Source organism: Chelonia mydas, chromosome 1 (assembly GCF_015237465.2).
Source record: "Chelonia mydas isolate rCheMyd1 chromosome 1, rCheMyd1.pri.v2, whole genome shotgun sequence".
Taxonomy (NCBI): domain Eukaryota; kingdom Metazoa; phylum Chordata; order Testudines; family Cheloniidae; genus Chelonia; species Chelonia mydas.
Window position 1 is genome coordinate 214,750,817 of NC_057849.1, and position 62,177 is coordinate 214,812,993.

A 62,177-nucleotide genomic window follows, 5' to 3' on the forward strand; every position below is an offset into this window, starting at 1 on the left:
CTTCCAGCAGACGGATCCCACCTGGATGTGACCCCCAATGGCTTTGCTCTCCTCTTCGCATGCCCTGACCCATTAATTTGGCTCTCCTGGGTTACAGCCCAGTTCCACACTATTGTACCTCAAGCCAGGTTTCCCCTTGAGAAGATGGGTGCAGATCAAAAGAAGGAGAGAAAGCAAAGGGGACCAGAAATGAGCCTCGCAGGAAAAGGAGGCCAAAGCGGGAAAGTTCTTCCCCTACCAGCGGTGATGCCCAGGTTGAGGAATTCAGGGCCCAGAGCCAGAGGGCTTTACTGGGAATCCTCCTTCTTAACATCTGCAGAACAAAAGAATAAGAACATCCACGATGCTGGATGAATTTAAAGGACTCGGGGAATGAGATACTCTGTCTTCGCTAATATCCATCTGGTCAGTTCCAGTCCTGGGCTAAGTTGGGATGGTGTGGGACTGCATCGTTAAAGTGGATTGGAAATGGGGGACAGAGTCTTTCATCTCTAGGTGGCATGTTCAGATCCAGCCCATTAACCAGGTCTCAGGGGCTTGGATACAGATCCCATAACCTCTCCATCACTGGTTGAAATTCAGTCCAACATCAGAGAGGACTGAATGGCTAGGGTCATGCAGGAATGAGATGTGGAGCTTTGCACCACTAAGGTACACATCATATGGGGAAACTGAGCAAAAGGAGGTGCAGTGATGTGTCCAGTGTCAGTGGCAGAGCAAGGAACAGTACACATTTGTTTTACTTCTGGTCCCCTACTCTAACCACTCAATTTGCTGCCCCTGCGGGGGTGTATCCATGCCATACCTACCTGAGCTGCAGGGGGCGTTGTATTCTGTAATCACACTGTCACCTGTACGAGGGAGGATAATTTGCTGTGAAATGCAGAACTGCTCAAGACCCCAAGCTTGCACCCCTTTAGGACAGCAATCCCTAGTGACTTCAGTTCCCTGCCACATTCTCTTCAGTGCCTAGATGGCAGGACAAGCATCTTCCCAACATCCCTTGGGAAAGGAGACTAATCAATGGTCACTGGGGTGACGACAATACTCATGAGAGGCATAAATTTAAATTCTGCCTCCTGATTGGTCAGGGTTTGCAAGGTTAAAGGCCTCTTTAAATGTAAAGTCCCATTCCTGTCTCATTAAACAAAAGCCAAATATTGCCAGGAGACCTGAGGAGCTGGAGGTGACAGAGCAGATTAACGAAGAAGCTCCATTTGTACAGAGACCTGAGTTAAGAGCCAGAGCAGGCCACAATTGCATCAAGTTTGGTTTTCTCCACATCACAAAACCAACATGGTGACAGCCTGCCTGCGCTCAAGAGAGGAACAGGACATGATCAAGGCATTATGCAAGTCAAGTCTGGGAGGTTGTATGTGAGGGCCCCAGGACTGGAATAACAGCGGGGCTGCAAGGCAGGATGGAGAGGAAGGGACAGAGCTGTGTGTGTGGGCAGAGGAAAGGGTGGTGACTTATATCTGATAGAAAGATCCTACCTGGTTGGTAATAATCATAGACCGTCACTGTTGCTGGCTTCAGGTTCTGCACTTTGATCTCTTGTTTCACTGAGATGGTGAAGCTGAGCGGAGACTTGTCCAGCTACAGAAGGACAGTGAAGGGAATGGGAAGATTATGATCATGCTCACCCCATCCCCAATCCCAACTGTATCTCTCCCACCCCCAATAAATTCCCCTCCGCAGAGTCTCCGCAGAGTCAGGTCTCCCATTCACTCTTTCCTGCTCGCCCTTAGCCCGAGCTGTACCCACCACCCTGTGCACCCTGGTTGTCTCTTGGGCACCCGCCGACTGCAGGTTGAACTGATAGAGCCTGCACTGCACTCACCTCCTCCAGGTAGATGGTGACCTCACCAGGCTGGACCTCTGTCTTCTTCACCAGGGGCATCTTCTCCAGCTGCCAGGGAGCAGGAGAGATGAGCGCAGTTTAGCATCAGCTCATTGGGCTTTATTGTGAGCTCACACACGCCAGTGTGAATGAGGTGTCCATGGTGTTACATAGGTGTAAAACTGTGATGAGTGACATCACAGCCAGGCCCAATGAATCTCATGGCCCTGGCCTATGGAGGGTGTGACATGGAGGGTGTGACACTTTAGAGCCTCTCCCTCCTCCATGCCCCCCGGCCTCCCATGACTGTATTTCGCAGATCCCTTTGCTCCATTAGATAAACAAATTCTGCCTCATGGATGGGGGAGGGGGCAGCAAGTTTTCCAGCACAGGAGAGTGTGCAGGAAAACTTGCTGCCCCCCCCCCCCAGCCATGAGGCAGAATGTGGCCTCCCTGATTACGACAGCACTGGGTTTGCAGTGAGAACATAGGATACAAGGTGAGGGCCTCTGTCAGGTTTACAACATACCCCCATAAATAAATGCAGCCCAGCTCGATCTCTTCAGCAGGAGCACACAACAGAGCTTCCTGGTTTCCTTCTGATATAGTGTAACTGCCTTGGACTCAGTGTTGCCTCAGGATAAATCCCTAGACATTGTGACAGACCGCATGACAATGCTGACTTTCGGAGATGCAGCACGACACGTCCCAGTGTAACTCCTTTGGACTCCATGTTGCCTCATGATGTAACTGAGAATATGGCCCCTCTCTGTGTTTAGTGGGGTCTCAATACACAGTAGGTATCATGGGTGTAAATCTCTCCATAAACCGTCCTGAAGGGCTGGTGTTTTCTGACTGAGCCATGCACGGAACATAGGGTCCCCATATGATCAGGGAAGGACTGTTGGGGTAGGGACATCTCACCTTCTTCACGGACTTCTTCACGGGGACGAACCCCGAGAGCATCGTCACCTCTATCAGGGCCATGTTGCTGCTCTCTCGATCTCCGATGTAGCTGAAGGAAGATGGGAGAGAAGGTGCAATGAGGGGGATGGTCAGTGTAGCAGTCCTTGGAGTGGGTGATGAACACCCCCTATCACCCAGTTCCGGAAAACGTGAGTCTGGTTACAGGGTAAAAATGGGATCCCTGCACCAGACACAGGCTGGTTCCACCCTGACATGGCAACGAATCGTCCCCTCCAGCCAATGGAAGAGAGAGCAAGAAACCCCTCCCTCCTACTCTCTACCCTGCCTGATCAGTGTGGGAGAGGGTTTGTCCATCTTGAAGTAACATTGGTCAGTCAGGGTTCGTGTTTCACTCTCCCCCGTCCCAGTCTTCATTTCCCAGGGACGGGGTCACCAAGCAAGAGGTGATAAGAGATCTTAGGCTCCATAGCTGGTGACAGGCCTGGTCCCCAGCCCCTTGCCTCTTGCCATCCGGCCTCAGGAGGGAGAACGGTTGAAGCTGTTTGAGGTCAGAGCAGCCAGCAGTCCCAGGAGCATGGGAAATACGGACCAGGATACTCCCCATCCAGCAGATTGAGGGCGGGGGGAACTGGACTTCCCCCTCCCTCCACGTGTTCCCTCTCTTCCCCAGCACTCTCATGGTTCTCAGACAGAGCAGCGGGGTTGCATGAGGACTCCCCTGAACAGCAGCATCCTGCCTATAGACTCTGGGCTGCTCCAGCCTGTGCTGCCATAAGCTTGCAGCAGGAGGGGAGCTCCTGCTCCTAGAGGCCCATTACAAGCGTGATGCTCATTGCTCAGGGCCCCAAGAGCTGCTTCATGCTGACTGAAATCTCTGGGAGGTTACTTGAGACCCTCAGCATGATACAAATTGCTGCCTTCTCCTAAGTAAAAGGAAATCTGCAGCTGCTGTCCCCTACGCCCCCCCCACCCCCACCAGTTCCGAACACATTACAAGGGCTGACGTGATATGGGAGAAGCAGGGGAAGAGGAGAAGGTCAGGCAGTGCATCTCAGGCCCCACTGCCATAGAGTTCCATTGGGTAGCTTTTCACAGGGTTGCCAATGTGCTGGCCCCAGCCCTGTTGCAGAAAAGGGAGCCGGGGAGAGACCCTCAGGAAGCAGTGCAGGCAGGGATCCCATACCTGACTTGCACATTGAGGTCAAAGTATTTCCTGGCAGCATGGTTGCATTCCTCAGGTGCCGTCTTCACATCCAGGACAAAGGTCGCTTTGCTCTCTGGGGGAGGGACATTATAGCGCAGCGTCGTCTGGGGGGAAGAATTTGTCTATGTAGTGCCCTGGGGGCTCGCTACGTAAACAGACCCATCTACACCACAGGCTTCTCACTGGTTTGTGCCAGCTGGTACCTGGCTAACCCCACACAAGGGTTTGTGTCCATATACAACATGGTTAACCTATGGAGCCAAATACATCCCTGGCATAAGGCCTTTGACTTCAATGATTACACCAAGGATAACTCTGTGGTGAAGCTGCCCATGAGCCTGGCTTTGCACAGCTGTCAGATGGTAGCCGGGGTCGAAGGAGATAGGCAGGACTAACTGTGTTAGTGGCATTGTTGCAGCCATGTTGGTCCTAGGATATTAGAGACAAGGTGGGTGAGGTAATATCTTTTATAGGAAATTAGGTTGGTATCATTAGGTTGCTCAGGGGTGTGAAAAATCCACACGCCTGAGCAATGCAGGTAAACCGATCTAAGCCCCGGTGTAGACAGTGCTACATCAATGGGAGAATGCTCCTGTTGACATAGGTACTGCATCTCAGGGAGAAGGAGTACCTACGCTGACAGGGGAACCTTTCCTGTCCATGTAGGTAGCGTCTTCACTGACACGCTACAGCAACGCAGCTGTAGTGTTAAGTGTAGACAAGCCCTCAGTGTCAGCTAAATACAAGAAGGAATTGATAGTTTAGCATAAGTAGTTAACACATATTTCAAGGGACCATTCAAGGTGAAGCGGCCAGTGAACACCTCTCCAGTCATAGGTGGGAAAGGAGAAGAAAAAAACGGAGTGGGGGGAGGAATTAAGGATTATAGATTGTTGTAATAAGGCATAAATCTAGTATTTGGATTCAATGTTTGTTTTTTTAGCATCTAGCAAAGTTATGAATTTCAGCTCCCAGGCTCATCTTCAGAATGTGTTGTGCAGGTTTCCTTTGAGGACAAGATCTGAGAGGTCAGATACGGAGTGACTGCTTTGTGAAAAATGGTTTCCCACGAGTGTTAGGGTGTTTTGTCTTTTATCGTTTTCCTTGTGAGTTCATTCGAGAGTGTAGTGATTGACTGGTTTCACCCACATAGTTGTTATTGGGGCATTTAGTGCACTGGATGAGGTACAAAACGTGTTGTGATAGCCATATGTAGGACCCCGGGATCTTGAAAGGTGTGTTGTGGGAGTGCTACACAACTAAAGATACTATCTCACCCACCTGGTCTCTCTCAATGTATCAGGGTTAGACAGCATTCCTCCATTCCCCATCTCTGTAAGGGATGACATCCCCAAGGGCCATGCATCATGGGAAAGGTAGACACAGTCCTCAGCCCCATCAGCAGTTACAAGGATTACTGGGACTTGATGCAGGACCCACGGGTGAAATTATATGGCCTGTGTTCTTCAGGAGGTTTATCATAGCTGCATAGAATCGAGGAACAAAGAACTGCTCATATTCACCCAGAACACACCAGGGCACAACATAATAGTTGTGGATGGGCCAGCAGGGCTGACACATGCTCCTGCAGGGAAATGCTGTCGTGTGGAGGCACTCAAGCCATGTTCACTGTAACTACCTCAAGTGAGCATGCCAAAGCCCCCTGAGGCTCAACCTTTAGCATAGACAGGGTCAAAGGCAGACCCAGACACAGAATAAAGAGAGATACACAGAGTGAGTTGGGCCAAATCCTGCTCCCTTGGGAGTCAGTGGCAAAACTCCTATTGACTCCAATGGGCCATCACTCACCTGCACATACACACAGCCATTCCCGACTGCCTGCACCACGTACTCCCCTGGGACTTGCTGGAGCGATGCCTGCTGCAGTACCAGCTGGTTATTCTTATCTACATGGAACTCCTGCTGGGAGCCCTCCTTGGATTTCACCGTCACCTTTACCCCTTCTGCCTCGTGGTACGTCAGGGCTGCGTATCTGGCCAAGGCCTGAAGGGCAACCACTGTGTCCTGGGGAAAGAGAGACAGGCACCTTGCTGTGTGTGTTGCTTCTTTGCAATCAAGAGTCAAAGCTTTGGAGTGAGGGGGTCTGTGCGCTGTGGGGCACTCGCACCAGCATGCACACTCCAGCCCTGCCATGGGGTGAGATCTGCACCCCTCTCAGCACCAGTACCAAGATTCCAACTCTCAGCTCCCAAACAAACAAGATCTACATCATCCAGGCCACAAGCTGCCAGATTCCCACCCCCAGCCCTCATTACAGCGTGATCCTCACCACAGGTCACCAGCATGGGGATTGACACTCCAATCCTCCAAGCACTGCAAGTTACTTGTAACCCCCCCACCTTTAGGGTTTCATTGCCAGGTTAGACTCATGGCCCCTGATTCCCCAAGCATGCAGTGTATCTCTCTCCCTCCATTTCTGAGGGAGCTGGGTGGTACCTGAGTGGAGATAAAGCCCCCATAGGGGTTCCGTTGATTGGTGAGCCAGCGCACAATCTGGGAGGTAGCTGTGATTTCTGCAGCTGACACCTCTGGTTTGGAAATGTGAGCTAGGAGGATGTAGGCCACGGTCTCAATTGATGACAAAGAATCTTCCATCACCTCTTCAGAGGAGTCCTCATCTTTTGCCTGGGACAGGTACCCTCCTGAGCGGGGAGGGAAAGAGTGACAGAGAACATACGTCTGACAGAACAGCAGCTCACTATGTTCTGGAGCCCCCCAGGGGCTGAGGGTCCACTTCCCACCTGCCTGGGGCACTTCCTATTGCAGTGACTCCTGAACCTCTTGTTATTACATTGCACACTGCTGGGCCTGGTTTCACTTGTCCCTTGAGAGCACCGATCCCTTCACTTCCAGGGCCACACAGGTAGCTGCTCTGGACCCAAATCCAGATGATAGTGGCCTTTCAACAGAGGGTTGTTTGTATTAAGGTGCAGTTCTCTGAACAGTGACTATGTGAAAATGGCCCCTTCTCACTCAGGAGCTTTGCTCCATGACTTCAGTGGTAACAACAACACGTTTTTCATCCCCATCAGCCCTGCAGAGCCAGCATGGCTCAGACAGAGAGAGCAGGATTCCAGTCCTTCTCGGGCAGCCATGGAATTATTGAGTAAGGTCCCTTCAGGGACACGAGAGCAAACCCACAAAAGACTAGGGAGCTGCCCTGGCATCAGCGAGGGCAGAGTTTGTCTCACTGGATGATGTGGGAGAAGGAAAGGGCCCAGCTTGACTCTCAGAGCCAAGAGGGTGTTTGCAGGGCTGGCAGCTCAAAACAAAAACTTTGACATGGAACCCATTTAATGCTTAATCACTGAGAGACAGACATGGGAACCTACAATGCGAACAGTAGAGTCATTATTCAGAGCAGGCCATGCACTTTAAAGAAGAGAGAAAAAAGAATAAAAAAGCTTTTACAGTGACTTGTTTAGGTGAAGGCTGTGCAGACCTCACGACGACAAGCTAGAAAACAGAGCTAGAAAGGGCGGAAGCTGGTAGCTGTCTGGGCCACATTGTGGTCTCAGGGTACGTCTGCACCACAATTAAACATAGGTGGCTTGCCTGGGTCAGCTGACTCGAGCTCGCAGGGCTCAGAGTGTGGGGCTGTAAAACTATTGTGTAAATGTTTGGGCTTGGGCTGGAGCCCAGGCTCTGGGACCCTCTCACCTTGTGGGGTCCCAGAGCTCAGGCTGGCTGTTTTATTGTAAAGCCCAGTAGCCTAAGTCCCTCTTACCAGCTCTCCTCTCACTTCTAAGGAACGCTTCAAGAACTCCATGTGTAAGGTAAGAATATATGGAATCTGGTAATACCTATATCTGGACATCATTAACTGGAGGGTCTTTGGGGTCAGTAACTATAGTCACACCTCGGCCAAGACATGGAATTTGATTTTAAACTAACAGAACCCACCAGAGATTTTAATCAGCCTGTAGTCCATATAACAACACATCCCCAGAGTGATTTCCATGTGGCCTTTGTTCACACAGAAAGGACAGAATCCTAAGGAGCTGACCCTGCAATGCGCAGAGTACCCTGGCCACCATTAAAGTTGATGGAAGTTGAGGGCCCTCTCTACCGTCTAATCTCCACTTTCTAACCTGACATTTTCATTCAGGCAAACCTCCCACTGGCTTCACTGAGCATTTGATGGAGCAAAGACTACGTAAAAACCAAGTAAAGACAATAGGGTTTGGCCCACTGACTCTAGGTACTGTAATTTGCTTAATTATATTTATATGGGATATTTACCATGGCAACAAATAATGTTCTGGCATGAAAGATTAGTGATTAGTTACTTCCAAGGTGACACAAGCAGAACAGTCTTTCCAAGACGCAGCAAAGGGTTTTCTGGAGCCGATACAACTCATCTGACCCACAGTTTATCTCTGAGGTCTTTCAGTAAGAGGCTCTGGCTTCAACTACTTGGGTGCCAATTGTAATTATCGTCATTAAGTGAACAGAAACCACCAGCGAGTGAAACCAAGGGAGGAAGAGAAAAAAGGTTTGGTTTCAGGACAGCAGTGGATACAGCCCTCAAATGTAGTCTAGGGTCTCTAAAAATTACCCGGGGAGCACTAAAATGCTTGGATAGACTAGGCAGAACACACAGTCAGAGAGCTAGGATTTTCTCCTCTCACATCTGTTTGACTCTAGTGTAACTCCATTATTCTCGGTGGAGGTACTCCCAATTTAGTTCAGGCCAAATGAAGCTGAATGTGCCTGTCGCTCTTTAATTATATGGTGTATATTTACAGTGTGCCACATCTTGTAAATTCAGGTCTTTATTTGGTTCTTACTGGGTGGGATTTTCAGAAGAGCCTAATCAGGAACACAGAAGTCTAACTGAAATTCTCCAGCTCCACAGAACTCTCACTGACTTCACCTCAACGGGGGGTTTGCCCAACGAATAGCAGAACAAACTGAATAAAGACCTCAGGATTTGGCCCACAGTCACCCCAGGAAGTTGCCAGTGCTCAGAACTTGTCAGGATCAGGTGTTACCAACAGCCAGAGTAATTTTCTTTGGGAACAAGTAGCTACTAAAAGAAGCCACCATACCAGGTTTGCCAGCCTGTTGGTCTAACGGTTCCAGGAGCTGCTGCCTTGTCTCCATGTCCTTGGCCAGTGTGAAGACATAAGCCATCAAGGCCTGGGCGTAGGTGCTGTTCACATCATGTGATGCCTTCTTGAGGCAGAGTAAAGCGTCATCCACCATGGTGCCCTTAGAAAGGAACATGAAGGCGGTTAGGCCACGTATAGCTTCCAGGAATTGTTCTCAATCCCCCGGTCACGCTAATACATGTAAGGAACATGTCCTGGAAGGATCTCCCCTCACGGCCCTGAGTAGAGCTTGGAAACTGAAGCAGAGAATGTCTCTGCTGGAGTTGGAGGTGTAATTTCCTATTTAGGTAGACATACTCTTACTAGCTCTCATTGAGCGAGCACACCAAAAATAGCAGTGTCGTAGCCACAGAGGCATGAGTGGTGTCCAAGTCCGTATCTTGGGTTTCAGGTGGGATCACATGTAGAGCATATGCAGAGTGCTGCCCATGTCGCCACGGCAACACTTCTATTTTTAGTGCACTAGCTTGATCAGAGCCAGCCAGGTATGTCTGCTCGAGCTGGGAATCATACCCCCAGCTCCACGTAGACATACCCAGAGACACTGCAGAAAAAGAATCATCCTGGGTTTTCCACGAGAAGCATTGTAACCTGGGACAGGACTCTGGCCGTGTGTGGTCACTTCTGTACAGCATTCATGTCAGGTGGATGTACCCAGTAATGCTCCTGGAAAAAAGTTTTCAAACCTGCATGTCTAAGATGAGGCTCCTAAATAGAAATGACCTTATTTTCAGAGGCACTGAGCACTCACTGTGCCCTTTGAAGTCAATGGGAGTGATGGGAGTACTGTAGCTTGGAAAACTGAGCCTTTTTTTATTAAGGACCCTAACTTTCAGCACCCGGGTTTGGAAGTTCTGTTGGCTGGCTCTTTAATATTGAGTCAGAGGGCCAGATTTTCACGCCAGCATTAACTGAGTTTCGGGTTTTGTATCTGCAGTTTTACGGGCACATTTGAAGATCTGAGCACCTGACTGAAGCCAGTAGCTAGATGTTTAAATGATAGCCGAACGTGCACCCCCACATAACTGTAGGTAAAAACTATACTTCTGATTATTTATACTACAATTTACAGGTGCGAGAATGAAGGCCAGTGCTTGACAATCTGGCCCATGGCCTATTAATTCCAGCCTCCCAATAATGTAGGATACTAACAGTTCCCATATTTAATTAAGGTATTTCTCAAGGAAGCGTGGCTCAGATATTGCATCTTGCATTGGGTAGGTGGATGCTATTTGTATGTTATTTCCTAAGGAAGTTTGACTCACACACAGAGTCTGGTTTCCAGTGAGGGCCCTGCTGTTTATTAGGGATAGGGGGATTTCTTTTGGCTAAAGCACAGGACTGTGAGATAAGGCCACTGCAGTCATGTCCTGACTCTGATCAGATTATCTTGGTCCTCCAGTCCCATGGTGACAATCAGCAGCTTTGGGGGGAAATGAGAACCTGGGACTTTGAATTTCACACAAAATCCACCAAGCAGGGGATTGGCAGATTCTTCCCCAAAGAGATGCTCTTCAGGTCTGGATCACCAGCCCTTTGCTTTCTCTATACTGGTGACGTACAAAGCAGAAATGAAATGGCAGTGGATTTCTCCAACTCGGGCCGACCATTCCCTGTACTCTGGGGCTCTGGAAGGAGGATGGGTGGAGGGTTCCCCCAACCCCTGTGAACATTCAGGAGCTACTCACATTCTTCTCCAGGTGGAGCTCCAGCAGCGCGGCAGTGATGTAAGCTGTCAGCGAGATCTCATCGTCCACGCCACCCTGTGGGGTGCACAGAGAGGCAGGAGAAAGAGGTGAAACAAGAGCAGAGGGGGCATGCATTACTTCCTTGCCATGTGGAAAGTGCTTCCAGACATTCTTCAGTAAGAGACAAGGAAAGCTCTGTCAGATTAACGGTAGTGCAGAGGATGTGTCTCAGAGCTTTGGCTTCTTCTTTACTCATCCTAGGTGCATAGACAGCCCCAGGCACATATAGAGGAGGAAATTCAGATCTGCTTCTCAGGAGAGGGAGTTGGGGAGGCTCAGTTAGATGGAGAAAGAAGGTTTAAGGCTCAGCTCTATTGTTTATGAGCCTAGCAAATCTCCAAGCTGCAACTGATGGAGCATTGTGTGATTCTTTGGAGCCAAATCCTTTCTGGGATCCCAGAGACCAAGAAAATCCAAAGGGCTCATGATTCAGGGAGATCAGGACCTAGTATTGAGATAAGGCCTCTGCACCCCCTCTCTTTAACCTCTCTGGCTAAAGATTTCTCTAGCCCAATTTGCAGAGCATGAAAATGTGGCCACAGTGCAGGTTGCTTCTCACTGTTCGCACTTAGGACGGAAGAATCCCATGCACCGCTACAGACTAGGGACCGAATGGCTAGGCACCAGTTCTGCAGAAAAGGACCTAGGGGTTACAGTGGATGAGAAGCTGGATCTGAGTCAACAGTGTGCCGTTGTTGCCAAGAAGGCCAATGGCATTTTGGGCTGTATAAGTAGGGGCATTGCCAGCAGATGGAGGGACGTGATTGTTCCCCGCTATTGGACATTGGTGAGGCCTCATCTGGAGTACTGTGTCCAGTTTTGGGCCCCACACTACAAGAAGGATAAGAACAAGTTGGAAAGTGTCCAGCGGAGGGCAACAAAAATGTTTAGGGGACTGGAACACATGACTTATGAGGAGAGGCTGAGGGAACTGGGATTGTTTAGTCTGCGGAAGAGAAGAATGAGGGGGGATTTGATAGCTGCTTTCAACTACCTGAAAGGGGGTTCCAAAGAGGATGAATCTAGACTGTTCTCAGTGGTAGCAGATGATAGAACGAGGAGTAATGGTGTCAAGTTGCAGTGGGGGAGGTTTAGGTTGGATATTAGGAAAAACTTTTTCACTAGGAGGGTGGTGAAGCACTGGAATGGGTTACCTAGGGAGGTGGTGGAATCTCCTTCCTTTGAGGTTTTTAAGGTCAGGCTTGACAAAGCCCTGGCTGGGATGATTTAGTTGGGGATTGGTCCTGCTTTGAGCAGGGGTTGGACTAGATGACCTCCTGAGGTCCGTTCCAACCCTGATATTCTATGATTCTATGCTTGGTGGGCTGGTGTGTGCCTATCTCTAACCTGCAGAGTGACAATGAGCCTTGCGAAGCCTAAAGGGGAATACTCGTGTTGCCAGTGGAGTTGGGAGCTGACCCATGGCAGGCACAGACAAGGCTTCCTCACACTAAGGGCAGGTGGTAGAGAGATGCCTCACAACCCTGTATACTCCGGGAAGCGTCACAGCAATATATGCCTTACAGGAGTTTCTGCTTCCTCTTGGGGACATATTGGGAAAGGAGATTGGAGACTTAGATCTCTTTGTGGCTGGGTGCAGCCACCCTACCTGAAACACCAGACAGCAGAAAGGGAACTTCCCGCTCAGGTCTCTTCCAGTGTAAAGGAACAAGGCAGGGCTGAGCCTGCAGGGCCAATCTGGCATTCAGAGGAAAGCCAGGGAATGTGACAGTTACAGCTCCATGGTACTCAGAGAGGGAAAGTGGAGCTCCCCATCTTGTTGATAGAAAGCTGGCTTGGAGCCTGAGCTGTGCCTTTTCTCTCTGACAGACTCAAGGAACTCTAGCTGATTAGAAAAAACTTTCGCATCTTTTGTTACAAGCTGCGCACAGTAAGGGCCAGATTCTCCTCTCAGTGAGACCGGCATGAATCTGCCGTAACTCACTCCACCAATATCAATGCAGGGGCTCCACACTCACCCGGGAGTAAACGAGAGTAAAACCCAGGTTTAAGGCTCAGGCAATACTGCCTCGGGGGGAAAAACTCACTTTGCACAAGGCTTATTTGCTGCTTCACTCCACCAATTTGCAGTCAGTTGTTCTACTGCAAGTGCAGTTCTACTCTGAAAAGTGACTGTGTAAAAATGTCCCTTTCTTCGACCGGCTTCCTGTGTGTCCTCAGTCAGAACTGCTGGCTTTGATGCCTTCTTCTGCTAGCCCTGCAGAGCTAGCATAGCCCAGAGAGAGAACTGGGCTCTATTTCTGCCTGTGTGTCATCAGCAGAATGGTTTTTCTCAGTCTCTATCATTTACAGCCATGAAAACTTAATGAAAAGGGTCTGCACAGGTGTCAATGAGAATTCAATGTGCTCTGCAGAACCTTTATGGCAGGTGATGATGTGAGAGAAGAAAAAAGCCCAGATTGACTCTCTGAGCCTAGGTTGGGCTTTCTGAGGTATTAGTTAGAAAAAGTATCTTTATTTTGTAAACAGAGCCCATTTGATGTGGATTCTCCCAGAGACAATGAACATGGTATGCCATAGTGCCATTCTGATAGTCACTTTTCAGATTCAGAGGTGATCCCCTGAGGAGATCCAGAGGAGATCAAAGCAGTAAGGGAGAGGACACTGATGTTATAACACACTCATTTCAATTACCATTCATTCTAGCTAGCAATGGTGGTGGGAGAGTGTTTTCCTGTGGCGAGTGGGAGCAGAGAGCTGTTCTGTGGGCACTGCCGGGGATCCAGCTCTCCTCCCCACTACTAGGGCTTCTCCCACTCCTCCAGTGTCCATACCTTCAGGGCATTGTTGAAGAGCTTCCCCACACTCTGGAAGCAGCCGCTGGGCAGCTGGTTCTGTCCCAGCCAGTGGACAGCATCCTGTATGTGCTGCTCATCGATGTACAGGTAGGAGCTGGCCTGGCCGAAGGACCGGGCCACAAAAGCCGTCAGCCTGCAAACAGAGAGCAGAGGAGAGAGGATTTTTGTATCTATTGGCCTCAGAAGCAGGAAGGTTCATACCATTCATACTCCTGGCCATGGGTGTGGCTGGATGGCCCCAGTTCTGCTCACTTACCAGGTGTTGCCCTCGGCATCGCGCTTCCCAAAGGCACTGTAGGAGCCATTGTCGTGTTTGTAGAGCAGCTGGCGCTGGTAACCTGGGGAGACAGGAGGAATGGGGATGGTCTCTCAATCCTGAGGTTCTTTCAGCATCCCCTGGATTAGAGCCCGGCTGTGGAATGGCACCAGATTGCCCCACACCTACAGCGAGCAGCTCGTTCCCTATCAGATCCTGGCAGCTTGAACAGGTGCCTGAGCCTTAGCACACCTCACTGGAGAAGCAAACTCTTTTTCAAAACGCATTTAAATCTGATTTCCCCCAAAGGGCTGGTCGGTACCATGCACTGTTGAGGTAACCCTTGGGTGTGGAAGACCCTGGTGCAACGATCTAAGCCCTGGTTTGATCTCTAGCTGTGAGCAAAAAAATGTTGCCAGAACATGTGAATTTTCAGAAAAGCTGATTTTCTTCCTGGTGGCTGTATCTCAGGAACCCCTTGGTCAAATGGCCCCAAATTTGGATCTCTGCCCTTACACCAAATCCCCAAGACGTACACCAGTTTTCAAGGCAATCTGCTTAACTGTATGGATTTTAGAGCACTTAGAACAGTCAAGCTTTAAGCAGGAATCTGGTCTTAATTTTAACTATAGAGGACTTGTCATTCTGTATAACTGCTGCTTGTTAGAAAGCATGGTCTTTCCTTCCATGAGGCTTATTCCTTGTGGCATCTTGTTATGGAACAGTTCTCCCAATGCCCCTCAGTCCTGCCCTGCAGCCCTGCTATTCCAGTCTTGGGCTCCCCACACAGCTCAGCCAATGCCCCTCAGCCATGATGTAGAGCATCTTCCTTATACCAGAGGAGGAGAAAGAAGGGCACTCCTTACCAGTCTTCATGAATTCCAGTGCCTTGTTTCTAATCTCTGGTGTAGCCTGTTTTGTCTTCTCCAAGTACTGGAGTACAAAGATGTTTGGAGCAAACATGACCATGTTCTGTTCACCACAGCCAAAGGGCAAACGAAGTAGCTGGTGTAAGTTCTGTAAGGCTGTGCCCATGATATCCCCTGGAGGTTGAGGATGGAGAGAAAACCTGTGAGATCAGCTCTATCACCCAGTGTTGTTCCTCACACTTCTAAACCATGAAGGGAATCTGGATATGCCCCGACATACCATTACGGAACTGGGAGTTGATAATTGCTCTCTCTATGGACCTGATGCGGCTCTCCCCTGGAATACTGAGTTTAGCTCTGGACACCATGGCCCAGGTCCTCAGAGGTACATGGGCTCCCAACTTCCACTGATTTTGAAGCAAGTTAGGGGCCTAAATACCTTTGAGAATCTGGGCCCAGAGCACAAATAATACACCAATACTCTGCAGGGAATTCAGTGAAAAGCAGGGGTGGATGCAGCCTCTGGTTGAGGGGATGCACTATCCTAAACTGCTGAGAGGCAGAACACCCCACTCTGGCACCCCAATCCTAATGCCAGCCTGGTGCAGAGGGGAGGCCCCCAGAGGGAGCGGGGCTGGAGCCCAAGCCAGCCCTGCACTCCTCCCACAGCGGCAACTCCTGCCCAGATCTCTGCTTGGGGCGTCGTGACCTGGGAGTGGGCCCAGCTTCGTGGGACAGGAGCCACCACTGCAGGGTGAGTGTGGGGCAGCTCGCTCTCCAAACCACATCCCACCCCAGGACCCCCCACTCCAGACCAGGCCAGGAGAAGTGTATGTTTGCCTGTTTTCCCACCCTGGTTTTCACGATTTCTGTGGGTGCAGTTGAACCCATGAACCCACATGAGAGCAGCCCCTGGAGAAAGAAATACACTAATTATGGGGCTTGAGGGATTATTTATAAGGAGATACTAAAAGAACTAAATCTGTTTCCTTTGGCTAAGCAATAACTAAGGAGAGTGGGCAGATGAAAACCCTCTACAGTTATCTGCAGGGTGAGAGGATTTATTTGTGGCAGGGATTGCCAGAGACTGAAACTGGGATGAAATTTGAGCAAAGGGTGGATTTCTCAGGCTTGGTTTCAAGAAATCTTTCCTAATGTTAAGATCTGTGGCATGGTCTCCCCAAAAGACTGCCTTTCCCGGTCCAACCATTGGGGGTTCTTTTCATTCTGAATAGTTCTTCTGGGAGGGCGGCGGCTCCAGAAAAGGATTTTGTTTTTTGGTATAGCTTTCAGGGGCAATAAGCTTCAGCCATGTCTGACAGAGGCCTTGGGTTGGTGCAGCATTAGTGCCAGAGGCTGCATGAGATCTTCCCCCTGGGAGCGAGGAAATAGGGAAAGGGTCTTCACCAATGACAGAGACAGTGGCTCGGCCTGATCCTTCCAAGACTCCTTCTGGTAGTTTCAGGGAAACTTCATCAGTAACTGGATCCTCTGAGAGAGACAAAACCCAAGAATTAACATTGTGGGAGATTGGGGAAAGTGGGAATCATGGGCCCAACACAGCAAGAGGAGGCACCACTCAGAGAGTGTGAAGAAGGAAGAGACTAAACGTGATAGTGAAGACCCTGGCAGCATGATCTGCCCATACAAACAGCATGCGCTTCTCACCCCGGGCAGCTGCTCCTCACAGCACTGAGTGCAATGGCAACATGGGCATGGTACTCATGCCCGAGAGCACCTCTCTCTCGGAAAGGGATGGTGCTCTCAGTGATTTCTTTCTGAACAGTTGTCTCCACTATTTGGGGCCCTGAAATAACACAGAAGATTCCATTACAAGCCTTAGCAATCAGGGGACTAGTCCATCCATACCTGTAGCACACAGGAAGACATTGTGAGTCTTCTCTTCGAGGACACCACCCGGCTATGGAAGGAAAAGGAGTGTGAGTCTGAAAGGAGATGATAGAAAGGCAAACCGCTGTCCCAGTGCCAGCCTGTCTGTGCCTACGGGGGGGGGCTACTCACCTCCGATATCTCATTTCCCCTCCGTAATCCCGCTGCCTGAGTGCCGTTGTACCAGTGCCAGAGGGGAACTAATCTCTCCCCACCACCTCATTTTCCCTCCCTGAACATGCTGGCCTGTGCTGGTCTATCTGTGCTTGAGGGGCTGATGTCCCCCTGGAGCCCCACTTCCCTCTCTGACCATACTGTCCCAGGGCTGGACCCTCCTGTTGCCTTTGAAGCCTGACTGACCTTCACGAGCAGGGCTTGTATCACCGTGTCGGTCCGTCCCCGTGGGGGGGTCACAGCGATCTCATTGCCACACAGCTCATGTGACTCCAGTGCCTCGGTGCTCACGGTGACATTCACCTTGCCTGGGGAGGTGACAGGAGAGCATCACTGAGGGCTCACAGCCAAGACTGGCAAAGGGGAGGGGGCGGGAGAGACAGATGGACATTCAGATTTCCCACTGCCCTCTCAACTGCCTCACCCAGTTTGGTGGCTGTCACCTTCCAGGAGAAGGTCTTAGCTTCATTGGCGCAGAGGCAGCTGGTGTATTGGCAGCCTGTGCAAGACTCCACCTGGAGCTCCAGAGACTCTGCCAGGCTGGTGTGCACCTGAGCATGAGGGGAACAAACGCACAGGCAGCATGTTAGTCCTGGGCACCCATAGGTGCAGGAAGTAGGGGCTCGGGGGATCCTGCAGCACCCCCAGATTTTGCGCCCAGGGTCCCAGCTGCTGGTCCTGTGTCCTGGCCGCCCAGGTTCCCAGCCACCGATCCCCGCACCCCTGCTGCCTGGGGTCCCAGCTGCCGGTCCCGCTACTGCCTGGGGGTCACTGCCAACCCTGGGTCCTGCTCGGCCACTGGTCCCGCTTGGCCGCCAGCCCCACGCCCGGGGGCTTGCTGCTGGCCTAGGGTCCTGCTCAGCCACAGCTTCCCAGCCGCCGGCCCCACATGCAGGATCCTGGCTGCCTTACTCCTGGCCGCCTTACCCCTTCCCAGAGCCACGGCCTTGCTCCCTGTGCCAGCTCTAGGGGGCTGTGAGGGCGTGGATACGGGTAAGAGGGGTGCATCTCAGCACCCCCACTCCAAAAAGTGTTCCAGCGCCATTGTGGGAACCTGGCAGCTGTTTAAGGGAGAAGGAACCTCTGGTACTATGAGGCATCAATCTGCATGGTGTGAACCAGATGTGCAGGACCACGGCACTTCAGAGCCTAGTGTACTCAGTCTCTGGACGAAGAGCTGTGGGTACGTCTTTGTCAGGGCACATGGGGTGGCGTAGGGTGGAGAGCACTCACCTGGATACAGTCCTTCAGGTAGTTGAAGATGGTGGCCTTCAGGGTGAAGGTCTCTTCCCGGATCACAGAGTATGGCAGCGTCACATCCACAAAGAAGGGCTGGAAGACCCTGAACTTGGCCGGCTGTGAGAGTCCAAAGCCACTATCCGCAATGCAGAACATGTCGGCTTGCCACTCTGTGATGGTGTCAGGAGCAGTGGCCTGGAGAGATGCCTTTCCTTCCTCACTGCAGAACGGATAGAGACAGCAGATCCTTCAGCATCACCACAAACCAGACTGGGGCAGCCAGTGCACTGGAGAATGGGGCATGGAGCCTTTCACCTCTAGGGCACTGGTTTCCATCCAGTGCCAGCTCAGGGGCATTGGCCGACTCAGGGGGATAGGGCAATTGGGTACAAAACCTTTCATCTCTAGGGCACCAGTTTCTTTAATGCAAATTATTTCACATAGATCTCTTCATAAACCCCCAAATAAAAGACAGGGAGCAGAGACTGGGGTGGGAGGAACTGATTGTTTCCCCCATTTTGAAGACTCAAAGAGGTCACTAAATGTTTCAGTCAAATTTTGGGTGCCTGTTGTGTACGTGTGACTATGATATATTGCTTGGGAAACATGAGCAGCCCGCTGAGTATAGACAGAAGCTTCCACTTCTTACAGTGGCACCGTACAAATAATGAAGATAGGGATTTTCCAACAAAGGCTTCTCCTCAGCCCCTACACTGGAGGAGTATTTGAATCCCATCATGAGGCACTGCGAAGTGAGGCGCAGCACTCTCTGGAGATGGCAGAGGGTTTCATGCTCAGGGATCACCAGTGATTTTCTTCCGAGGTGGACCTGTGGGGGGTCACTCACCCAACAGGGACCAGATCCCAGATCCAGGTCTCTGGAAAATGTGTCCGTGGTTTTGTCTTCTTTTCCTTCTCGGGGCTTGGCGCCACACCAGCATGTGGCTGAGGAACAGGCAAGGGAATGACTGTGGAGAGTAAAGGGGCAGGTCAGTAAAGATGTATGGGCTACTGTGTTTAGTGTTTCAGGGGGAGATTTTCTCCTCAGTCACAGACAGCCCAGCACTTCGACATCAAGTTCTGGCAGAGGAGAGGGGTGTGCAAGGGCATCAGCCCCTCAGTAGGACAGTCTGACACCAGGACAATGACTTCAAGGGTCGGTCACAAAGAGATTGGCATATCGGGGAGCCATTCTAGTACCTATGGCTGTTTGCGTGGTTTGGACAAAGTGTTTGTTGTTGGATGTAAAATTGTTAAGGGTGAGGATGAAATGGATGAGTTTGGAGATGTGTTTGAGGTGGATATCTGAGCAGTATCCATTGTCCTGTAAATATCTGAGGAAGTCTGCTATGCTGTCATTGTGAGGAATGCTAGTGTGTAGGGAGGTGACATCCGTGGCGACAAGGATGCTGTTCTGAGGGATGTAGTTAATGTTGTTGAGTTTCTGGAGGAAGTCACAGAATCATAGAATATCAGGGCTGGAAGGGACCTCAGGAGCTCATCTAGTCCAACCCCCTGCTCAAAGCAGGACCAATCCCCAACTAAATCATCCCAGCCAGGGCTTTGTCAAGCCTGACCTTAAAAACTTCAAAGGAAGGAGATTCCATCACCTCCCTAGGTAACGCATTCCAGTGCTTCACCACCCTCCTAGTGAAAAAGTTTTTCCTAATATCCAACCTAAACCTCCCCCACTGCAACTTGAGACCATTACTCCTCGTTCTGTCATCTGCTACCACTGAGAACAGTCTAGATTCATCCTCTTTGGAACCCCCTTTCAGGTAGTTGAAAGCAGCTATCAAATCCCCCCTCATTCTTCTCTTCCGCAGACTAAACAATCCCAGTTCCCTCAGCCGCTCCTCATAAGTCATGTGTTCCAGTCCCCTAATCATTTTTGTTGCCCTCTGCTGGACGTTTTCCAATTTTTCCACATCCTTTTTGTAGTGTGGGGCCCAAAACTGGACACAGTACTCCAGATGAGGCCTCACCAATGTCGAATAGAGGAGAATGATCACGTCCCTCAATCTGCTGGCAATGCCCCTACTTACACAGCCCAAAACGCCATTGGCCTTCTTGGCAACAACGGCACACTGTTGACTCAGATCCAGCTTCTCATCCTCTGTAACCCCGAAGTCCTTTTCTGCAGAACTGCTGCCTAGCCATTCGGTCCCTAGTCTGTAGCGGTGCATGGGATTCTTCCGTCCTAAGTGCAGGACTCTGCACTTGTTCTCGTTGAACCACATCAGATTTCTTTTGGCCCAATCCTCTAATTTGTCTAGGTCGTTCTGTATCCTATCCCTCCCCTCCAGTGTATCTACTACTTCTCCCAGTTTAGTGTCATCTGCAAACTTGCTGAGGGTGCAATCCACGCCATCCTCCAGATCATTTATGAAGATATTGAACAAAACCGGCCCCAGGACCGACCCTTGGGGCACTCCACTTGATACCAGCTGCCAACTAGACATGGAGCCATTGATCACTACCCGTTGAGCCCGACAATCTAGCCAGCTTTCTATCCACCTTATAGTCCATTCACCCACCCCATAGTTCTTTAACTTGCTGGCAAGAATACTGTGGGAGACCATGTCAAAAGCTTTGCTAAAGTCAAGGAATAACATGTCCACTGCTTTCCCCTCATCCACAGAGCCAGTTATCTCGTCATAGAAGGCAATTAGATTAGTCAGGCATGACTTGCCCTTGGTGAATCCATGCTGACTCTTCCTGATCACTTTTCTCTCCTCTAAGTGCTTCAGAATTGATTCCTTGAGGACCTGCTCCATGATTTTTCCAGGGACTGAGGTGAGGCTGACTGGCCTGTAGTTCCCCGGATCCTCCTCCTTCCCTTTTTTAAAGATGGGCACTACATTAGCCTTTTTCCAGTCGCCCGGGACTTCCCCCGATCACCATGAGTTTTCAAAGATAATGGCCAATGGCTCTGCAATCACATCTGCCAACTCCTTTAGCACTCTCGGATGCAGCGCATCCAGCCCCAGGGACTTGTGCTCGTCCAGCTTTTCTAAATAGTCCTGAACCACTTCTTTCTCCACAGAGGGCTGGTCACCTCCTCCCCATGCTGTGCTGCACAGTGCAGTAGTCTGGGAGCTGACCTTGTTCGTGAAGACAGAGGCAAAAAAAGCATTGAGTACATTCGCTTTTTCCACATCCTCTGTCACTAAGTTGCTTTCCTGACTCAGTTAGGGGCCCACACTTTACTTGACTTTCTTCTTGTTGATAACATACCTGAAGAAATCCTTCTTGTTACTCTTAACATCTCTTGCTAGCTGCAACTCCAAGTGTGATTTGGCCTTCCTGATTTCACTCCTGCATGCCCGAGCACTATTTTTATACTCTTCCCTGGTCATTTGTCCAATCTTCCACTTCTTGTAAGCTTCTTTTTTGTGTTCAAGATCAGCAAGGATTTCACTGTTAAGCCAAGCTGGTCGCCTGCCATATTTACTATTCTTTCTACACATAGGGATGGTTTGTCCCTGTAACCTCAATAAGGATTCTTTAAAATACAGCCAGCTGTTAAGTCGGTTGTGTCCTGGAGGAAGGTGGCCCTTTGAGTGGTTTGAGGATGGTTTCTATGAGTCCCGATATTCCATCAGTAAGAGTGCCATGGCCACATATAATGGGTCTGCCTTGGTTCCCTTGTTCGTGTATCTTGGGAAGCACGTAGAACATCCCTGGGGTGGGTTCGTGTGGGGATGGAGTTTGTAGAGTTTTTCTTGGAGTTGTCTGGGGAAGGATTTAATGATATCCTTAAATTCATGGGTACATTGTGGTGTGAGGTGTTCTTTGAGTTCATAATAGTAGATAGTGTCAGAGAGTTGTTGGTTGGCCTTGTTAACATAATGAATAGGACCCCACCAAATTAACGGACATGAAAAATGAATCACAGACCATGAAATCTGGTCTCCCCCAGTGAAATCTGTTTTTTTTTTGTGTGCTTTTACCCTGTACTATGCAGATTTCACGGGGCAGACCAGCATTTATCAAATTGGGGCTCCTGTCCCAAAAGGGAGTTGCAAGAGGGGTCAGAAGGTTATTTTAGGGGGACCGCAGTATTGCCACCCTTATTTCTGTGCTACTGGTGGTGGGGCACCGCCTTCAGAGCTGAGTGCCCGGCCACCAGCTGCTGCTCTCTGGCCGCCCAGCTCTGAAGGCGGCTCCCCACCAGCAGCAGCACAGAAGTCAGGGTGGCAATACCAGACCATGCCACCCTGACTTCTGCGCTGCTGCCTTCAGAGCTGGGCGGCTGGAGAACGGAGGCTGCTGACTGAGGGCCCAGCTCTGCAGGCAGCAGTGCAGAAGTAAAAGTGGCAAAACCACACCATGCCATCTTTACTTCTGCCCTGCTACTGGTGACAGCTCTGCCTTCAGAGCTGGGCTCCCGGCCAGCAACTGCCGTTCTTCAGCTGCCCAGCTCTGAAGGCAGCGCCGCCCCCAGCAGCAGCGCAGAAGTAAGGGTAGCAGTACCGCAACCTCCCCCAACCTTGCTACTCCTCCAGCTCCTTTCTGGGTCAGGACCCCTACAATTACTCCACCATGAAATTTCAGATTTCAATATCTGAACCATGACATTTACGATGTTTAAAATCCTATGACTGTGAAATTGACCAAAATGGACCATGAATTTGATAGGGCCCTAATAATCAACATGGTTAAGGACTATGCTGCCTTCCTCTTTGTCTGCCTGTTCATCCACTATCTGGTGGTTAGATTTCAGATACTGTATAGCTTTCCTCTTGATGGTGGAGACATTGTGGTGGATGTGATGTTTGTTAAGTACTTCAGTCATTTTTTTCCTGGAACAATCAATGTCATGATCAAGAGTATGGTTTTGTCTGCTCTGTGGTGTCCAGTCAGATGATTCTTTTTTCTTACAGTTGTTGGAGGGGACATGGTAATTGTGAGTTGTGTCATCATTATTATGAAGGAATTCTTCGAGGTGGAGTTGGCAGAAGAAGTCTTCTAATTCTCCACACGTTAGTATGGTATCAGGTTCTGTGACGGTGCAGAAATTCAGTCCCTTAGAGAGAACAGATAATTCAGCTTTAGTTAAGGGCAGTCTTTAGTTAAGGGCAGTCTTGATAAATTGATGATATTCAGGTAGAGTTCATGTGGTGGGTACTGGTGCCATGGTTTCTCCCGGAGGTGGTGTTCTTTGTGTTGTGGAGTAGTTGTAATTGGTTCCACTTTTTTGTGTTGGATAGAGTTTGTTAGACTTCTGGTGGTGTTCACGGTGTTGTGTGATTCAGAAGCCACAAGAACCCACGCAGAGCAGCAATGTTTATATGTAGTTGGCCTTGCATGTTGCACATAGTTAATAAACATAGTTAGCTGGACCCCTCTTTGCCCATATGGGTCCTTCATATTATGTTTTTTTGTGTATAGAACAAAAGATGCAAGAGGGAAGGCTGCGGCAGCAGGTTCAGAGAGGAGAAAGGGGAGTGTGAGGTGGGGATTAGCCTCCCTCAGTCAGACACATTCTGGCAGAGAGTCGGCAGAAGACTATTCAGTTCTCACCATTATCACTGTCCTGGGTTCTGGCAGTGTGCAAAATTCTTCTCTTGTAGGTTGGCCGGTCACAGGAAACGGGCTTCTTCACTTTGGTGTTGGTTAAAATTTTCATTCTCAATTGCTGTAGAAAATGGAGAGAACAAAAAAAATGATCAATAGGAGGGAAGGGGGAACAATGAAAGAAAAACCATCACAGCAAATTCTAATTAGTGAGACTGTGGCAGCCAAAGTGTTGCAAAATTCTGTATGTTCATATAGAATCCAAATTTCACATTGTCAGGCCCAGGAAAATGTATGACAAAGTGCAGACAAATTTGTGATAAATATTGGAGCTGATTCTTCTCTCTCATGGGAGTAAATCAAGTTCAGCTCTACCTAAGTCAATGGAATTACCCAGGTTTTACCCTGATAACAATGAGCTCAGAATCAGCTCCACTAAATCTATTAAAAAACAATTCATGAACAAAATCAACTTTACTATGTTATAAATCTGTTCAAAAGTTGGACCGTGCAGTATCGGAACACCAGGCCAGACTCTAGGATTTTTATGCAATTTATTACTCAGTCCTAACTCATGGAAAACTCCCATGGAAGTTACTGGCAACTTATCTGAATAGGGGCTTAACTAAGCATGTGGCGCAATGGTTTGAATAAGGATTCCAGGGTTTGACCCCAAGAGAGGATGAAATGTTGGGCTGAATGCACACCTGGTGTAAGTCCAATGGACATGGATGTGACTCCACTGGATGTGACATCCCTTCAGGAGGGATGAATTTCAATCTTTATGTGTAACAGTCGCTTTTATACATGACAAAACCGAGTAGTTATTGCACAACTCCTCTAGTTATGTAATAACCTTTTGAGAAGTGCCTTAACCATTCATGTAAGGTATAAGCATCTGTAGAGTATATACGTTCCTGCCGAGTTAAAGTCCTGCCATTTGGTACACAGTCATTCATTATGGGTCACTGTGAACAGAGAAAAATCCTCGATCTGAAAGGTCATTTTCCCACCACTACTCCCCCAAAGATCATTATTCTTGGGTTGTTTGTTTTTTCTTGTTATTGAGGATTCTGGGTAGCGTAGTCCAAAGGCATTTCCTGTATTATAAATCTTAGACTGTCCTGTGAAGCCTTTGGTATAAGTCACTATCACAAGTGGGATTCTGTTTTTGCTGAAGTCACCTGCAAAACTCATTTACTGCAATGGGCATTTTGCCCTTGTAAGAGACCATTCACACATCACTGGAAAAACACAGCAAGATTTGGGAGGAGAATCCCTTGCAATGAAACCATAATTCCCATCCCTGTTCTCTCCTCATGTTCCAAACCTCACCTCTGACAGTGGCGTAGGCTGGAGAGGTCATAGAATCATAGAAAAGTAGGACTGGAAGGGACCTTGAAAGGTCATCTAGTCCAGCCCCCTGTGCCGAGGCAGGACCAAGTAAACCTAGATCATCCCTGACTGGTGTTTGTCTAACCTGTTCTTAAAAACCTCCAATGATGGAGATTCCACAACCTCCCTTGGAAGCCTATTCCAGGGCTTAACTATCCTTAGAGTTAGGAAGTTTTTCTCCCTTGCTGCAGAAAGCCCATTACTTTTTTCCCTTCCTTAAGGGGACATGGAGAACAACTCATCACCGTTCTCTTTGTAACAGCCCTTAACATACTTGAAGACTGTGATCAGTTCCCGCCTCAGTCTTCTCGTCCCTACAATAAACATGCCCAAGTCTTTCGACCTTTTCTCACAGGTCAGGTTTTCTAAACCTTTTCTCATTTTTGCTGCTCTCCTCTGGACTCCCTCCAATTTGTCCACATCTTTCCTAAAGTGTCGTGCCCAGAATCAAACACAGTGCTCCAGCTGAAGCCTCACCGGTGCTAAGTAGAGCAGGACAATTGCTTCCTGTGTCTGACCTACCACACTGCTCTTGATACACCCCAGAATGATATTAGCCTTTTTAGCAACTGCATCATAGCGTTGACTCATATTCAGCTTGTGATCCACTGTAGCTTTCCCCACCACTTGAAAGGGTAAGAGTGGGACCCTGCTGCAGCCCCCACAACCCAGGCTGGGGGTGAAGAGCCCCAGTAGCAGCAGAGGTGAGGCTAGGGGAGGCACCGCTGATGGGCAGATTGGAAAGCAAGAGGCAGAACTGATTTGAGGTCTGAGCCAATGGGAGGTGGGGGCTACAGGGCAGAACTGAAGAGGACTGGGGGACTGAACTGATGGGCGCTGGGCAGATGCACTTCAGTTTATTTTCCCTCTGTTTACCGTTGTGCCATGTCTTTAGCTTAGAAACTTTTCATTTATGTTTAAACACACTGGAGCTAGACTGGATTGATGCATTTCAATGTACAGTGGTACACTTCTAATCAGGCACTTGATCAGATCCTTATGCAACATAAAGTGATCCAGTAACTGAGTGCGGCACCGTACTTTTCCGGGGGGAAAAAATAGTGTGAGCGAGTGTCAACTAAATTTCTGTCAATGAGAAAGGAAAATTAGAGGGCTGTTCATTTCTTTTGAGTTTAACTTCTAATTTTAATGGCATAGTTTGAACAGAATTAATATTAATAGCATGCTGTTTTAATAGCACAACAGCGTATTTGTATAGCTATTTGTTTGCCATATTTTGCTGGAATATTTTCTTCCAGCACTCTTAACCTTTTATTCTGCGATTAATAAATACGATCTGGCACACCACTCTTGGAAGGTTGCGACCCCTGTCTGGTGGCAGGCTCACTAAAGAGCAAACACCTGACGGGCCCTTTGGCCCTGGAGATCACCCTTTTCCTGCCAAGATTTGGACACAGCCTTATCCGGCCCACTGGAAAATGTAAGTGAATACCACTGCTGTACGGAATTCACTATTTAAAGACATACATCACCATGTGTATTACTACCAATAGGTGACAGGTTTCAGAGTAGCAGCCATGTTAGTCTGTATCCGCAAAAAGAAAAGCAGGACTTGTGGCACCTTAGAGACTAACAAATTTATTTGAGCATAAGCTTTCGTGGGCTACAGCTCACTTCATCAGATGCATTCAGTGGAAAATACAGTGGGGAGATTTATATACACAGAGAACATGAAACAATGGGTGTTACCATACACACTGTAACAAGAGTGATCAGGTAAGGTGAGCTATTACCAGCAGGAGAGTGGGGCCTGGGGGGACCTTTTGTAGTGATAATCAAGATGAGCCATTTCCAGCAGTTGACAAGAACATGTGAGGAACAGTGGGGGGAAGGGGGAATAAACATGGGGAAATAGTTTTACTTTGTGTAATGACCCATCCATTCCCAGTCTTTATTCAAGCCTAAGTTAATTGTATCCAGTTTGCAAATTAATTCCAATTCAGCAGTCGCTCGTTGGAGTTTATTTTTGAAGTTTTTTTGTTGAAGAATTGCCACTTTTAGGTCTGTAATCGAGTGACCAAAGAGATTGAAGTGTTCTCCAACTGGTTTTTGAATGTTATAATTCTTGACATCTGATTTGTGTCCATTTATTCATCACCAATAGGTGATAGACTTAAAATGGTTTAGTTTGTTTTAACTTTCATTCAGCTTTACAACTGGTATACCACATTTCAAAACCGGGCCTGAAATAACCACGGGAATTTAAAAATAGAGTGTTTGGCTTTGAGCAGTGGTAAAACAGCAAAGGGAAGGACCCCCAATCTATAAGAACCCTGGGCCCCCATCAAACTTAATTCGGTCCTGGGAACAGAGGATTGTTAGCAAATCTCACAATTCTAGTTTTCCTTACAAACTCCCATGTATGTACAATACGCCATACCAGTGACCAATACAGGCTTAGGAGAAGTTTTGTGCAGGAGCAAAGAAGGTACCCACCTTAAACAGACTATAGACATCAGCTTCACTTTGATACCAGGGAGCTCCCATCAAGGAGCGTCTGTTCCGGGGAGTGGGGAGGAGGGGAAAGACAGGGGGCAGACAAGGATATGGCTCAAAGTCTTCCAAACGATAAGGAAATCCTCGGCCGCCAATCATATAATCCTCTTCAGATCCCAGCTCATACACCTGGAATGGGAAAACAGAGGTTACTGCACTGAACTGATTAGTGTGTGTGTGTGTGTGTGTGTGTGTGTGTGTGTGTGTGTGTGAGTGAGTGAGAGAGAACCATAGTCCTCTACTGGCAAGGAGCAGGACAGCTCAACTTTTGCATCATAGGCCCCATACTACTAAAAGCTCATGGCGATTCTCCTTTCCCTCAAGACCTCTTGGAGCAGGGAGATCTAAATTCTACCCTTGCTATCAGCATGAAGTTTTGAGTAGCCACAGTCTGCAGCACAGTGCCAAAGAAAGTCGTGGGTAGCACAGGTTTGTTACTCTAGGATACTATTTTGCCCATCTCCAAAGCTTTTCACACATGGGCCTCACAGAAGCATATGAGCATCAGTGAATTAAGTCTCACAACCCGCATACCAGATGAAAGGGAAACTGAGGCACAGAGCGGTGTAGTGACCCAAGGGCCAAGGTCACCCAGCAAGTCAGTGGCAGAACTTGGACTAGAACCCAAGAGTCCTGGCTCCCAGCCCCTTGATATAACCATTGGCCCAGACCCCTTCATGGCAGAGAAATGTGGCAGAGGTGAAATAGCAGGAGATGCCACATTGGGCAAGCAGAGGGCCAGCAGCAAACCCACTGCCAAACCACACCTTCCCTGGAGGGAGCTCCCACTGCTCCTGTGAAGCTGCCCCTTCCATCTCTCTGCCGGCTGCCCCCAAAGCCTTCGTTCCAAGGGTGGCCCCTGGAGCAGCCATTGTGGGAAAAAGGAGGAATCAGCCACCTGCCTGGCAAGGGGACAGAGTGAGATAAAGGTCTGTTGGCAACCAGGGCATAATGTAAGGGGTCAGAGAAGCTGGTGGTGGCTGGGTGCACCCACCTCATGTGACTGCCCTGTTCCAGTACCTCAGAGTTCTCCTCTGGTCTGGTACCTCCTGCGGGGTTAGTCTGGCCAGGGTGTGGCTGGGACAGAGCAGGTTTACTCACACTCTTTGGTGTCATGACTCTATCATCCTTCAGGAGGACGCTCTTGTCCACGGCACGGATGGAGCACAGGGAGCCAGGGTCGGCCTTCAGGTGCAGATTGACCTTCGAACCTGGGAGGTCCTCCTCCTCTGAGAAACCCAGTGTCACCTATGGGAGGAGACAGGATGGGTTTATCAAATGGAAGAGGGGCACAAGACAATGAGGGTGTATGAGCCACGAGCGACAGAGAGGGAGAGAGAGACTGGGAGAGGGAGGGAGAGTGGGAGAGAGCCTGCTAGAAACACAGACAGAAGGGCACAGGGATTGTCGAGTGTATGTCATCCCAGCCAGATCGCCCCTCTGCCACATATCCCATTTCCCCCACTTCCTGGGCAACACTCACCTTGTGTTTGAAGCATTTGCTGACTGTGAACACGTCCACATCGGCTGCCACCTCTCCATCAGCGAATATGGCGTAAAGCAAAAGCCTGGCAGAGGGTGCAAGTTCAGAGCTGATGGGCAGAGTCAATGAGAAGGAGCCCTTCAGTGCTGTATGAAGGAGCGGGAAGCAAAGGAAATGCTTATTTAGATCCATGTGAAACAGAAAAATAGGGTGGAACTTACTGTTGCTGGATGTTATTGAGGCAGAGGATTTCATGGTTCCTGCATGTGGTGTGACACTGGCAGACCAGTGCCAACTCATGCCAAGGCCACAGGTCTCACTGAACACTGACAAATGCACAGCTGGAAACTAGTTTGGCTTACCTGGGGGTTAGTATTGTTAAAATAGATACTAGAGTTATAAGAATGTGTTTAGTGTTTAGATTTTATCGAATGTTTGTAGGATCCTGCATGTATTAATCCTACTTATAATATCTGTATTCCATGGTATAAAGTTAGATTGAGTGTTTGCATTATAACCTCTCTGATTGTGTAACTCACCATGATGGGGCATCTGCCCCACATTGGCAGAAAAGGGGTTAAAAGCAGCCCCAGGGAGGCTGCGCAGGAGGTAGCCAATCATAGAAGGGCTAATAAGAGAAGCCAATCAGGTCCGGGCTGGCCTGTATAAGAAGGGCTGCAGAACAGCACAGGGTCAGTTACTCCCTGGAGCTTGAGAAGGGAAGAGGACTGACTGCCTTGCAGGCAAAGGGCAGCAAGCACCCTGGGCAAAGCAGTGCTGCAGACAGAGACCTAGGGACCTAAAGGCAGCTCCTGGCAGGCTGCACAGATCTGCAGACTGAGGCCCTGATACAAGGGCAAGGAGGGTGCTGGGGCCACTGAAGGAAGTGGCTAGACAGTGGACTGCAGGTCCCCTGGAAGGGGGGAACATGGAGTGTGACACAGCTGGAGGGCAGTGTTATGAAGAAGATGCCTCACTCCTGGGAGTGACATGGGTCCAGGAACAGAGATGACAGTGGGTGAGACACCACCAGCAGAGAGTGTAGTGCTAGTTCCCAAGAGAGCCAGCAGGAGGCACCGCAGTGGTGAGTTGCACCCTGTCACACTCGCCAAACAGGAAAAGAAGCACTAATTAAGGTAAATTGCTTGTCCTGCACACAGTATGGCCCACTGAAGTCAAATGAGGCATTGTGTAGCACCAAAGGACAGAGACCTTGTTGATTCCATTTCTTACTCCCTCCAGGAAGAGGAAACCTGCGTATGAACTCATCCCATCAGCTTGGATTCTGGTACAAAGGGGATAAAAATCCCTGACAAGGAGAAACCAGTCCTTTTATGCTCTCTGGGTTCAGAGAGGCAAAGATTCCTAAACATTAGCAAGAGACCCCCATGCTGCTTGGCATGGGTCAGCCCTAGCGAACATCTAGAGCTGTTTATTATAGGAGATATTACCTTTTTAAATTTAAGATTGTAACTCATGTGTGTTTCCAGTTTTAACCTAGTAAATAACTCTTATTTCTTTTCTTAGTTAATACATTTAAGTTCATTTATGACAGGATTAGCTATAGACATTGTCTTTGGTTTGAGATCTGATCACAACTGATGTGGGGTAAGTGACTGCTCCTTTGGGACTAGGAGTAATCTGAATATTATTGTGATTTTTGGTGTAAAGTGACCATCTATCAGACTATCTTGCCACCCAGGCAAGCTGGACTAAGGGGACTGTCTGACTCCATGGTCAGACTATTACAGGGCTTTGGGAGTTCACACCTGCTACTGGCTTGGTGAAATCTAATCACAGAACATACTACCAGTTTGTTTTTTGGCAGTCTGCCCTGAGGTTGGCACTCACGGTTGTGAGCCACACTCAGGGCCGGTGCAACCACTAGGTGAACTAGGCAGTCACCTAGGGCGCCAAGTGGTTGGGGGCAGCCAAAAGTGCGCTCCAGGGAGGTGGTGGAGCGGAGGTGAGCTGGGGCAGAGGGCGCAGGGAGGGCCCACTGCAGCAAGCAACTGGGGGTGGGAGCGGTGCTCCCTGCCCCAGCTCACCTCTTCTCCGCCTCCTCCTCTGAGCGTGCTGCCCCGCTCTGCTTCTCTCCCTCCCAGGCTTGCGTGCCAAACAGCTGATTGGTGTTGCAAGCCTGGGAGGTGGGAGAAGCGGTGGTGTGCTCGGGGAGGAGGTGGAGCAGAGGTGAGCGGGGGCGGGGAGTTGCTGCACAGCTCCCCAGGCCGAGGGGGGGGGGGGGGGAGTTGCTGCATGGCTCCCCAAGGGGGTGGTGGGGAGCCTTGAGGCAGGGGCCAGCGCCTCGGGGGGGGGGGGGGGTGCAAGGTGGAAGTTTCTCCTAGGGCAAAAACATCCTGGCCCTGGCCACACTAGACAGTGTGATCTGTGGATAAGAACAGAGACCTTCACCAGGATAAAATTGACACACACACACACCCCCCGATATACTGACCCCTCATTGTCTCAGGGTCAGTAAAGCTTCCTCCCTCATGGAAGACTGCTGAACAGGTGAGGTGTGAGTTTTATGCCTCTCTATGACAGCATCTGCCATGGGCCAGTCAAGGAATCATAGAAACGTAGGATGGGAAGGGACCTCAAGAAGTCATTTAGTCCGTCCCCCTGCACCAAGGCAGGGCCAAGTATACCTAGAGCATCCCTGACAGGTGTTTGTCCAACCTGTTCTTAAAAACCTCCCATAATGGGGAGGATACTAGACTAGAAAGACCAAGGCAGCAGGTGGGATGCTGGACTAGATTGCCCATAGCCTGGCGTGGCCGGAGCCTGCCTACCATACTAAGATGTCCCAATAGCCTGATCCATTATGATGATTTCCATGGAGTTTATTTCATGTGCATCTTGGGTTTTTCCACTTACTCTCATCCTGGCCAACTGGCACCTGCGTCTGTCCATTGAGAACGATCCTGCCTCCTGAGACAACCTGCGGAGGAGATAGAACAGCCTGTCAGGGGGCCAGGGTTCTGAGAAGAGAAAATGCAGAGCAGAGAGAGAGACTGGAAGAGACAGTCACAGGTGCTTTATCTTTAAACTGTTAATGGACAAGGGACCAGCTGCCTCAGATTTCCTCTGAACAATGGGACCCGTGGGAAATCCAAGGCCAGGCTGCCAAGGTGCTCACCTGGCAGCCATGCCTTCCGGTATCACCCACAGAGTCAGGCCAGACTGGCAACAGGGGAAAATAGCCTGTCCCCCAAGGCTGGCTCAAGACATTCCTAGCTGGATGAGCTACCTGGGGTGGCTGTCAAATGCTGTGGGGCTGGGAGGCTGGCAAGGGGGATTTCAGAGACATGCATTCCAGGTAGCGAGACATCTACAAAGACAAGCGTAAAATGGAACCCACAAATTGGCCTATAGACCCATAAATAGTTACCCCTCTTGCATGCCACTGTTGTAGAAATGTGATCCAATTGCCCTGGGTGCTCACCAAATAATAGAAATCCACATGATCTGCCCCAGGGTCCAGCTCGTTCCGGTCCAAGATATAATCCACCCGCACTTCCTGTTCCTGGTCGCAGGGCAGCTCCTCCTCCACCTGCTGGATCTCTAGGAAGCTGTTGCTCTCGGAGTAGAAAGGTTTCAGCCAGTTGAAAGCCTCCTGGTGCACTATTGCAACGGTGTGGAGATCCCCCTCGGTTATGTTCACAATGGAGTATCTGCCCTTCAGAGCAAAAATGCATGGCAGGCTGTCAGAATTAACCAATGAAGGAGCCTACAAATGCGGGAAATACTCAGTGCGATCACCAGAGTTATATGTCCAGGGCCCCATGTAATCCACAGAGGCAGAAATTACAGCAGAATCTACCCAGCTGCAGAATTGAACTCCAGAATATGAGCTTCCTTTTTCTTTTCAATTCTGTTTTGAACACTCGATTTCAGAGAACTTAAATGTGAACTGTATGCAGTCAGTAATGCCTGCCTGAGTCTGCAGACAGCCAGAGAGGTATGAACTGCCTGTTCATTGCAATAATGTGTTAACTCGGAAACCTACAGATAACAGTTACAGGACAACATTGTTAGCTGGATATTTCTGCAGTGAAATAGTTAATGTACTTGTCCCAGAATCCCAGCCTGCCTTCTGCACCTCCCCAGATGCGAAAAGTCCCAGTTATCCCCTGCTCAACTGCCCAAACCGCTAGCTTTCTCTAACATCTATAATGCAACTATGTGTCCTCAGTACCATAATATGCAGCAGATTGAAAAATGAAAGTTATGAGGCAGAGTAAAATAAATTGAATTTAATATGAAAACAATGTTACCCCTTTTGACCCAAGCAGCTAGCCAAAAATGTGGAGTCTTGTAGTGTATTCCGGTGGGGAGCAGAAACTGGAGTTGGGCATTTCTTTGATGCAATGTTTTGTGTTTACAAGGAATGTACAAAGTCCAGTTTCTCTGAACACAGGAGGAACCAAACCATGGGAGATACTTTCCTTGCTCACAGCCCCAAACCTTTTAGCCAGAATCCAACCCAACACCTTTCTCTAAACTTCTCCCAGGGCCGCCACTCCATGATCGGTCCAGGCTACGTCTGTAGCCTCCTTCTCTGCCTGTTTCTATCAGTTTCTTGGCTCTTGTTCCTGCTTCTCTCTCCCCCACACACACGTCTCCCCAAAACCATACCCAGCAAAGCTCTCCATCCACATAGTTGTAATTCCTGGGCAAAGTGATAGATGCCTTTGTTTTGGGGGTGATGTGGGCCTGCATTTTGGGTTAGGCCCACTATTATTTCTTCTTTGAACCCAAACAAAGGGCGTCCGTTAACCTCACCAGTTTCAGCAAGGTTAAACCCAGGCTATAACAATGAATGACATGGGCTACTCCAGGGGTTGCATTATTCATCCTCAATATTTACGTCAAGCAAAGCTTCCATGTCTAAAAATGACCTGCAGCTGCCCTGATATTTCCAGCTGTCTGCCCCAAAGTGCTGGAGGAAGCAAAGGGGCCTTGCCACAGAATTTAGGCCCAGTTTGCTGCAGAGCACTTGATGCTTTGCACATAGAATACATAGCCATGGTCCTGGGAACAGGCTATGGAGACTTTCACCGGGAAGTCATTGGTTGCAGTGTCAGGGGAACAGAACGGAGCCAGAGTGTCAGGGAAGACAATGTTGAGCGCTTCAGTTGTAGAGCACTGGTTCCAATCCAGCTCCCAGGCTGTGGGGAATGGATGGCAGTGGGGGAATCAGGAAAGGGGCTTTGGCACATATACCTCTGGGACACTGGTGCCCATCCAGTGACAGGTATGTAGGTGATAGCATTTCTTAAAATACATCTTAAAATCTGCCTCAGAAGCAATGAGAGTAAAGGATATTGCCAAGGTTACAAACAGTGGAGGGAAACGGGAGACTGCAGAGGGAGATATAATTGTACTTAAGGAGGCTCCTCCTGCCCAAGGGAAGCACTTCCTTTGTTGGGACATTGGACATTGGGCTGAATTGTTGCGATGGAGCTACGAGTCTTCCTGGTCAAGGCAGGCAGCTAACAGGAAGGGCTCATGAAAGCTGCCAAGGCAGGCAGAGCAGAGCAACATGCAGTACTGGGAGCCGGGAGTCCAAGGGTCCACAGCCTGCTTCCACTTCCTCTGATCTTTCTTCAGATCCCCTCCTAGCTCTGACCCTGCTTTGTCCACCTCCGTGACTCACCCTCAGAGAAACCAGAGTATTGTTCCATTTCACAGTGTCTAGTGAGAAGTGGACTTCGCCTTTCTCATCTGTGACGTATGGCAGATGCGTCTCCACATCATTGACATCCACAGTCAAGTAGACAGTGTGGTTTTTGATGGGAACATCATTGATGGTAAAGCACATCTGCAGAGAAGAAAGGGAAATAAACACCACCTGTTCCAATAATCGCTGTGCTTGGGGGGTTGGGAGACATGATACCCTCTACATGTTGGAAATCAGGCGAGTTCTGGCACTTAATACTAACCCTTTCCACATAAAGGCTCAAAGTGCTTGATAGGTTACAGGCAGAATATAGGGGTCCTATTCTTGTCCATTGCTGAAACAACATCAGCAGCAGAGTAACAATATGCAGGAGTTTTGGACAAGAAGGAAAGGGAGAGACTACTGGGGGCATTTTACGGACAAGAAAGATAATTATCTTGGCTACAGAGTTTAACACATCTTTTCCTTTGCATAATAGTACAGAGTTAGTCCTTAAAGATTGGAAATGGTTAGGACTTCAATTTTAAATCTCATCTGAAACTCCAGCAGCACAATTCTTCCTAGTCCACACTGGGGCATTATGTCCGTACTGACCCAGAGGGGAAAGTATCCCCTACTGAGCCACCCGCACCACCTGCTGCAATACCATGCTCTCTAGCACCACACTAGGGCATTGGGGTCAGAAGTGATTGCTGTCAAATCACTACACAGTCGTCTATGCTAGGCCTGACGTGACTGTGCAAAGACCTTTCTAAAGATAACACCATCCCCTGCATGTATGTCCTTACAGAGACAGATCTTTAAGAGCAGAAGAGTACATCACTCTTGGAGAATGTTGAGAAATGCTCCTAGAAGCACTCCAGAGACCACAGAATCCATCTTCCAAACAGTTAACTCCCCATACTTGGTGACTAGGCTAGGAGAGAGGAGGGAATGTGTGTGTGGAGGGGGAGGGGGGGGTGTCAGAATTTCTCATAAAGGTGGACAGAGAGGATCCAATCCTCAGCTGGCATAAATCAGCATAGCGCCATTGACTTCAATGGAGCAACACTAATTTACACCAGCTGAGCATTTTCCACATAGTTTATTCCCAGCAATATTATTCTTGCCTCTCCCCCATGCCTGCCTCCCAAGTATGAAGAGGTGTCACTGCCTTGGGAAGGGAAGGGGGGAATGTGTGTTACCTTTCCCATGTATGGAAATCCAAGTTTGTAAAAGGGGTTGAGATTGACAAAGTTCACCTCCACCATCTTGGTAGCGATAGCAGCTGAGACTATTCCCATGTTCGTGGCTCCTGGGTGGAGAGAGGAGACATCTGTTAAATGCTGACTCATTTGTTAAGCACTCCGCACTAGAGGAGACAAAAAATAAGGCAAGTGTCCTCCCCATGAAGCAAAAAGAAAAGGAGTACTTGTGGCACCTTAGAGACTAACCAATTTATTTGAGCATAAGCTTTCGTGAGCTACAGCTCACTTCATCGGATGCAGCTCATGAAAGCTTATGCTCAAATAAATTGGTTAGTCTCTAAGGTGCCACAAGTACTCCTTTTCTTTTTGCGAATACAGACTAACACGGCTGTTACTCTGAAACCTCCCCATGAAGCTTACAGTCAAAATGTTAGCTACATAACAAGCCTGAGCCACATCCATATGGACATTGAGACTTGAACCCACAACTTTCAGCACCAGCCACTATTACTAGAGCCAAAGGAGCAGCTCTGTTACTTGGGGGTAGGGAGGAGGCTGCTCTGGTTACTGCAGCCAGCCACTATGGGGAGACTTTGTCACACCAACTAAGGCAGTTGATTACTGGCTGATAAGATGCACTGGGAGAGCCAAGGGACTGTGTTACTTTAGTAAAATATGTCAAGCTCTGTTTACTCTCCCATGTCTTCCCTCCCCTGTGCAGTTGGCCTGGAGAGGACTTATGGCTGATGAAGGTTAGTGTTTGAAGACCATGCAGAAGAAGCAAGTCTTCAGGAGGGACCTGACTGAGGAGAGGGTTGGGAGGCAATCAGACTGGGATTGGGATGTTATTCCAAGCACAGGGGACAGCACGGAGAAAGGCATGGAGATGGCAGAGGGGGGACGTGGAGGGCTCAGACAGAACAAAGAAAGACACAATAGGAGATGATGTCAGAGATGTAGGCTGGGGTGGAGCTGTGTCAAGCCCTGAAGGCAGGGGAGAAAAGCTAGCACTCGATACAGTGCGCAAGGGGCAGCTGGTGGAGGTTTGGAGCGTGGCGTGCTATGGTCTGATTGATGGATGAGGAGGCATTTGGGGCAGATTAGAAGAAAACAGTGTTGGTATTGGGGATGCCAGAGAGCAGAAGGAGGACAGGAATATGTGAACAAGACTACCTAGTCCTTAGCATAAGAACTTATCAAAGAGACTGTGGTGAGGGACTAATTGTGGGGGAAAGACTCTTATGCCTGACTGGGGACATAAGGATAAGAGGCTGCTTAGCCTACGGCTAGCTATGGTTCTGTGGCTGATTGAGAGTCACGTTTTGTGGAGCTGGAGCTTACTTTAGTGACTGGCTGGTGACTGTTGTTGGACGCTCTTTGGGGAACTAAGAAATCTAGTGAGCAGGGAGCCTAGAAAGAGGAATTCTAATCACGGGTATGGCAGAAGACTAGTGACCCCTAATACACAACATAACCAAGACACAATGGAATTCAGTCCCCCTGAAGATACCAGAAACTGGAAAGAGGCTTGGCTTAAAGATCCGAGGTTAAAAAACAACCTGTACTGGAAATGGAGAAGTGTGGAGGGAACCAAACACAAATGCAGTTAGTCAAGGGTTTCACGGCAAAAGAGTAGCACAGGCCGCTGGCTATGTCTCCCCTCTCCTCTTCCCCTCCTGGCGTCCTCCCCTCCCCCGCACCTGTTCCTTCTTCTTCCAGTTCTGCTGCAATGAAAAAAGTGCTCCCGTAGGCAGTGCTGTTTGCTTCTAGGTCATCCATATCTACTGTAAAATTGGCACAACCTTTCTTGTTCGTCTGGGGACATAGATGGAGGGAGAGGGAGAGAGAGAGAAAGATGCGTGAGTGAGGCTGTGGTTTATAGATGTTGGGTAGTCTTAAAAATCCTCCCCTCTGTCCCATGACTGCTTAAGATGTACATGGTTTTGAACTTTTATCAAACCCATGGTGGACTCCTCACTTAGGGAGAGGAGAAATGACATTGATTAGACAGGCACCGATGAATGATATATCCATGGCTGCAGACAAAAGGTATGTTTATTAGAGAAATCACACACATCCCTAGAGAGAACTGGGACTAAACCCCATGACCTTAGCTGTAAAAATAGAGGCTTTGACAACTTGAGCTAGGCCGAGCTCAGCCAGCTAGTATTGGTAGAGGGTCTTTCCTATTCTCTGCCTGTTGTACATAATAGTTTAGTCTCTTAAGGCCAAAATACTTTGGTTCCAGTACAGTTGTTGAGCTTAGTGTGTGTGTGCTGGGTGGTGTTGGTGGCCTTTGATATACAAGACATCAGACTAAATGATCTGGTGATCCTGTCTGGCCTTGGAAATCTCTGACCCTCTCTGAGGGTATGTTCAGCCCCTCTGATGCAGAAGAGAGGGCAAAATAGTATTGTTGTTGTGCTCTGTGTCTAACACACATGGTTTTGCTCCTGTTAACCCTGCAGAGCTCATACAGCAGAGAGCTGGAATCCAACCTGCCTTGTGCCTCATTGGCAGAATTGTGATGGGGTTCCAGCTGCAGAGCCTTTACAGCTGGTTGGGTTGTTAGTGCTGTAAAGACCCAGTTGGACTTTCAGGTCTCAGCTTTGAGTACTGACATTTAGAAAATCCTCATTTGACTTGCAGATTGAGTGAGGAGGATCTGGAGTCATTGGGAGAAGAAGAATATGGAACAAATTGTGTATGGGGGTTAGCTATGAAGCATCCAGTGCTGGCCCCTGTCAGAACCAGGATACCAGACAGCCGAGATATATCAATAATCTGTTTGATTATGGGAGGAAACAGACCTCCGGAATAGATGGAATAATTGGTGGTCTGATCTGGTTTAATGAGGGGTGAGCTGCGAGAGACCAGTGATCTGCTTCCATGGGATATGACGGAGGGTACTGGAAGAAGAAATTCCTCCTGTGGGATAGTGCTGCACATTCTAGAGGGCTTTAGCAAACACAGACATTCTGTTTCCAGGCTGTTGGTCCACTTACTTCCCTAATCTGTCTCCCAAGAAATGAGACCTCACCCATGTCCAATTACTCAGGTCAAGCCAGCCCTACAATACTTCTCCCCGCCAACCATTCAGCATTGGCTTCTGTCAGATATGGGAGACAGGAGGAGCAGGACCAGTGCTTTAATGTAGTAATTCAGGTGGCAAGATAACAGGACAGATCTATTTATGATCTGCTTCGGTGAGGCAGGAGAAATAATAATCAGACTAGCTGGACCAGGGCACATTAGAAATGCCTAGATACATTAGATGGACCGACATTCTGTTCTTGGAGGTGACTGTCATCTCCCCTTCCTCATCTGCTCACCTGGCTCATATACTCCCCATTTCTCGTAGACAATATCCTGTTTTCTTCTAGTTTAAGGAGATCCATCAGGCTCCAAATCAAAGTGACCTTTATCTTCCCCTGAACAGGTTTCCCATAGGTGTACCTGGATCAGAAGGACAGAAAACACTGACAGATGTATCAGATAGTTCAGCAAAAAGAGTAGAATGAAGGGCACTAGCAACCCCTTCCGAGGGAGAAGATGGATATTAAAAGCGTCTACCTCTCCAGCCACTGCACCCCCTTTGAAATAAGGAAGAGGGCCTGAGATGTCTGCAGGATATACTCCCCTGGAAGTCACCTCACTTGCACTGTATCCTCTTTAAATGGGGAACAGGGTCTGTATGAAAGGATCCTCCCCAATCAGTATCTCCACTGAGGTCTGGGCTTTCCCCACGTAGCCCTTGTGGCAGAGCTAGTCGGCAGTTCTGTCAGAATGTTTTGTTGATGGAAAATTCACTTTCTGCAAATAAAGGCATTTTCTGTGGAAAATTTTCAATGGTCAGGAAAATTTTGATTTTTCCACTGGAAAGTCATTCCCAGCATTTTGGCTCCCACACCTCTTTGCAGCCCCCCTGGCAAGCTGCCAGGGGCAGCCTTCCAGGGTCCTGCTCCCCAGCTCCAGAGACACCTGCTAGGTGGACTGCTGCAGACCTGGGGTTACTAGGGTTTCCAAGCTTCTGGCTTGTCAGCAGCCCAGAAGCCCTGGGAGACCCAATTTCCAAGCTCCCAGCATCTCCAAGCTGTCTGGATCCCTGTCTGGCAGGTTGTCAGGGCTCAGGGCAGCGTGGGGAGTCTTGGAAACGTTTCAAAATGGTCAAAACCACATTTGGAAGCTGTGGTTCTGTGGTAAATTCAGATTGTTTTTGTTCTGTTTTGGAACAATGGTGTGGGGTTTTTTTGTTTTTTTAAATTCAGGAATTCCAGGTTCCGAACACCTCTACTTTGTGCCTCTTCAGACATGTCTAATGATTGGGTGTTGGAGGAATCTTTTCCTTGCTATGATTTGGGCCCCCACCACTAGGAGAGAGAAGACACCACTGGAGGACCTTACACTCCTGCCAATACATTGGCAGCAAGAGGCCACTCTCTGATGTGGGGGATGGGACAGCGACAGAGCACTCACCTGCCACAAACCGTGAACTGAAATTCCTCTTCTGAAGTGGTGACCAGTGGCGGAACGTTAAACACCAGCTCAAACTTGGGCAGCTCTGCAGAAGAGAGTTGGGAAGGGGGGCAGGTTGAGAGCATAAGCCAAATAGGGGAACTCACCCTCTGCATCCACAGCATAATCTCTGAAACACTGACCCAGCACTAGATGGATATGGAGAGTAACTCACCCTTAGGAGGGAATGGGTACCATCAGGCCAGGGGTCCCATGGAGAGAGCAGTTGAGGGGTGGAAGGGAGCAGGAAGTCAGGACTGAGTTAACATGATGACTGAATTCTGCCTCACTCCCAGGAGACTGGGATCCCTCCAGACTAGGGGAGCACCGATTGTGTGAAAGCAAAGCCCTGGCCTGAATGAACATGGAGACTAAATTGCTGGAGGAGCTGTCAGCACAGGGCTAGGGCCCCATGGTGGAGGTCTGTGCACTGGTACATATGTGTAGCTGGAGCTCAGGACTGAATGCACATTGGAGCTGAATTCCACTCTCTCCCTCCAGGGTGGGACTGGGGTGCCACCAGGGGAGCAGTGTGTGGCTGGGTGAGTGAAGCACAGGATGGAAAGCACTAAGGACTGGATCGGGGGAGGGGACTCTGTACCCCAAAACTGAAGTTTACCTAAGTGGAGAAATCTAATGAATAGAAACATGGACTCTAGCAGGGAGGCTCCCATTACAGACTTCATTCCCCAGCTCCTAATGCTGTCTCACACTTCCTTCCAAGACTAACCATATTCCTCCACCTTGAAGGTTGCTTCAAGCCCTCGAGGCATATCCTTGTCCACTTTGATGGTATATTTCCCCATGGCTGCTTCAGAGGCCAAGGGGAAGGACAGATCCACAATGCCTTGTCTTGGCTTCACGTCCACCCACTGGCTAATCCGGTTCCCATTGGGATCCTGTGCAGGAACACACATGCATAATCACATGTGTTCAGATATGCACTGCTGCGAACAGTCATGTATGCATGCACAGCCTCTCAGAAGCACAGTCACACACACACAGAATGAGTGAGGACAGTACCAGGGATCACAGCCCCATGCATTGCCCTGATGCACAGGCTGTCTGAGGCGGTCACAGCCCACCCTGAGTCTCCTCATCCTCTTTGGGTTTTTTTTGGATAGCTGGACATTCCCCTCATTTACTGTTGCTTCAAGTCATGCCTCTACTTTCGCCCTGGGCCATTAACTGCTGGTAACACTGCAGGGGCAGGGTACAGCCAAGATGCAGATTTCTTATCTCTGATGTAGCAATTTAGGGCATGGCGCCCTCCTGGAGTACAAAGGGCATGATGGAGCAGAGAAGAAAGCTCCCAGATGTCAGCTCCTGGTTACTCACCTGCAACAGCACCAGGGGATACTGCAAAACACAAGAGAGAAACAACATCACTGTTACGTAGAGAGCAACAACGTCCACGTGCCCCAGCATCATTAACACCCAGCCGCTGGCCCCACCTCAGGAGAGCCTGCCCCTAAACTCAGACCCAAACAGTCCCCATTTCACACCAAGGTCTCTGCTCCCTTTGCCACAGGAATGGAAGGGCTGGGGAGGTGACCCCCAGAGGTGTGTTCCCCATGGAGTCCCAGGCCCTGTTGTGGTCATTGCACCGACAAATGTACCCTAATTGTGAGCTCAACTGTGAAGTGATTCAGGCACTGTGTTAAGATCATGCTTGGTAAACAAGACAGTGAGACCGAAAATCAATGAACCAAAATTGGTATGTTGGAAATTGGGCCTAACTGGTGGACAGAATAATAGGGGAGAGGCTATTCTACCCCTCGCTCCCTTTTGGAGAGAAAAATTTGTGACTGGAGTGAGCTTCACCATCATGGCTGCCATCCTCACTGTCCCCTGGGACCCTGGACCTTCTTTATTCTAATCCTGAGAGATGTCCTAACCAGACTGGGACAAAAAGGGAAGCCAGATGACACCGTCACATCTACCAGCATCAGCTAAATCCCAAACACAACCTAGGATGTGAGACTTTGTCACACAACCCCCACCCCCAGTGCCCCACCCCCTTTGTGTGCTCTTTTCCTTGCCTACCTTATTTCTTCTCTTTCCTACCCCTCTCCTCATGGCACTGAGTCACAGAGCACAGGTCAGCTGACTCAGGCTTGCAGGGCTCCGGCTCATAGGCTAAAAATAGCAATGTAGACATTCAGCTCAGGCTGTAGCCTCATCCTCTACGCAGGGTCTCAAAGCCTGGGCTCTAGCCCAAGCCTGAGTGTCTACATTGCAGTTTTATGACCCCACAGGCCAAGCTCTGTGAGCCCGAATCAGCTGACCCCGGGCCAGCTGTGGCTGTTTCACGGGTCTTTTATTGCAGCATAGACACACCCTCAGAGTCTGGCTTAACTGGCCAAGACTGTATCTTTTGCAGCACTGCTGTAAGCCTGTGACCAGAAAGAGGCAACTAAAAGCCTGATGTTGATAAAAGTTTGCCAGGTCTTGGGAGTGGCTGACAAACCCATGTGCCATGCCTGTGTTTTTCCAGCAGTGAGGTTGCAAGTGAAAGTCAACCTCGGAGACAGAAGCTGCATTTTCTGTCTTTGCTGGTCTTTTCTCTTCTTAACAACAGCAGCAGCAACAGCTCTAGCCCATTTCAACTAACTTCTCTTTTCCCCCCAAAAGAACAGCTATTACCATCTTTGATGCTACCTAAAAGCCTGTCAGAAGGGGAGTTTCCTTCTAAAAACTCTCTACAGCTAAAGGGAAAGGGAACAAGGGATATTATTTAAATGAAAGCCTTACTTAATACTTTACATTTAAAATGCATTAACTGTCTTTCCTTCTTTTCTGGATCTTTAATGAAAGGTTAGCTGGATTTTTAATGGTGTGTGCCTTGGTAATAAGCAAGGTGTCTGTCCATATGCCAAACTCTGAACCTTGTTTGACACTGTTTATGCTAACACCTTCGACTCTCTGGGCCCCTTTATTCCAGTTAAATTAAAACAATAGGAGCTATCCCAGCCCTGTTCTCTGTTAATAGGGAGCACACGGGGCAGGTTAGGTGTCTCTCACAAGTGTAATTCCTGTGGGTATCACTCTGTTTATCTGCTGAGACTTGGCACATTCAGCACACTGATGGCCCCTACTTCCTGGAAAGCCAGAGGGATACTCACCACTTTATCTATGGCCTTAAAATCCTCATCAAGGGTCACAATTCGAAACTTCACTGAAGAAATACAGAAAGCACAGCAAGTTACTCAGTGTGCAACAGACCCCTGGATAGCTCTGTACCTCCCTTCCTATTCTCAGATATCCTCTCCCTGTTCTTATCCTCAGAGCTACTGACCCTTTCCTGAAGACCCCCTGCAATAACACACTTCTGCCTATGATGGTTTATATGCAGATGAGGCTTGGTAAACTCATTATATGTGTCCTGGCATAATAATAATAATAATTTAATTTAATTTATTTAATTATTATTATAAAACAGCAACTCTTCTTGGCCCCTCCCACCTGTTGTCTGTCTGGTCTATTTAAACTGTAAACTTTTGAGGGCAGGGACTGTCTCTCACTGTGTGTTTCCCCAGCAGCCAATACAATGACATCTGGTGGGGTGTTTCTAGGTGCTGCTCTAATACAGACCATAATAATACTCTGGCAAAAGCTCCAGGGGATGTCCCATGACCTGAGTAGCCATGGCCTTTCTTTCAGGTCCCACCTGAGAGATAGTACTGCCACCACCATAGTGCCCCTGAGCACCACACTGGGGCACTGGGGACAGCGCTGACTCAGAGGGGAGAGCATCTTGTAGTGACACTCCCACCCCACTCCCTGCAGCACCTGGTGACTTAGGGATCTGTTTTCCCTCAGGCCCTATCCAGCATAGCTTGTTATATCTGAGGAGATCACCATCCCCTGCTGTGGACAGCCACCGAGTCCCCACCCCCAAGCTCCATGTGCCTCTTGCCGTTTGTACCTGTCTCTCCAGGTTTATAGAAGGGCTTGTCTGTGTCTATGACAATCCTTGCATTCTGTCCTCTCACCAGCACCTTCTTGCGGCCCTCGTAGCTCACCCTCTCCCCCCTGTGGATCACTGCATGCACAGAGGCCACTTCATCTGCCTGAGAGATGCAAAAGAAACTGGCGCCTCAGTGGCAGGACTGAGAACCGGAGGCCACTTTGTGTGGGGAAGCTACTCTGCCTACCCACCCAGGGTAGGTCCTAGGAGACAGGCCTTTATCTGCCATCTCCTATGTTCCCAGGAGATGATGGATTAAAACAAATCCCCATTCCTCCTATCTCTCTCATCCTCCCCCTCCATAGGCTTTTTCCTCCTCCTCTTCTCCCTCCCATACCCATTCTTAGGCTCCCCTTCTTCCCCTTTGCCCCTCCTCTGCCCATCCTTCTCCTATTGTCAAGGTCCCCATTTTCCCTCCTCCTCCTTTTCCCCTGTCTCATCCCAGCCTCCATATCTTCTCCTCCTCCCTCCATTTAGCTGTGCTAGTCCCCGGGAGTGTGTGTGTGTGTGTGGGGGGGATTGGAGCCCTCTGGTTTGTGGGAACAAAGGGGGTTGGGAGATGTGAGACTTACTGGTTCGTTAAACTGTTTTTCCCTAGGAACGAAGGCTGGCACCTGCAGAATGGGGGTGGGGTGGGTGAGTTGAGGCAAGAGGAAAAAAGAAAACAAATACATCAGTGAGATTTTATTTCTCACACACCAGGATGGTAAATGGCCCCAGAGCTAAACAACCCCAAAACTGCAGGACATTGGAGATCTGGATCCAAATTCTGTGGCTGGAGCCCATTTCTAGCCAACCTGATCCTAAAAGGAAACATTTGGAAGGATAAGGAGCAGGAGGGGGCATGGTGGGAGGTGGTGCAGTGATGATCCTTGATTTGTTATTGTAGGGTTGCACCACTTGAAGACCAACCTATAAAATGGACCCTGCAGACAGTATTCTTGGACTAAGAGAGGCCTTGTGTAGTCTGATGTGGAGCCAACTAACACAGCACTGGAAAGACTATTATACTATACACAGTTCAGTGCACCTCAGCACCAGGATGATATCAATAAAGCCCAGGGACATCCAGTGACGAGCACCACAAATGGTTAGAGAGCAGTTCTACTCTGAAAAATGACTCTGTAAGAATGACTTTGTTGGGCTCCATGTTTATTGTCTCTCAGGCTAGCTCAAAGGGACTCAGTTTCCAAGTAGAAAGGTCTTTTCTAATTGCATACGCCCCCTGGGCTCTGAGAGTCATACTGGGCTTTTTCCCCTTCACCCACATCATCACCTGCAATAAGGCTCTGCAATGAGAACTTAGTAATTCTTTTGTTGATACACAGATCAGACCAGACTCCAGCTCCCTCTCACTGGGCTGACTCTGTGGGAAGAACAGGAGTGAAAGGGAGCAAAACCAATGTGTCAGGAGAGTCAGGAACCATGACCCTGAATGCACATAGAAGCTCATGTGTTACTGGGTAGGAAGGGAACCATTTTACCTAATCACATTTTAGGGCAGAACCACACTCTAAACAAACTAGAGTGACTGATTTATGAGGAAAGAGGAAAATAACTTAGTCTATATACATTAGATTGGTTAATGAACTACTAATACTTCAACAGTGTAAACACCAAGGAAGAAGAGGTCTGGTTTTCCTGCAGGGTTTAACTAGGATTAAATGGCATGAAACTGAGCAAAGTAGTAAATTTTGGTTTAAATAATGGAAATCCTTTCTAGTCTGTTAGACTGTTGGGTGCTCTGCCCAGGGGTGGTAGGGATGGACTGAACCTGCTTGGTTAGAGAACTCAGGGTAGCATCGCACACAGCAGTGGAGTGTAGCATAGAGTGCACTAGGGGCAGAGGGCTCATTTCTGACTTGGAGGCAAAAGTGCTCCCTATAGAATCAGGAGCTGCACCTGAGCTCACCTTGAAGCTGATGCACTCAAAGATTCCTGGCTTCTCCACATCCTTCTCCACCAGGGTGTGATTCTGGGTTTGCATCTCCAAGGTGACAGCCAGGTGGACAGTCTCAGGGAGGGAGCTGAGGTGGATGCAGACCTTCTCATGGCCAGGATGGTGAATGATGGCTGGGATTACTACCACATAGTAACTAGGAGGAGAGAGAGGAGATGGGGAAATGGGGAATGGGGAATTCAGTGTCTCAGGTGGGCAGGCCAAGGGAGGACCTCTCTACTTCTCCAGCATGGATCAGAGAGATTTTATAGACCCTGAGTGGAGGAACTTGTGGTACACTTCCCTTCCCATCCCAGCAGGAGGCAGTGTGCCAAGTATGGAATCAGAGCCTGGCACAATACACAGTCTAGCCCAGTGTGTGCAGACTTTTCCAGTTGCACCCCCCCTTACCATTCACAGAATTTGTCGTGCCTCCCCCCCCATGTAATTTGAAGTAGGTCCCTTACTTCTGCGCTGCTGCTGGCGGCAGTGCTGCCTTCAGATCTGGGTGGCCGGAGAGCAGCTGCTGCCGGCCAGGGCATTCATGTTGTTTGCGGTGTGGGAGGACTATTGTTCTAATCCCACTCCCGTCCCGTCCTCACAATACCCACTCTAATTTTAGCCTGCTCCTGCTATTATGGCACTGGGTCCTGTGGGACCCACGGGATCCCAGTTTCTTCCTCCTCCCACCCCCCAAGAACTTCTTGCCACTCCACCCTCCTCCCCCAGTTTACACATCACTGCTCTAGTCCATTCCTCAGGTCCTCATAAAAAAAAAAGTAAGAGGACCAAAAAATGCCACCATGCTTAAGCAGCAGAGTTAAAGAGGGGATTAGAGGCAAAAAGGCATCATTTAAAAATTGGAAATCAAATCCTAATGAGAAAAATAGAAAGGAACGGTGGCAAGTCAAATGTAAAAGTATAATGAGGTGGGCCAAGAAAGAAATTGAAGAACAGCTAGCTAAGAACACAAAATCTAACAGCAAAACAATTTTTCAGTAGATCAGAAGCAGGAAGCCTGGGGGCCACTGGATGATCACAGGTGCTAAAGGAGCACTCAAGGAAGACAAGGCCATTGCGGGGAAGCTAAATGAATTTTTTGCATCAGTCTTCGCAGCAGAGGATGTGAGGGAGATCGCCACACCTTAGCCATTCTTTTTAGGTGACAAATCTGAGGAACTGTCCCAGATTGAGGTGTTGATAGAGGAGGTTTTGAAACAAATTGATAAATTAAACAGAAATAAGACACCAGGACTAGGTGGTATTCACCCAATAGTTCTGAAGGAATTCAAATATGAAATTGCAGAATTATTAACTGTGGTATGTAACCTATTCCTTAAATCAGCCTCTGTACCAAATGACTGGAGGATACATTAACACTTATTTTTAAAGAAGGCTCCAGAAGTGATCCTGGCAATTACAGACTGGTAAGCCTAACTTCAGTACCGGGTAAACTGGTTAAAATTACAGTAAAGAACAAAGTTATCAGACACATAGATGAACACAATATGTTGGGGAAGAGTCAATACGGCTTTTGTAAAGGGAAAAAATGCCTCATCAATCTATTAGAATGCTTTGAGGGACAACAAGCATGTGGACAAGGGTGATCCAGTCAATATAGTGTATTTGGACTTTCAGAAAGATTTTGACAAGGTCCCAAACCAAAGGTTCTTAAGCAAAGTAAGCTGTCATGGGATAAGAGGGAAGGTCATTTCATGGATCAGTAGCTGGTTAAAAGATAGGAATCAAAGGGTAGGAATAATTGTTCAGTTTTCAGAAGGGAGAGGGGAATGGAGCTGGGTCCCCCAAGGGTCTGTACTGGGACCAGTGCTGTTCAACATATTCATAAATGATCTGGAAAAGGGGTGAACTGTGAGGTGGAAAAATTTTCAGATGATATAAAATTACTCAAGATAGTTAAGTTCAAAGCTGACTGTAAACTGGGTGATGAGGTGACAAAATGGCAAACTAAATTAAATATTGATAAGTGCAAAGTAGTGCACATTGGAAAATAATCCCAACTATATATACAAAAAAATGGGGTCTAAATTAGCTGTTAACACTCAAGAAAGAGATATTGGCATCATTGTGGATAGTTCCCTGAAAACATCCACTCAATGTGCAGCAGCATTCAAAAAAAGCTAACAGTGTTTGGAACCATTAGGAAAGGGATAAATAATAAAACAGAAAATATCATAATGCCACTATATAAATCCCTGGTACACCCACATCTTGAATACGGCATGTAGATCTGGTTGCCCCATCTCAAAAAAGATATACTAGAATTGGAAAGGTGCAAAGAAGGACAATGAAAATGATTAAGGGAATGGAACCGGTTCCATGTGAGGAAAGGTTAATAAGACTGGGACTTTTCAGCTTAGAAAAGAGACAGCTAAGGGGGGATATGATAGAGGTCTATAAAATCATGAATGGTGTGAAAAAAAGGAACAAGGCCAACACCAAAGATCTCATTTTCAGGGCCATAACCAGGGTGGGGCAAGTGGGGCAGCCACCCAGGGTACAAGGCTGCGGGGGTGGAAAAATGACCAAAAAAACCCCCCCAAAACCCCAAAAGGTGGCACAAATATGCTTGCTTGCCCTGGATGCTAAAATGCCTAGTTACAGCTGTGCTCATTTTCATAGGTGCTAAGCATCCACAACTCCTATTAAAGTCACTGGGAGCTGCAGATGCTTGGCACCTCTGAAAATAAGGCCCCCAGTAGCTCAGCTCCTGGAATCTAGCCAATTCAGCCACCTCCCCTCCTCTCCCCACAATGACTTTTTTGTCTACTGAGCCCCAGCAAACAAAAGTGGAAAACCTTACGGATTCAGAGTTTCTGGAGCTGCAGTTGGGAGCAGAGCCAGGGCCCAGAGGAGCGATACTCCCTGCATTGCTTGGGCTGGGACGCACAGCTGGTGAGATCCACACTTAAATCTAGAGCAGCTGGCTATCGACTCCAGGAGTTGAGTTCTAAATATCACCACAGAGACTCTGAAGTCCAAAGGGTGCTTGACCCATGGGGTATAGGGATCTCATCTCCCCTTGGCTAATTACATTGACAATATTTACCCACCTCCACTAGGAACTTGGCAAAGGCCATATATGACCAGACCTCCTCCCACCCCATTCTGGAATGTGTCTGTGACCAAGTGTGTAAAAAGTCTTTGATAATGACTTATGGATCTCATCCCTGAGCTGGCGAGCTGTAATACAGATTGAGTAGGTATAAGGGGAGTAAGAATCTTCACATGTGTCTGTCACGGCACGTGACTATAGCATGCAGTGAAAGTTAAGGTTGTACACCAGTCCCTATCCTCTCTTCTCAGCTCTTCTGCAGGGGGAAGGCATCTTGAGCGCAGCCACTGTCCGTTCACCTCCACAACGATCCACCTCATCCCCACCTCAGGGAGATGGCACCTTTAGATCCGCTGCAGGCTGTCATCTATCTCGCCACTCCCCTCTGTCACAGATCTGATCAGGCTGCCTCTGTTGGCAGCCCACCAAGTTGCTGTGAGGAGACAGTGGCTACATGGGTATTTTAATCCCCTGGAGGCTGAACAGAAGCCCAGGCACTATTGCAGTTTTGGGTCCCTAGGCACATTCTCAGTAAGGGATTCCCACTCCTGCAATGTATTCTGGGAAGTTTTTTATCCCTTTTCTCTGAAGCATCTGGCCATGGCTGGTGATGGGACACTGGGCAGGGTGGGCCAGCAACTCTGAGGTGGCACCGAGCATTCTCTCTCTCAGGTACTGGACTGGCTGGGTCTTGCTCACATGCTCAGGGTCTAACCACTCACCATGTGTGGAGTTGGGAAGGAATTTCCCCCCAGATTAGTGGGGACCTTGCAGGGGAGGAAGTTTGCCTTCCTCTGCAGGGCGTGAGTGCTGGTCACTTGCTGGGATTATTCGGGTATAGCTCACTTAATCATTTCCCTGCCACAGCCTCAGTCCCTCCTATTCTCTGCCTGTAGCACATAATAGTCTAGTCTCCTGTGGGTCTCATTTATTTGGGTCTCATTTCAGTTTTGGGGCTTAGTGTGTGGGTGCTGTGTGGTGTCAGTGGCCTGCGTGGTGCAGGAGGTCAGACTCAGTGATCTAATGGTCCCTTCTGGGCTTAAACTCTGTGACTCGGTAGCCCTCTGTCTAGCACCCCATCCTGAGAGCTAGAAACATGTGGCCCAGCTGCCATCCCTGAGCTCAGTGCTGCCTCCTCAGACGCCCCACAGCTTAAACACATCCTCATTCAGAATCTTGCCCAAAGGTGTGAGCCTTCTGTGTTACCTCTTCAGGGGGCATTGCACAGGTGTGGCACATAGCGCACGGACACTCTACATCGGGTTCTAACACCGTTGCTCTTCACTTCTGCAATAAAGCATGAGACTAGAGATCACTTAGAAAACAACACACACACTGAAGACAGTGTCCCTCACTAGCTCACCCTTCCCTGGGGAGTCCTTGGGGAACTCCCTGTATTCAGGAAGGCGGCCTCATCTGGTTCCTGCACCTGCTTCCCTCAACTTAAACTGGTGGAAAATGGCCAAATTGTCACTACCCTGTGACGTTGCATCCCATAAGGCTTTATGGAAATATGCTTATGAATGTATATATAACATACCTGGGATATGTTTTATGCTACATATAGCATGTAACATATCTCTGTAAAGGTTGTAATCTACTGGATCTATTCATCCTATTTGTATGCATGTATCATTTTTGTATTCGAAGTTATGAATATTGGCTGAGTACTGGTTTGATTTTAAGTAGCCTTGGGCAGCTTCTTTAGAAAGGAATTTGCAAGTTAAGTGCCCAATCAAGAAACACTTAATGGACAATGGATCTTGGAAGGCTCCAATCCACATAAGAAGTCTGCTTGAGGACGTTCAAGGTAGCATGTGAACCATGGCTGCTACCTGTAAGTTCTGAGTCATGCATGGACATGTGACTCACCCATGTGACTCCAAAACTCCATATTGTAGCTGGGATTATACACAGGGGGAGGGAGGGGTGTCCACCCACAAGAGAAAGTCTATTTAAACTCCTGAGAGACCCTCCATTTTGTCTTCAGCTGGCTCAAGAGATAGCCTCTCCACCACCAAAGGATACCTGAAGGAAACTGGAACAAAGGACAGTAACCACGGGGCTGTGACTGATTGCTGGACCCGGACAAGAGGGAGACTAGTCTGTAAAAGGAAGCTTACTGGAACACCTCTGAAGGTGAGATTTTATCTGTATTCAGTTTTCTTACTGTATTAGGCATAGACTTGTGTGTTTTATTTTGTTTTGCTTGGTAATTCACTTTGTTCTCTCTGTTATCACTTGAAACCACTTAAATCCTACTTTTTGTATTTAATAAAATCACTTTTTACTTATTAATTAACCCAGAGTATGTATTAATACCGGGGGGGGGGGCAAACAGCTGTGCATATCTCTCTATCAATGTTATAGAGGGCAAACATTTTATAAGTTTACCCCGTATAAGCTTTATACAGGGTAAAATGGATTTATTTGGGGTTTGGACCCCATTGGGAGTTGGGCATCTGAGTCTCGGAGACAGGAACACTTCTTACGCTGCTTTCAGTAAAGCCTGCAGTTTGTGGGATGTGGTTCAGACCTGGGTCTGTGTTTGTAGCCGGCAAGCATGTCCGGCACAACCAGGCAGGGCTCTGGAGTCCCAAATTGGCAGGGAAAGCCAGAGCAGAAGTAGTCTTGGCACATCAGTTGGCAGTTTCCAAGAGGGTTTCTGTGATCCAACCCGTCACATCCCCCCCATGCACAAGGCTGCTCCAATCCTTTATAACCTTCCAGTCTCCTCTGTCAGACCACTTCTTGATCAGCCTCGACAAGTCTCCTACCAGTAGCTTTGTTACCAGGTGACCTCTCCCTGTGACGCGAGTGAGTCCCTTATCTAGCCTGTTTGTATTTCAATGGACTTAATGACCCTCTTTTCTCAGCCCTATGCCACTGCCCTGTTGGGACATTAGTCCAAAATGGAGGTGAAGAGGCAACAGAGTGGGTAAAGAACCGCACATCCAAAATGGAGTTCTGCCGTCTGTCACAGATACCAGGGTCTAGGTGGGCTCTCCCCTGACACCTAGTGATGAGCTGAGGGGAAAGACTTCAAGAGCAGACTGTATTTGCATAGACACACTTACTCTGCCTAGATGTGCAGCAGAGGAAGCTGCTTTGCCAAAGTGATCAATTTTGGCTGGTTATGGGTTACAAATCACTGAAGCATTTGAATGCAGGGGTAATGAAATGTTGTTATCCTTATTGTATGAGTACAGGACAGTGGAACTACACTTAGCATATATGGATGGAAGGGGTCACCTTACACTGACCCTTACTTGGTAAGGAGAGGGTAGGGGTGCCAAAGCCCAGTGAGGCTGGGCGTGGTGTTGCTGAATGAGTTTTGGGGGGTACTATTTGACACACACCTCTCTTTAGTGTTTAAAGACAGCTGATCAGACTCACTTGTGAGTCCTTGTTGCTGTTTAGTGATTACTAGAGCTGATAGTCCTGGTGAGCAAGTCTAGCAGGGTTAAGCCTCAGGCCAGGTCTGGAGACACTGTTGCAGTGAAAGGCGCTGCAGAGCCTGTACGAGTGGTGAGGTTTCCTGTTATCTGCTGAGCTCACGAGCAGTGGGGTTAAGTGGTAGAACCTCAGACTGGGCGCTGCAGAAGTAGAAGTAGTGATAGTACTTCAGTACTGATAATAATGGCAGAGAGACCGCGCCAGTGGCCACCGAGAAAATAGCAGTAGTTGTGAGCCATTTGCAAAAGGCATTACTTGATCCCTGCCCCCTCAGGGGTGGGAGGTGAATCCAGGGGAACGCATCTCTGAACTCTGGGTCTTCGCTGACCAAGGACAGACAATTGGGAGTGGGGCATAGTGCAGGGAGCAGGGAGTGGCATGTTAAAGGAACCTTTGTTCCTTGGACTTTCACACCACAAGGTGAGAAACTGAGGCAAAGGACACTGCCCAGCGTACGGTGGGATGGATGTTGCTTATGGTCACATGCTTTTGAATCATTGTTGTGGTGTTTTCCCAGATTAATGGTGGCTCCCCTTTTCCCTTTTAATCAAAGTTTTCTTTCGTTACACAGACTCAGTGCTTGTGAGGGGGGAAGTATTGCCTCTTAGAGGTGCCCAGGAATGCTGTTTAGTTTCCCCAGTGTACTGGGTGGGGCTCGAGCCGGTTCTGGTTTGTGTTGGAAAGAGGAACCCAGCCCTTGTTGCTGCGGACTGCATCTGGCAGAATGGTTCCAAACAGAATAATTCATATGTCATACAGATTCCCCAAATCATCACACCAACTCATCACCACTCGTCCACCTAGACTAGCTTCACTGCTGCCTCCCTCTGCCCATCCACAAGAGCCACTCCCATGGTGTGGCCTGCCTATCCTTCCATATCAGTCAAACTTTCAACTACACTGCAGGGCCTTTCCACCAACCCCACTCTAAGAGACTGAGGGACTTAGTTCTCTGCCTTCTATTTACTCCTGGTTAAATCAGTGTCTAGGCTTTACTCTGACATAGTGTGTGTGTGCGTGTAGTAACCACTCCCTGTACCCATGGCCTGATATAGCAGACCCACATTGACGTTTAAACCAGCTCAGAAGGGCAGATCAATATATGGGCTCAAAGCACTGTACGTCCGTGACCCTGAGGAGTATCAGTGTCCTGGCATCATTTTATGCAGACTCAGATGATTCTAGACTTCATGCTTCCCTCAGTGAGTGGCTGAACTAGTGGGATAGGGTGGACAGTCATCAGCCCTTGATCTGCTGCAGAAACCTTCCCCCTGGCTCCCTTTCTCTGGTTAGTCACTCTGCTATCAGGGTGTGACGTTAGGAGTGTAATATATCACATTGAAAGGTGACAGGGCCAGAAAGAGTTAATTAACTCCCAGACTGACCCCACCCATGGCCGAACTTCAGAGACTGGTTAGGAAGAGATGTAAATGAATAGAGCTTTGAAATGCAGCCTGTATTGTTAGAGATAGAAGAGCAGCTGTTTGCTCAGGTCTTGTGATGTAAGCAAACAACTCTTGTCTATGGCTATAGCTTTGATTCAAAGATCAAAAAAGGAATATTAACATTTAGGAAAACACTTGAATGAAATAGTATTATTGTCTATGTCTCTTTGAAGGTTGTGATAACCTGTATCAGAACTGTTTAATGGATAAATTATCCTGTGCTAATTGCCATGATGTTTGGGAGAAGGAAAGTTAAGCCTATTGTTTTCTCAAGCCAAAAGGCTGCTGGAAATGTATAAAAACCTTGGGATACTATCCTTCTTCATCTCAGATCTGCTTTGGGTTTCAAGAAGGGGAAACCTTAAGCCATAAGGATTAAGATCCCCAGTCACTGACTGGAGTCACCTGAATATGGACATTGGACTATAACCTATGGACTATTTCTAAAAGGACTTCTAGCAAATACAGGCTCCTCTCTGCTATGTACCTGAACCTCAAGAATTGAATTCAAGTCTGTCTGGATATTGATCTTTTAACCAACTCTCTCTCTCTTTTCTTTTTTAATAAATTTTAGTTTAGTTAATAAGGATTGACTATAAGCATGTATTTGGGGTAAGATCTAAATTATTATTTGACCTGGGTCTGGGGCTTGGTCCTTTGGGGTCAGGAGAACCTTTTCTTTTATATGATGAAATAAGATTTTCAGAATTTATCATCATACGTTTGCCATGTGTGTCTGGATGGAGGCCTGAGGCTGGGCACTTTAAGGGAACTGCATTATTTGGACTTCTGAGTAACCAGTGAGATAATACAGAAGTTGTTTTGTGCTGGCTTGGTAAATCTAAGTATTGGAATATCCACCAGCGTTTGGGGTTTGTCTGCCCCATTTTGTTTACAGTTTACCCTAATTGAGTGACCTCAGCTGGCTCCCACAGGCAGCACCATCACACTGGGGGAAAGAGAAAGGAAGTATAATAAGAAGGTAAACTCCCTTCTTCCTTCTGGTCAGGACTGAGGAGTGTCAGCAGAGCTGTGTAGGGAGCCAGGACTGGAATAGCTGGGGGGCTGAAGGGCAGGATTGGGGTTTCATTAAGACATAAAAACTTTACCCCTTTATTTCCATTTGTCTGAGCTTTCACTTGTGTTAATTTTCTTTAGAAAGAAAAATAGTACTGAACCAATTCAGCCCTGGATGAATTTTCCCCACTGTTCTTTTAATAAATACACCCTTTAATAACACTAGTGGAGCTCCTGCTGTGTCTCCAGCTGCCACTAATGGTGCAAGGAAGTAAAGAACAGAGCAGACATCTTCCCACAGAAGCACTAGCAAACCCAGCAAAAGCCTTGAAGTGAGTGAGCCTAGGATGTGGGTTTGTAAATATTGTCCTAGCAGTGTTCACCTGGCCACTTCCCAGTGGCAGTCATATGCCACCTGATTTCTACCCTTTGGATTAAAAGCAAAGAGCCAGATACAGATACGATAACAGGGAGGGACATGGGTGGTGCTTCAGTGTAGACTGAGAGCAGGGGAAGAAGTAGAAGAGCCAGAGAAGGAGAGGTGTAGAGCAGGAACACATCCCTGTAGTCTGATTCCTCCAGAACTCAGATATGAAAAGCACAGCTCTCCTGTGGAGCTGTGTCCTCCTCCTGCCTCTCACAGCTGGAACCTCTGCAATGACGTAAGAGCCCTGGTTGTTTCATGTCTATATGCTGATTAGTGGGGAATGCGTCAGAGCGGGGGGATTCTATAGTGGCAAATGCTTGTTATGGGATTCGTGGGACCAAAGGGGTATTTCCATAGGGTGGGTGTTCTACTCTGTTTCATTCAGTCCTGGGCCTCCGTTTGCTGCATTGCTCTGGCTCACTGGAGTTTCTTTGGCTTCTTGCATCCTGGGAAACCTCGCATAGGCAGCAGTTCTGCGGGAAGATCCAAGTCAGCGCCTGTCCTGCCAGGTGTCTGTGTGTGTTTCACTCAGACCTGCCAACATTCCACACACTTTACTGTGGTCCAGGAAATATTTTATTCTGGGTTGTGCTATTCTCCCCAGAGCCACACGTCACCATTTAAATCTCCAACCGGGACACTTAGATGTCGCAGCTCAGCAAGTCTCTTAGCCAACTTCAATGGGAATACAAAGCTTAGTTCTGCCTGCTTTTCATGGTCCTGCTATAATTGATTGGCTTTGTGTAGCTGCGGTCACCCTCTGGAGAGCCCTGAGAGGGAGACTTTTGTGTAAATCTGAACAGAAACACAGCTCTGCTTGCATTACAGAAGAAAAAAAACACATTGGGTCTCAGCCAGTGCAGGATCATTTCCTACTGTGCGTCATCTGGCATATTGGCCAGTTTAGTATTAAATGTTCCAAGCACTGCTATCCCTTCCCCTGGGAGACTACCCCACAACCTGCTGTACCTCACTGTTCGATAAGATTCTGCTGTCATTCAGTCTAAAATCTCCTTTAATAGAGTCTTGCATGCTTCTAATACTCTCAGCTTTGACAAGTTGCCAGCTGTCCCTTATGAGTGCTAATGCTCGCTTCATCAAAGCAAGATTCAGATTGACTGATGAAACATGCTTACTAAGAACATAAGAGCGGCCATACTGGGTCAGACCAAAGGTCTATCTAGCCCAGTATCCTGTCTTCCAACAGTGGCCAATACCAGGTGCCCCAGAGGGAATGAACAGAACAGGTAATCATCCAGTGATCCATCCCCTGTCACCCATTCCCAGCTTCTGGCAAACAGAGGCTAGGGACACCGTCCCTGCCCATCCTGGCTAATAGACATTGATGGGCCTATCCTCCATGAATGTATCTAGTTCTTTTTTTGAACCCTGTTCTAGTCTTGGCCTTCACAACATCCTCTGGCAAGGAGTTCCACAGACTGTGTGTTGTGTGAAGAAATGCTTCCTTTTGTTTAAAACCTGCTGCCTATTAATGTCATTGGGTGACCCAAGTTCATGTGATATGAGAAGGAGTAAATAACACTTCCTTATTCACTTTCTCCACACCAGTCATGATTTTACAGACTGCAATCATATCCCCCCTTAGTCGTCTCTTTTCCAAGCTGAAGTCCCAGTCTTATTAATCTCTCCTCATATGGAAGCTGCTCCATATCCCTAATCATTTTTGTTGCCCTTTTCTGAACCTTTTCCAATTCCAATATATCTTTTTTGAGATGGGACAACCACATCTGCACGCAGTATTCAAGATGTGGGTGTACCATGGATTTATAATTCTCTTGGGGAAAATGCCATGCAATCTTTGAATGACATAGGTAGCCAAGAGTAAGACTTTGGTTTTACATCTCATGCTAAGGACTGATTCAATAATAATTGGGGGAGGGGGAGATTCCAAATAAACAGAGGTCACAAAGGGAATACATGATCCAGTAAATCAATGCAATAGCTCCTGTTTGCACATCTGCTTCCCACAGCCCAGAGAGAAGAGGGCCATGAATGCCACCACTGTAGCAGAACAAAAAAAAAAAAAAACCCATCACAAACAGAGAAAGCCATTCTCAGCTCATCTCTGTAGATACTGGTAATAACTGGATGCCAGTTCCTGAGGCTGATGCCACACAGGATACCAGCTCACTCCTGCTTGGGTATTAAGCACCAATGTAAAAGCTGCCATATTCAAACAGACCAATGGTCCAGCTTCTCATATACCTGGCCTTCTCTAGTACAAGCTGGGGCCAGTATCTCTCCTACTGCCCCAAATCTATCTATTGGCCCATCTAGTCTGATAGAGGTAACTGGGAGGCATTAAGGCTAAGAGAAGCGTCATCAAATCTGATTCTTTTTGTGAGATGTGGCCCAGTTTTAGGTACGACAGATTAACAATGGCATTCAATACTGGTTGAATTAAACCTATGAATGGTTTATGCAGGATTGTGTCCTACGCCATGGGGAGGGTTACCACAGCTCCTCCAAGAACTAAAAACAGTGGGAGGTGATTAAGGCAAATCACTGCGAGAGAGTTGCCACTCCCTGGACTGGTTTGCATAGACTGGTTCAGCCTGCGTTTTCCAGAGCCTAGAGACAAAGAAGGGCCTTTTGGTATAAGAGAATGAGCTTGAAATGAGCTTGGACCTTCTTAGCTTGGACCTTCTTTCCGGTCCAGCAAACAGGGCCTTCTGTCCACGGGGAAGGGTTGGAAAGACTGTTGCCTACTAGTGCCCCATAAGGCTGATGAGTGACCTCTGGTGAGCTGTTAGCATGTCTATAGGAACTTTGATTGTTTCTGTGTTTTCTCTGTAATGTTTTGTCCTTAAGAATAAAGGTGCTTGCTTAGAAAGAGCAGGGTGGTAACTTATAACTGCTGGCAATATGCTGGTCATAGACCTTGGGGAGAAAGCATAGCACGGGCACTAGCCTCTAGGGAGACTGGCTTCTGGGGGTATCATAGGGCAGAATAGGGAGCAGGGCAGCCATAACCCCACCCCCACCCCAGTCAGAAAGGAGAGGAAATGCGGGTCTCCACCCAAGAGAGGTGATGGCTGGGAGTTGGAAATCATAAGTGGGTGCCCTTGTGGGACCCTGGAGGGGGAATACAGTGCAGTTACCCTGACACTGTGACAGACGGTTCCCATACATCAGGTGGCAGGATGTTGGGCTCCACAGACCAACAGTAAGATCCAGTATGACAGAAGGCCAGACACAAAACCAAACAAGCCAGTGATGAAAGGCAAGCATGGTCCAGAGGATAAGGCACTGGACTGGGACTCTGTAGACCTGTGTTATATTCCAAGCTTTGCCACCGACCTGCTGTGTGAGCTTGGGCAAGTCTCTTCCCCTCGGTCAGTTTCTGTTTGCCCTCCCACCCTGTGCCTGTCTTGTCTTTTCAGATGGTAAGCTCTTTGGGGTAGGGATTGTCTCTTACTATAAGTTTGTGCAGGGCCTAGCACAATGCCCCCCACTGACTGGGGCCTTCTAGGCACTACTACTGTAGTACTACTACTACTAATAATTAAGAGCAGGGGTTTAGGTTTATTAGGAGCTAGGGGAAACTTCTGGGAAAGGGGGAGCCTATACAGGAAGAATGGGCTCCACTAAACCAAAATGGAACCAGGTTGCTGGCATTTAAAAGTAAAAAGGTTGTTGAGCAGTTTTTAAACTAAGGGCTGGGGGGAAAGCCGACAGGTGCGGAGGAGCACGTGGTTCAGACAGAGACACCCCTTAGGGGAGGATCTATTAATGGAGATTCTCTATGTCCTAGTAAGGAGGAGAGGATGGAAGGTGATAAAATACGGGTAGGATCTGATGAGAAACAGTCAAATGAAAAAAAAAGACCCATTCAATTACATCGTGTAATGGCAGACAGCTACAAAGTGACAAGTTTTTAAAGTGCTTATATACAAATGCTAAAAGTCTAAATAATAAGATAGGTGAACTAGAGTGCCTCATATTAAATGAGGAGATTGATATAATAGGCATCACAGTAACTTGGAATAGTCAATGGGACACAGTAATACCAAGGTACAAAATATATCAGAAGGACAGAACAGGTCATGCTGGTAGGGGAGTGGCACAATATATGAAAGAAAACATAGAATCAAATGAAAAATCTTAAATGAACCAAACAGCACCATAGAAGCTCTATGGATAGTAATTTCATGCTCTAATAAGAAGAATATAGCAGTAGGGATATATCATCGACCACCTGACCAGGATGGTGATAGTGACTGTGAAATGCTCAGGGAGATTAGAGAGGCTATAAAAATAAAAAATTCAATAATAATGGGGGATTTCAACTAGAAACCTTAGAACGGGATGCAGAGAAAGTTTCTTGGCACCTTAAACGATTGCTTCTTGGAGCAGCTAGTCCTGGAATCCACAATAGGAGAGGCAATTCTTCATTTAGTCCTAATTGGAGCACCGGATCTGGTCCAAGAAGTGATTATAGCTGGACCGCTTAGTAATAGTGACCATAATATAATTAAATTTAACATCCCTGTGGCGGGGAAAACACCACAGTGGCCCAACACCTTAGCATTTAATTTCAGAAAGGGGGAACTACACAAAAATGAAGTTAGTTAATCAGAAATTAAAAGGTACAGCGCCAAAAGTGAAATCCCTGCAAGCTGCATGGAAACTTTTTAAAGACACCATAATAGAGGCTCATCTTAAATGTATACCCCAAATTAAAAAAAAACATAGTAAGAGAACAAAAAAGTGCCACCGTGGCTAAACAAAGTAAAAGAAGCAGTGAGAGGCAAAAAGGCATCCTTTAAAAAGTGGAAATTAAATCCTAGTGAGGAAAATAGAAAGGAGCATAAACTCTGGCAAATGAAGTATAAAAATATAATTAGGAAGGCCAAAAAATAATTTGAAGAACAACAAAGACTCAAAAAGTAATAATTTTTTTAAGTACATCAGAAGCAGGAAGCCTGCTAAACAACAGTGGGGCCACTAGATGATTGAGATGCTAAAGGAGAACTCAAGGACGATAAGGCCATTGCAGAGAAACTAAACTAATTCTTTGTATCGGTCTTCATGGCTGAGGATGTGAGGAAGATTCCCAAACCTGAGCCATTCTTTTTAGGTGACAAATCTGAGGAACTTTCCCAGATTGAGCTCTCATTAGAGGAGGTTTTGGAACAAATTAATAAACTAAACAGTAATAAGTCACCGGGACCAGAGGGTATTCACCCAAGAGATTCTGAAGGAACTCAAATGTGAAATTACAGAGCTACTAACTGTAGTTTGTAACCTATCATTTAAATCAGCTTCTGTACCAAATGACTGGAGGATAGCTAATGTGACACCAATTTTTAAAAAGGGCTCCCGAAGTGATCCCGGCGCTTACAGGCTGGAGAGCCTGCCTTCAGTACTGGGCAAAGTGGTTGAAACATATAGTAAAGACAGGGCCGGCTCCAGGCGCAGCGAAGGAAGCAAGTGCCTGGGGCAGCCAATAGTAAGGGGTGGCACTCCCTCCGTCATCGGGGTGGCACGTCCGGTTCTTCGGCGGCAATTAGGCGACAAGCCCTGCAGTCCCTCTCTTCCTCTTCGGCGGCAGCTCAACCAGGCTTGGTTTTTTATTTTTTTCCCTTCGCCGCTTGGGGCAGCAAAAAAGTTGGAGTCGGCCCTGAGTAAAGAACAAAATTGTCAGACACATAGATGAACATAATTTGTTGGGGAAGAGTCAACATGGTTTTTGTAAAGGGAAATCATGCATCACCAGTCTCCTCGAATTCTTTGAGGGGGTCAATAAGCATGTAGACAAGGGGGATCCAATGGAAATAGCGTACTTAGACTTTCAGAAAGCCTTCGACAATGTCCCTCACGAAAGGCTCTTAAAAAAGTAAGCTGTCATGGGATAAGAGGGAAGGTCCTTTCATGGATCGGTAACTAGTCAAAAGGTAGAAAACAAAGGGTAGGAATAAATGGTCAGTTTTCAGAATGGAGAGAGGTAAATAGTGGTTTCCTCCACGGGCCTGCACTGGGCTGAGTCCTATTCAACATATTCAACATATTCATAAATGATCTGGAAAAAGGGGTAAACAGTGTGGTGGCAAAATTTGCAGATGATACAAAACTACTCAAGATAGTTAAGTCCCAGGCAGACTGCGAAGAGCTACAAAAGAATCTCTCATAACTGGGTGACTGGGTAACAAAGTGGCAGATGAAATTCAATGTTGATATATGTAAAGTAATGTATATTGGAAAGCATAATCCCAACTATACATATAAAATGATGGGGTCTAAATTAGCTGTTACCATTCAAGAAAGAGATCTTGGTGTCATTGTGGATAATTCTCTGAAAACATTCATTCAATGTGCAGCGGCAGTCAAAAAAGCAAACAATGTTGGGACTCATTAAGAAAGGGATAGATAATAAGACAGAAAATATCACGTTGCCTCTATATAAATCCATGGTACGCCCA

General features: G+C 48.1%; 1 protein-coding gene across 1 annotated transcript; it reads right to left on the bottom strand.

Moving 5' to 3' along the window:
• Window positions 1-287: 287 nt before the first annotated feature.
• Window positions 288-49,205, bottom strand: LOC102932862 (alpha-2-macroglobulin-like protein 1). Its single transcript, XM_007055618.2, has 37 exons — window positions 49,138-49,205; window positions 46,287-46,470; window positions 44,947-44,988; window positions 44,333-44,477; window positions 43,530-43,582; window positions 41,743-41,763; window positions 41,135-41,303; window positions 40,366-40,450; window positions 39,222-39,345; window positions 37,590-37,704; window positions 35,887-35,996; window positions 34,679-34,843; window positions 32,465-32,698; window positions 31,897-31,960; window positions 29,020-29,165; window positions 28,638-28,784; window positions 27,477-27,665; window positions 23,631-23,745; window positions 18,952-19,072; window positions 18,099-18,324; window positions 17,290-17,416; window positions 17,052-17,173; window positions 16,671-16,722; window positions 16,209-16,292; window positions 14,799-14,975; window positions 13,933-14,014; window positions 13,653-13,809; window positions 10,798-10,872; window positions 9,047-9,209; window positions 6,432-6,637; window positions 5,784-5,999; window positions 3,954-4,078; window positions 2,768-2,858; window positions 1,844-1,912; window positions 1,497-1,599; window positions 810-851; window positions 288-313 (listed from the first exon to the last, which is right to left on the bottom strand). Exons 1-37 carry the CDS (start codon window positions 49,203-49,205, stop codon window positions 288-290), a joined length of 4,440 nt encoding a protein of 1,479 aa, XP_007055680.2.
• Between the last annotated feature and the right edge of the window lie 12,972 nt (window positions 49,206-62,177).

What these genes read in the sequence shown, in the direction of transcription:
- LOC102932862 (XM_007055618.2), bottom strand. Translation starts at nt 49,205, where the DNA reads ATGCAGGGAGTATCGCTCCTCTGGGCCCTGGCTCTGCTCCCAACTGCA. An exon ending in CTATAAACCTGGAGAGACAG is followed by an intron (nt 43,583 to 44,332) that starts GTACAAACGGCA and finishes GTATTTCTTCAG; the next exon opens with TGAAGTTTCGAATTGTGACC. An exon ending in CTTCAAGGTGGAGGAATATG is followed by an intron (nt 40,451 to 41,134) that starts GTTAGTCTTGGA and finishes TCTCTTCTGCAG; the next exon opens with AGCTGCCCAAGTTTGAGCTG.